The sequence below is a fragment of the Miscanthus floridulus genome, chromosome 11, assembly GCF_019320115.1.
Source record: "Miscanthus floridulus cultivar M001 chromosome 11, ASM1932011v1, whole genome shotgun sequence".
In the NCBI taxonomy this organism is placed as follows: Eukaryota; Viridiplantae; Streptophyta; class Magnoliopsida; order Poales; family Poaceae; genus Miscanthus; species Miscanthus floridulus.
This window is the reverse complement of record NC_089590.1, coordinates 97,379,070-97,438,352: the sequence shown is the minus strand read 5'-3', so window position 1 is coordinate 97,438,352 and position 59,283 is coordinate 97,379,070. Positions and strand designations below refer to the sequence as shown.

Below are 59,283 nucleotides of genomic sequence, written 5' to 3'. Positions count from 1 at the left end.
GAAGTGAGAATGTAGGAGGAAATCAGAAGACAAGTGCAAATAGTAGTGAGTGCAAGCAAGCAGGCATCAGAGCCAGGAATCAACATTAGCCAATCTGTTCAGTTGAAAAGCAGCTACGCTTCCACAGATATACCAAATCAAGGGGACACAGGACTACGCTTCCCTGTGGATGACGTCACTGAACCTTGTACAACATGTGAGCTACACATTCCAAAGGAGAATTCCACAATCAAGGTGGCCATCGGTCTTGTTAATCCTATCGACCGAACCAAGACACCAAGGATTCATGGGAATATAATCCAAGAAGGATATGCTACCAACTCGGTAGATAAAGCTGAAAAAGGTTTTAGTGATTTGCCTCTTGACATTCCTGGAGGTGATGGCGAGAAGACTCTAGGAGAAGCGGAGAAGACATTCATTCTATGGCGCAAGCGCTACATCATCATTCTAGGGATGTCGGCTCCACCTCCTCCTGAACTACCTCACCATAGGTACGTGCGGATGAAAACACTACATCATTAATTTGTATTGGCTTAAATAATTAACAATCTGCTCATAATAATATGTCATTCCTTTTTTTGTAGCAGATCCTCCCCCAACCTAAATCCAATTGTTCAATCGCTAGATCATCATAGTGCTCTGTACGATGACATTGTGTTGGAAGACGAGGCTGCATCCACACCATCTCCAAGGAGGTCTCCAACGCCGTAGCCGCCACCTCCAAGGAGGTCTCCAACGCCGCTGCCAACACCTCCAAGGAGGTCTCTAACGCCTCCCCTGCCCCCGCCTACCAAGAAGTCTAGCAAGAGGCCAGCCCCTCAAACGAAGAATCAGTCCCCGCCTGCAAAGAAAGCCATCGTGAAACCAAGGGCTATTCCCAAAATAATATCTAAAGAGAAGGAAGAAGGAACTGATGCATATAAAAAAGACATGTCTAGATTCTATGACAAACTTAAAATAAATCAAGAAGCAAGGAGAAACCCAAAGAAACCGTACTTCTTCGTAGCTCCAGATATTCTAAGAAAAAATGTGACTTCTTACTAGCAACAACAGCGGGAATCTCGTAAGCCGTCCAAATTAACGTTATCAGACTATGACCGCACTCTCACCAAGTCAATTGAGGCGGCACAGAAAAAGAAGCGGGCAGGGAAAGGAGTTGCCCAACTCGGACAACAAGCGCACCAATCAATCCCCCCGCTAGTTGTTGGTAATGAATATGGTTCGAATTTAGGATTAATGCATCAGGCAAACATACCTCCGGATGTCGATTTGGATCACCTTGGTGAATTTATTGATGAGACTGGTCTCGACCTTTACCAGATGTTTGGTGATGGAAACATTGAGAGTGCGGCAGAGGTTGATATTTGGAAGAAAAAATTTGTACTAGGCCAGAGTCTATACAACCCTCAAGCCTTATCTGATCTGGGGACACAAATGTACCTGCTAAACAAGTGGTACATGCAGACGTCTACCAGTGGAGACTTCTGCGTTGGTGTCAGAATTAGAGACGAACATTGGTTCCGTGGCGATGATGTTATGTATATTGACTTTGCAGAATTTCATCAACTATGCCACCTGACCTCTCTGGACAAAGTTATCATTAGCTGCTATTGCCTGTAAGTAATAATTCTTTCGATCTATTATTAAACTCATCATATGTGTGTATATGCATATAAATTATCCTAACAAGTACTATATATATGTAGATTTACAATGACAGAGCTCAGAAAGGAAGGCTGCAATGAAATTGGTTTTGTTGATCCCCATATAGTATTCAAAGATCCAATTACTCCAAAGACTAATTGGAAGAATGAGTCAGAGAGTAACCTCATGAACTTCTTAGTGAACAAACACCACAAGAAGGATATACTCTTTCCCTATAACTTCAAGTGAGTGTTAATCATGTCGATCATCCTTAATGGCTCATATGTTGATTCTAGTTAATTAATGAGTGTTATGCGTTATATCCTATAAACACATGCAGCAATCACTGGATATTGATGGACATCGATCTGGTGAAAAGTCACTTGATAATCTATGACTCGATGAGAAAACCACAACAAGACTACCAAGATATGATAGATATTATCCAGAGGTAATTTCGGGATCTCTAGCAACTATATATACACACAAACATGATGATTAACTATATCTGATGACGTGGCAAATTTTTTATTGGGCAGTGTTTGGAAAACCTTTATTGAGAAGCAACACATGGAAAAATGCAAAGCGCCACTGAATGTAATCCCTTTGAAAGTAAGTCCACTGAATCGCATCATCTTTATTAATTAAACATATAGCTTTCACCGGATCACCAGATTGGATGACAAATCTTTTTCTCGTAAAGTGGTGTCTGAGGCAGGAACAGGGGAACAACTACTGTGGTTACTATGTTTGCAAGTTTATCAAGGTGGTCTCCCAAAGAACTCCTACAGAGAGACTCAAAGTACGTTAAAAATACACTATATATTCATTTAATTGTTATTATTGATTGTATTACTATGTCTTTATATATATATATATATATATATATGTACATATATTAATTTATTTTCCTTTAATTTAAACCTGTAGACTCGATGGTTGGAGGAAAAGGTCATACGGCAAGACCAAATCAAAGCAATTCAAGAGTCTATAGCCGGATTTTTTAATGAGCAGGTCATCGATTCCAAGGGCGAGTTCTACTTTGACCCAACACTGCCATTGAAGCCAAGCTAGAGGATGAGAGGAAACTTGTTATGTCACAACAACTGTAATGCAATCTTTTATAATATATGCACATGAAATAATATAATGTAAAATACACATATGCATGCATGCATGTAAATATATATATGATGCATGCATATATATATATATATATATATATACATATATATATATATATATATATATATATTTTTCTCTATGCTTGAATTGTGTGATTTAATACGTTCATTGTGCTTGAACCGAAACATACTATACGCGCGTATAAATGTATAATTAGCAGCGTACAATACGACTTCGAAAACCTATTTTGAAAAGAAAACAAAAAAATGAAAAGAAAAGAAAAAAGAAAAAACCTTTAGTCCCGGTTCATATTACCAACCGGGACTAAAGGTGCCGGCCATCGTGGTATGTCAGGAGGCACCTTTAGTCCCGATTGGTGTTACCCACCGGGACTAAAGGTCCTCCTTTAATCCCGGTTCCTGACCCGGGACTAAAGGACCCCCCTTTAGTCCCGGATGCTTGCTCCCGGGTGGGGAACCGGGACTAGAGGGGGTTCTCCACCGGGAGTAAAGCTCGGTTCTCTACCAGTGAAGGCTGCCTCTGGTGCCTGCCTTAGCACTTCAGCAGTCAGCTCCGTCGTCGTTGGACTTGGATTTCTTGGCGCGGGACGCCAGGAGAATTAATGCGCCCTCGCTGAGTGCACGTCCACGAACCACGCACCATCCCCGTTGCCTCCGCGTCGATCGATCTAGCTCTTGCAAAACAAAACTTGCATTGTACTATTGTTCGCTTAAAAGTTGCAAGGTTTTTTTTATCCTCTCTTTTCTTTTATCTTTATTTCTCTTTTCGTTTCCGTCTGTTCTTTTCTTTTCAAGGCGTCATTTTTTTTTCTTGCTGTCTGAATTCAGGCAATCTGTCCTTATTCTCCTTTTTGGCGAAAAGCTGAGTGAAATGACACCTAGTTCATTCGTTACACAGTTGGTGGCCTGCCGCGCGCGCCGTCGAATCGTGATGGCAATGGCGCTGGCGCCGATCGAGCCGCTGCTGCTGGAGTGCTCGTGGCGTGGGCATGCAATAATGGAGGCGTACGTACTCGGCGGCACGTTGTGACACTAGCTTTTCGTTGGCCTACAGGTAGCCTGAGGCAGTGAGGCTCGAGCTGAGCCCATGATCGGATGATCCCTAGCCATATATATAGATCTCTCTATACTACCTAGTATCTCGATTCTCGATTCTCGATTCCCCTATATATTAAGATTAATAAAGAGGCCGTCCATTGACAGCTTTGTTAGAACTACCCTCCATGCTCTTCTACTTATGTTTTTTTTTGCTCTTTCTTGCTGTTTTTTTCCGTGGGTCTTGTGGTAATCTTTGAATTACTTGGGCTCGTCATGTACCGAAACTTCTATTTCTTGACGAAATACATGTGATACAATGGCGAAAAAAATCCTCCATGCTCTTCTAGTCTTCTTCTCCCCCAACTAATCGCTTTATTTAACTTTTCTAAACTAATGCTATACTCCTTCGTATTAAGTATAAATTGTTTGTATTTTTTAGTATATAGTTTTTTATGTGTATATCTCGACGTATTATATATTCAGATGTATAGCAAAAAAACTGTAGATGTATTATCTAGAAAAGTTAAGACGACCTGTAATCTAGAACGGATGAGTATATCCTGATCCATAGGCCTAGCTGGATGCACACCAACCACACACACGTCCATGCACTATGGTCGGACATTTGTGCGTTTCATGAGGGAACTAAGAGCGAGCGTGAGGAACGCTATCATCTCATAATGAAAAAGCTTAATTCTTTTGAGATGCTTCCTAAAGAAAGTGCTAATGAAATATACTCACGCTTGAATGTTCTTATAGAGAAAGTCAATGGGCTTGGACTCACTCAAATGCAACCATCCGATGTTGTAAGAAAAATCTTGAGTGTCCTCCCCATTGATAAATATGGACATATTGTGACCGTGCTTCATCAAGGTGATCTTTCCACCGCTACACCGACTCAAATCTTGGGAAAGATCAATGCTCATGAGATGTACATGCATATCACACCACAAGATGGCTCATCCTCTACCAAGAAGAAAGACAAAGACTTAGCATTCAAGGCTAGCCAAGAGAAGGGCAAAGCAAGAATTGAGTATAAGAGCTCAAGGGATGATGAAGTTGATGATGCAGGTCTTGCTCTCATGGTGAGAAGAACCGCCAAGATGCTAAAGAAGCTCAACAAGAATGGCGTCAAGTTTGATGGAAAGAAAAAGAAGTTCTTCACTAGCACAAGAAGGAAGCTAATCTCGAAGATGGATTGCTACAATTATGGAGAACTTGGTCATCTAGCACACCAATGCACAAAGTCCAAGAAAGACAAGTACAAGAAGAAGAACAAAGGCAAGAAAGGTGACTCAAGTGATGAAGATGAAGATGAGAAAAAGAAAAGCAAGCCATATAAGAAGAAAGATGACAAGAATGACTTCGACAAGAAGAAGAAAACTGGAAAGACATACATCATCGGTGATTAGCTCATGGACATTGATTCATCAAGTTGCTCATCCGATGATGATAGTGAGAATGAGAAGGTGGCCATAATTGTGATTGACTCCTCATCATCTTCACCAACACCACCACCATCATCCTCTACACACCTATGCCTTATGGCCAATGGTGAACGAAAGGTATTAAATGATGATGATAGTAGTGGTGATGATCATGCTAACAAAGATGATAGTGATAATGATAGTGATGATGATGAATTTGAATCACCTTCATATGATGATCTTGTTAAATTGCTAAATCAATACACTAAGATCATTAGAAAGACTAGAGCTAAGAATGAAAAGCTTGAAATTAAGAATGACTCTTTTAGCTAAATGTGACATAGCGGAAAAGGCTAGTGTTGAGCTTAGATGAGCAAATGATGCTATGTCATCCAAACTCAAGGAGCTCAAATCTTCTAAGAAAGATAACATGATAAACTTAAGAGGATACATAATGAGCTTATCACTAGCCACAATATGCTAAAAGAAGAATATACAACTCTCAAGATCAATAATGATAATCTTGTTATCGCTTAAGAATTTTTATCCAATGAGCCACATGATGCTACTAACGATATTGTTAAGATTGATATAGCTACATCATGTGATGATTTAATTGTTGAGAGCATTGAGCAAGGATCTAGTGGCAAAGGCAAGCAAGTGGTTGAAACTGACAACTATGATGAGTATGTCAAGCTCAAGCATGATAATGAAAAGCTCAAGAAAGATCTTGAAGAGCTCAAAACCACCAACACTATAGTGTTAGAAACTCTTGATCATGATGGTGATTTGATTCTTGAGAATGAGAAGCTCAAAGAAAAGGACAAGAGACTCAAGGAAGAGAAAAATGATGATGCACTCAAAGAAGAGAACAAGAAGCTCAAATTGAAAAAACATCTCAAGATTGGATTGAGCAAGTTCACTAGAGGCAAGCATCTTTAAAGTGAGTTACTAATGAACACCGTTATGAAGATGGATAGAAGTGGCATTGGGTACTTGGCAAACCAAGAGAAGAAGGCTCAAGCTCAACAACAACAACACAAGTCAAAGTCAAAGCCAAAGAGGTGTTTTGAGTGTGGACAAGAAGGTCACTTTGCCCATGAGTGTCAAACTCCACCACCACAACCATTGCTCAAGCCTGCTAGACCCTTTGCTTTTAATGCTCATTACATGCTTACAAAGGACTCTAGTGGAAAGATGAAAGTTATGTTCTTAGAACCTCTCAATAAGAATAGGCCTAAGAAAATTTGGGTAGCAAAGTCACTTGTTGAGAAAGTGAAGAGCCCTCAACAAGTTTGGGTTCCTAAACAAGCTTGATCTCTTGTGTGTAGGTGAACTACAAGACCGGTGGAAGTCATTGGGTAATTGATAGTGATTGCACACAACATATGACCGATGATCCTCATATGTTCACCTCACTAGATGAAGAAGTAGATGGACAAGAAAGAATCATATTTGGAGATAATTTAAAGGGCAAAGTTAAAGGATTGGGCAAAGTGGCAATATCAAATGATCATTCAATCTTAAATGTGCTATATGTTGCTTTATTGAGTTTTAACTTGCTATCCATTGGACAATTATGTGATCTTGGCTTTCAATGCCTATTTACCGAGAAGGAAGTGGTTATATCCAAGAAAGATGATGATCAAGTGATATTCATGGGATTTAGATACAACAATCTATATCTAGTGGACTTCATCTCTGAAGATGCTAACTTGAAGATATGCATATTCACCAAAACAACACTTGGGTGGCTATGGCATAGAAGACTTGCTCATGTTGGGATGAGCTCACTCAAGAAGCTAATGAAGAATGAATTGGTGAGAGGGTTGAAGGATGTAAAGTTTGAAAAGGACAAGCTTTGTAGTGCATGTCAAGCCGGCAAACAAGTTGCAAATATTCATCCTATAAAAGCTTTCATGTCAACAACAAGAGTGCTAGAGCTCCTTCACATGGACTTATTTGGACCAACAACATACAAGAGTTTATGATAAAATCTTTATTGTCTTGTGATTGTTGATGACTACTCTAGATACACATGGGTGTTCTTCCTTCATAACAAATCCGAAGTGGCATCATGTTTCAAGAAGTTTGCTAAGAGAGCACAATATGAGTTTGAGGTGAAGCTCAAGAAGATTAGAAGTGACAATGGAAAGGAGTTTAACAACACAAACATTGAAGCTTATTGTGATGAAGTTGGGATCAAGCATGAGGTCTCCGCAACATATACTCCTCAACAAAATGGTGTAGTTGAGAGAAAGAACCATACATTAATCACACTAGCAAGAACAATGCTTGATGAGTACAACACACCCAAAGCTCTATGGGCGGAAGCTATCAACACCGCATGTTATGCATCTAACCGCCTATTACTTCAAAAGTTTCTTGGCAAGACACCTTATGAGTTGCTCAATGGAAAAAAGCCGGACGTCTCCTTTAGGGTGTTTGGTTGCAAATGCTATATCTACAAAAAGCGACAACATCTAGTGAAGTTTTAAAGACGTTGTGATATTGGTTTTTTTTGTTGGTTACTTATCAAAGTCCAAAATATATAGAGTATTTAATCATGCCATCGGCTTGGTTGAAGAAACATATGATGTGGAATTTGATGAATCTAATGGCTCCTAAGGAACACATGAGAATCTTGATGATGTAGGTGATGAACCATTGAGAGAGGCTATGAAGAATATTCTGGTTGGAGACATCAAGCCACAAGATGATGAAGAATGATGTACAAGTGATTAATCCACCTTCTTCATCAAATATGCCACAAGATTATGATAAAGATGGGAGAGTAGAAAATGAAGATACTCATGTCTCCCATGAGCAAATGGTGACACAAGCACAAGATGTTGATGCTCCATAACCTCTCCCTCAAGTGGTTGATAGAAGAAATTCACCTCTACTACAAGCTCATCCACAAGATATCATCATAGGGAGTTCATCAAAGGGTGTAATAACTCGCTCTCAAAAGCTTACTTCATTTATTGAACATTACTCTTTTGTCTCTTACTTTGAGCCTACTAAGGTGGAAGAAGCTCTTCAATATCCGGATTGGATAAACGCCATGCATGAAGAATTGAACAACTTCACCCGCAATGAAGTTTGGACTCTTGAAGAGCGACCACAAGGTGCAAGAGTCATTGGAACAAAGTGGGTGTTCCGCAACAAGCAAGATGATCAAGGCGTTGTGGTGAGGAACAAGGCAAGACTAGTTATAAAGGGGTTCTCTCAAGTTGAAGGGTTGGATTTTAGAGAGACCTTTGCACCGGTTGCAAGACTAGAAGCCATTCGTATCCTCCTTGCATATGCATCACATCATGAAATGAAACTATATCAAATGGATGTGAAAAATGCATTTTTAAATGGCTTTATAAATGAACTAGTCTATGTTGATCAACCTCCCAGGTTTGAAGACCCTAGATATCCTAATTATGTTTATAGATTGTCCAAGATGCTATATGGGCTTAAGCAAGTCCCAAGAGCTTGGTATGAACGTCTTTGGAATTTCCTCATTGAGAAGGGCTTCACCATTAGGAAGGTCAACACCACACTATTCACCAAGAAGCTTGATAGACAGATCTTTATTTGTCAAGTATATGTTAATGATATCATCTTTGGATCATCAAATGAAGATTCTTGCAAAGGGTTTGGTGAATTGATGTCGAAGGAGTTCGAGATGTCAATGATTGGAGAGCTTACATTCTTTCTTGGTTTTTAAGTCAAGCAAATGAGAGAAGGGATTTTCATCTCTCAAGAAAAATATACCAAGGATCTTCTCAAGAGATTCAACATGGATGAATGTAAGCCAATTAAGACACCAATGCTATCTAATGGACATCTCGACCTAGATGATGAAGGTAAAATAGTTGATCAAACTCTCTACCACTCTATGATTGGTAGCTTGTTATATTTAACCGCATCTAGGTCTGACATCATGTTTAGTGTGTGTATGTGTGCTAGATTTCAAGCTAATCCTAAGGAAGCTTATTTGATTGCCGTTAAAAGAATCCTTAGGTATCTCAAGCACACACTAAGCATTGACCTTTGGTATCCTAAAGGAGCTAGATTTGAATTAGTTGGCTATTCTAATTCGAATTATGTCAGTTGTAAAGTTGATAGAAAAAGCACATCCGGAGGATGCCATTTGCTTGGTAGATCACTTGTGTCTTGGTACTCCAAGAAGCAAAATAGTGTGGCTTTGTCCACCGTCGAAGCAGAATACATTGCCGTGGGTGCTTGTTGTGCACAAATACTTTATATGAAGCAAACTTTGCTAGACTATGGTGTAGTTCTAGAAAAAGTACCTCTTTTGTGTGACAATGAGAGTGCAGTAAAGCTTACTAACAATCTGGTTCAATACTCTCGCACCAAGCACATAGATATCCGCCATCACTTTCTTAGAGATCATGTTGCTAAAAATGATATTTTACTAGAAGGTATAAGGACTGATGATCAATTGACGGATATCTTCACTAAACTGCTAGATGAGGCAATATTTTGTTGGTTGAGGAATGAGCTCAATGTGCTTGATTTTAGAAACTTCACTAGAAAATGAGCTTGTGTTGTCCCTTGCATTGCATTGTAATATACAACATGTTTACTTTGTGGTAATGCACTTAGGACTTGTCTAACATGGTTAAGATAACCATCATAAAGCGTGTGAAGAAACTTAATCTTGGATCAAACTTGACAAGCAACTAGAATTAATTTCAAGTATTGCATTGCATATGCATGAATGTTGTTTTGTCGTTTCTCTTCAATCACCCTTTTATTGCCTATTTTCTTAAAAAGAATTATAGCTTAAGGCAAAATATTTTGAAAATTTTGAGAGTTTGAGAGAGGTCACTCACATCAGTCCCAATTAGTGTTTATTTGGGTCTTATTGAAGTTGAGACTTGATTGGAAACATGCAGCACGAAGGAACTTTGAAGATCTGCTGAAAAAGAGTGACTGGACGCTGCACCGGACTCTGAAGTCCAGCATCCGGTCTATTCACAGGAGGTGAACCGTTGCTGCAAAGGAGTGACTGGATGCTAAAACTGTTCTTACCCTATGTCCGGTCTTAAGGCGTCCCTGCTTCCGGTCAAGCGAAGAAGAAGATCTAAGGCTCAACCGAACTCTGGCTGTGTCCGGTCAGTGGTGATCAGACACGTCCGGTCGTGACTCGAGAGGTTTTGGACCTCTCTAGAGTCGATCGAACTCTGGGTGGCAGCGTTCGGTCATTGCCACCGAAGCATCCGGTCATAGTAATCGTGTGGGATCTAGATTCTTCTCTGTTTCCTTTTCTATCACGGGTGGGCCACCATATAACCACCGCGTCGGTGACCTATTCTCGTATCGATTGCGCCAACTTTGCCATCACAGCAACCGAGCCGCCGCAACCGTGCCCTAGCCACCGAATCCACACCAGCGCCGCTTCTTGCCCATGTCGCCCGCTACGTCGCCTCCCATGTCGCTGTGCCACACAGCCGTGCCAGCACCACCGTTGCTTCCCACGTTGCCGTGCCTACGCTACTCCCACGTCCACACCTCTGCTCCATGCCACCGCCGTGCCCACGCTGCTCCCATGCCCTAACACCACCTGCCCACGCCACACTGTGCCACAATGCCACATTGCTCCACGCCATGCCCTAATCCATTACCCTACATCTTCTTGGCTATCGCTACACGTCGCCGGAACCCTAACCTTTGCCAACCCGGTGGTGCCCTTGTGTTTCGTTCCTTACTCTTTGGTTCGTCGGTTCATCAGGTAGCAAGCCATCGTCTCTAATTTTGTATCTATTGCTTGCTTCTTAGGGTTTCATATCTTTAGATGTATATTGAAATTATTTATATATCCAATCTATTCCATCGTGCAGTGAGTCAGTGTTGTTGAGGTCAATTTGGCAGTTGTCAGTCAACTTGGGGCCAAGCTAACGAGTATGGATTGAGGCCAAGCCTCGGAAGTGGTAGTTGGCAGTTGTTTCTTGACCGAGGCAGCAGTTCATTCCAGATGGCATGTGTCAAGAATGTTGGAGGTGGTCCCGGTGATGAGGATCCAAGGTCCCCACCTCGCTTGCCTTCTGAGGTGAAAGGCAAGGCAATGAAGAAGCTAGCGACAAAGAAGAGGAAGTGTGCAGATGCTGATACAGAGAGAGCGGTAGCAGTCATAGCCGTCGCAGAGCGTGCAGAGAGAGAAGGTGCTCGGAGTGGTGTTGTCCTTGCAGATCAGCTTTTACCAGCACAAAGGGCAGCTATTGAGCAGGTTGAGCGTCATCATGGTAGTCCAGCTAGGACTGTCATGCTTGAGGGATGCCGTGTTGCTTTGGAAGAGACTTAGCCTTAGGGGGAGCCACAACAGCAGATAGAGCAGACATAGGAGGTAGAGCAGACCAAGGAGACAGAGCCGACATCTCAGCCACAGTTATGTCGCTCTAGCCGTACCCATATCTAGGTGACACCGAGGCCAGAGATACAGCAGAGGGGTTCTCGTCTGCCTCCTAGACCACAGGGTTTGCCTCCAGTGACTCATCTAGATTTGAGGGCCGCCACGACCAAGCAGGTGCAACAACTCAGATGATGACTACCAGGATATCCCTCGGATGCCTCCTCGACAACAAGACCATGAGGCCAGTAGCTCTAGTTTTGCTCCACCTGCACCACAGACAGATCCCGCTCTACTTGCTATCCTTGAGCGGATGAGGCAGGATCAGGCTCGCCAGGCCTAGGAGGCCGCAACTACATTTGCATAGTTTCAGGCCAGACAGGACGAGTTCTAGTGATAGCAGCAGGTCATACAGCTGCAGCAACTTTTGATGCAGCAGTAGTTACTTAGATTAATGCAGCATGTAGTTACTGCTATTGGGACTCCACCACCATAGCCTTCACCCTAGATTGGCTAGCCTACCACCACTTCACAGACTCTAATTCTACAACCTAGTGGGCTTCAGAGTCAGGGATAGTCAGTGACACAGTTTCCTTTGCCTATAGAGCAGGTGTCCCAATGGTTTGCCTCGCCAGTGCCAGCCTCGCAGTTCACACCTCTTCATACGGGCTTCACACCGGCTTAGACTTCGTCGTTGCTTGTGCCAGATACCCCAGTCTCTAGGAGCCTTGGTGCGACATTTAGTGAGTTGATAGGGCAGCCTACTCCACCAGATCTACATATCCCTGGTCCTTCCATAGTTTCTCCTATCACTGGGACTATAGAGACGCTCCCTTCTTTAGTTGCATCATCAGAGCCGCCTGCTTCAGTGATACCTATAGAGTCACAGGCCACACCTGTCTCAGATCTGACCCAAACTGCTTTAGCGTCACTTCCAGCGATAGAGGGTCAGACTGCACAGAGTTTAGGATTAGATGATTATGGCACATAGTTCTAGATCGCTCATCGCACCTCAGCGCCCGACTCATCCACTATAGCCTCGCCGACCGACCCTTAGGTTTTGGTGTTTGACGCCAAAGGGGGAGAGGGATCGAGTATGATAGACTTAGGGGGAGCGATACATCTAGGGGGAGCTTATCTATTACATTTGGGTTTTTATGTGTGATACACTATTATGCATTCATGTTTACTTTTATGCATTGAACTATATTTATGTGACAGTGATATCTACGTGATGTGATATTTATGAGATATGTGACATGTGTGCTCTCTACTTTGAATTATTTATATGTCATGTCACTTGATTATGCTCATTTATTTTGCTTCTATGTTTTACTCCAATGTAAATGAGTGCTATTTCTTGTACTCATGCTTATTTCATATCTATTGAGTACATCATGTTGGCTTGGGTCATATAAGCTTGCCTAACTCTTTTGTTCTTATTGTCAAAAGCTTATATGAACCAAGCATATTGAAAACCTCATCTCTTTTACATACTCGAGGTTGTATTGTCATCAATCACAAAAAATGGAGAGATTGAAAGCATCTAGGTCACTAGTTGGGTTTTGGTGATTAATGATAATACGTGATTACTATGACTAACGTGTGTTTTGCAGAGATAATTAAGTTAGGTCATGGTAATGGCAATTGATTGGGCAATCATGGTTGTCATGCCCCTACGATGGAAATCATTTCGGTTTTCAAAGGACGGACAACAAGGTTAAGGATGGACTAGTTCTTAGTGTCGTTTGGCATTGAAGAGACACTTAGAGTAGTTTAGGACTTTGTTTTTTCTTTGGTCGTACTATTAAGGGGGGTATGGACGGGTAGCTTGATCTAAGTGAGTCTAGTGGGTTAGGTGTGGTGCACACTTATCAAATCTAGCACTAGGTAGCTCTTAAATAGCCCTAAGATCAATTGGAGCAAACTTCATTCACATATAATTGTGAGTTGAAAGTGAATTGAGGGTCAAATGTTGACCGGACGCTGGTTCCGGTGTGACCGAACGCTGGCACAGAGTTTGGTCAGTTTATTTGATCAAGGTGAAGTCATCTGGATGCGACCGGACGCTGAGTGAAATGTGATCGGACGCTGGGTGCCAGAGTCCGGTCAACTCCAGTAAGGTCCCAAAGAGGGAGAATCCTGATCGGACACGTCCGGTCAGTGCTGACCGGATGCTTGTCAGGTTCTGGCTACTGACCGGATGCCGAGCAGCAAAGTGACCGGACGCTGGGTTGCAGAGTCTGGTCTACATCAGTAAGGTTCCAGAGGGCAGTTTTAGTGACCGAACATGTCCGGACAGTGCTGACCGGACGCTGGTCAGTGTGCGATCACAACTTAACTACTCGGTGGCGGGGAGAACTGACCGGAGCGTCCGGTCACCCTACAGTGGCACATAACGGTTTGTTTTGAATGAGGGTGTATAAATACTTCCTCTATTCACTTGAGGAATCACTTTTGCTCATTTCAACAGCTGAGAAACACCCTTGAGAGTGCCAAGAAGAGCAAGGTCCTAGTGAGGTGATTGAGATTTGAGAATCCAAGAGAGAGGCCTCATTAGTGAAAGCAAGAGTAGCAAAGTGTGCATCCACCCTTCTCATTAGGCTTGTCATGGTCAAGTGAGAGTTTGTGCTTGTTAATCTTGGTGATCGCCATCACCTAGATGGCTTGGTGGCGATTGGGAGTTTGGTGATCATCCGGTAGAGCTTGTGGATGACCCAACTCAAGTTGTGAGCTATTGTGGGTGATTCACCTCAATGGAGTGTCGAAGAATCAACCCATAGAGAGCACTTGATCCTTGCGCGGAACAAGGGAGAGCTACACCCTTGTGCGGGTGCTCCAACGAGGACTAGTGGGGAGTGGCGACTCTCTGATACCTCGACAAAACATCATCGTTCCTCCTTCTCTCTTTACTTTGAGCATTTACTTTGAGCAATTCAATTCTTGTCTTTACATTCATAGAATTGCCATGCTAGAGTAGGATTAGAACTTAGGTTTCAAAACTTTTATGCGGTAGAACATTAGAAACACTTTCTAGGCACAAGGGGTGACGTGGGCTAAGTGTAGGTTTTAATTATTGAAAGAATTTTAGAATTAACCCAATTCACCCCCACCTCTTGGGCATCTTGATCCTTTGAATGGCAACCCTACAGTTTACACGGTGTCAGTGTGGTAAGGTGTCCCTCTAGTCTGGTGAAAAGAAATTCTAAAACTTGATAACGAATTACCTTTTGTACATTGATTGTGAATGCTTACAAGTGGTATATATGAATATGGTATGAAAGGCATTTGTTGTATTTTGTAGATATTGCCTCTTTCTTAAAAAGAACGACTTTATATGTTTCAAAGTTACACTATTGTCAATTTGACTAAAATTATAAAAGAAATGTGTCAATATTTTTGATATCAAATTAGCACCATTTAATTTGTCATGTAATATAGCTACATATAGTATGTCATAAATGTTGTATTTTTTTCATAAACTTAGCCAAACTTATCATAGTTTGACTTTGACTAAATCTATAAGGTTATTCTTTTTAGGATGTAGGAAGTATATATATTATAATAAGAGTAAAATGCATCGTAGGTCATTAACTTTTGGAGGGTTGTCATCTAGGTCCATCCACTCTCAAAGTGTATTTTTGAGTCCCTAAACTTTCTATCGTGTGCACTGCAGGTCCATACCAGTTCGGGAGCTTGGTATTTTTTCATTGAGCCCATCCCCTTCTATAACTCTCTTTTAAAATAGCCCCCACAGAGAGAAAGTGAGAGGATCAACGGTTGCAGTCGTTGCCTACGAGGTCCCACGTGCACTGCGCCATGCCGTAGACATTCATGAAGGGTGTCACCATGGCTGAGCTTGTAGTAGATGTTGCCCTTACGCCGTCCTCTCTGCGACCTTGCCCATAAGCGCGCCGAGCCGTGCCTTGAACTGCTCCTGTCGCATCGCGTTCTACGAGTTTACCAAGGAGACCACCATCGACGCGTCGATGGCGCTGAAGAAGCTCTCGATGAAGTGATGCAGCTGGCACGCGTTGTAGATGAGTATGGTGCTCTTCTTGCAAGGGCACACTCTGGTCATGTCTTGCATCGAGCCGTCATGGCACGCGCGGTAGTCTGACGCGTTCACGTTGGTGTGGCACTGCGCGAGGCCGTACGCCTGGTCGAGTGCGGTGCTGATAGTATTCATGGCGAACCCTGTGGACATGGCGGCGGTGGCGGGGAGCGATGCGAGGATGTTGAGATCGGCCAAGAACGCTCTGCCACACATTCGTGTTATTCGGACAGACTATGTAGAATGGCTTGTTGGTGTTGGCTATTGTTGCAAGGACGTTGAGATTGGCCTTGGGCGGCTCTACGTGGCCGCCTGCTTGCTCGGCTAGCGATGGCCTGGCTGACGATGTGGCTGGCCTCGTGCGGTCACCCGCTCGCTCAGCGACGGTGTGGCCGCGTGGCTACCAGGCGCGGCCACCTATCCAAGTTTAAGCCCGCCTTGCATGGGCGCGTCATGGATGGTCCGCTCGCCCAGCAAGGACAGGGCTATAGGCAGGGCCACCTGATCAGGTTCTCTCTGTTGGGGCTTTTTTGAAAGAGAGTTATAGAAGGGAAGGGGCTCAATAAAAAAAATATCAAGCTCTCGAACCGGTATGAGCTTGCGGTGCACAACATAAAAAGTTTAGGGACAAAAAAATGCACCCTAAGAGTTGGACCCAAATGACACCCCTCTAAAAGGTAATGGACCTATGGTACATTTTACTCTTATAATAAAATAGTAGTTAAAGTCTGAAATTGCTTTAGAAAATTCTTTAAACATTATTTACCTATGGAGGTGTAACCTAGGTAAGACTTTGTAAGAGAGCAAGACATTCAACGCTAGGCGTCTCTACTATAAGGGACCAATCAAAACTATACTAAGTCTCCAAAAAAAAGTCCCCCGCTGAGAGACTACAACCATTGTGCACCAACGAAATTGTACCCAGGATTACCGTATCATTAAAATCTATGGCTCCTAATCCTTTCTCACAGGCTTCAACTTGATCCGATGGCCAACGTTATTTGAATCTTCCCCACCCAGGCTTCAACGCACGCCTCACACATCCCGCAGTCTACGGTAAAATAGAAACCAATAGAAGTCAATCAAGGCAAATATGGAAGTCAGTCAACGCAAATAGGAAGGAGGGATCCGTGACTCCGATCAAGACAATTTTCAGCACATCTCACAGTCTACGGTAAAATGGAAACCAATGGAAGTCAATCAAGGCAAATATGGAAGTCGGTCAAGGCAAATAGGAAGGAGGGATCCGTGACTCCGATCAAGGCAATTTCTAGAATTGTCATTATAATGGAAAACCCAACGCCGAGCCCGGCCCCATCTGACGCGCCTCTTCCAAAACTCTCTATGTCATTCTGGTATTGCGTTAATAAGGAATGGCGACAGACCTACCAATATACCCACTCGCATGTTTCCGTCAAGAACACGTGGGACTTGGTTTGGTGACCCCACGCGTCAGTAGGAGCAGTTGAGCGTCTGCAGCGTGGCTAAACCTAGAAAGGTCTACCCCTTTCTTCTCATAAAATACCAACGGCGGACAAGGAAGCAAAACGGGTCACTTATAGTCCGGGCCCACAGAGAGGAGATCGATGAAGAGGTTTAGCACATTTGGTTTTGCCTATTTTTTTTAACAAAAATAGAAGAAATATCTGGTTTCATCCTCCAAAGAGAGGAGTTAGACCACTGTGTTACAAAAGTAACACACTACACGCCCCGACCGAGTTTACAAAATAAACGAACCGACTTGACACGTGATTATGAAAATAAAAGGCCATTATGAAATAGAATGCACAAGTTAGAGACAATTAGTTTTGTTCTAATTTTTAGATATATAGTTTTTGCTATGCACTTAAATATACATTATGTCTATATACATAGTAAAAAGTACTTCCTCCATTTCAAATTATATGGCGCTTTGATTTTTTGGTACATCTCATTTGTTATGCATTTAGATATAATAATATGTCTAGATACATAGCAAAATAGATGAACAAAAAATGTCAAAGCGATTTATAATTTGGAATGGAGGGAGTATGTATCTAGAAAAGCGGGAATGACTTACAATTTAAAATAGATGGAGTACTTAAAACTTACTTGATAAATTAGTTGATTATGCCAAGAAGAAATGTTTTTTTTCTTTTGTCCAATAATTTTCATTAGTTAGCTTTCTAATACCCAAAAATCATCTGAAGAAAGAAAAACAGAATGGGAGAGAGGGAGAAACCGAGGAACAACCAGATAAATATCCATCGCGGTTGCGCACATATATTTACGACTATATCTACTATTTAATTTTAAAAAAGATCAAATACAATTTTTTCTTTCATTTATCAAAAGTGAATTATAGAGTTACTTTAAGAAGCTATATCTACTTTAAGAAGCTTGGTACGACATCTTTGATTATTTGGGATGAAGTTTACATGAAGTGGCCATGAAGATCTCTAAGACATGTTTAAGGACTTAGAAAGATTGTAAATTATATGGTTAATGCGAGAAATAACTTTATTATGCCTTGTTACGTGTAAGTGTTTCTCAGATTGTATATACATGGTCATATACAATTGTGTGAAAGTTGAACTCTGGAAACAAAAATCGTTGTTTGATTATTTCCAAGTACATCCCTGAAATAAAACTGTAGCGTTAGTACGGACACTATACTAGTGTGGGTTAGGTTGCTCCCAACCTAGGAGTGGTACAAGATGGTCTGAGATGGAGATGGATCCGTTCAGCCTCTGCGAGGTAGGCCGGGCGGTAGACCAAGGCGTTGATCCAACCCAAGCCTATGACCACCATTTCTCAACCAGGGTGTCTGTCCGTCACTCTGCGTCAGGATATGGCTCCTAGGAGCAGGCTTCAACAAAAAAAACCAAATTTGTATCCCCTTTGCTTATTTGATCGTCCCTCTCGAGCCCACCCTATCTTCTTCGTGCTTATCTGTCTAGCTCCAAAGTAGTATGGCTACTCATCTGTTCGCTCCCTTCTCCAATGCGCGCTCATCGGGCTACCGTGCTGTTTCCTTTCCCCATCGCCGGCCACGCCCTCGCTCCCTACGCCGCTCACCTGCATGGCAGCCACCTGCGTCGCTCAGCATGGTTGCTCATCCGTCCACCCCCTTCCAGCTCGCGCTCATCGGGCTATCGCGCCGTGCCCTTCCCCCCATCACCGATCGCTCCGCTCACCTGCGTGGCAGTCACTTGCGTCGCTTGCTCCCTTGCCATTCGTCAGTCGTCCATCGCAGTTGGGTGTGCCACTGACCCCACCATGGCCGTTGGGGCACACGTGTTGTGGCGCCTCTTGTCTTCCCCGGTCGAGCCAAGGGCACCCACAAGCGTGATTGGTGTTGGAGGTGCTCGCACGCCGTGGCTCGCCACCAGCTCCCACCTCGATGGCCAAATTGACTGGCCCGACCTACCCTCCCCTATGTTGCATATGTATGTTTCAAGTGTTTCAGACGTTTTAAATGTATATTGCAATTATTTCATTTTGATGTTGCAAAAGTAGATCAGGAGATGTTGCAAAGGTTTTAGAGGCACGATGCAAGTGTTTGTTCAAAATGTTTCATTTGTTTATAGACGTATATTATCTTCTTTTTATCTGGATGTTGCACATATTTCACACATATATTGCAACAATATGTTCCAAATGTTTTAGCTATTCCAGTCTTATGTTGCAGCAAGTGGTTTCACGTTGCAAGTTGGAAATTTGGATGTTTCATGTGTTTCACACACATGTTGCAAGTCCATGTTTTAAATATTTCGTCACTTTCAAACGTATATTTCATTCAAATGTTTCCATGTTGCAAGAGTTTTATGTTGTACTGCTGGGGGCGAGCGGACTGGGTGCATGACGCGCCAAGGCCGACGGACTGGGCGCTGGGGGCTGACGGACGGTGCTGCTGCGGTCAGGGTGCGCTGGGGGTGTGCCGTCCTGAGCTGCTTATCCTAGCTACTGAGTGCTGCCCGGATGGAGAGAGAGGAGGGGGTCAGAGACGACCGACGAGCGAAGTGCACGCGTGGAGCGGGACGAGGACGGACAGGGTCAGGATGAAGGTGGACGGAGATGGGCTGCACGAATGTACATCCGGACGGACGGTCTGTGCACTAGCCACGCCCTTTCTCAATGGTTTGTTAGGCCAAAAGACTGGGGCCTCGTTCGACTTGATGAATTTTAGCTAAAACTGACTGAAAAACAATGTTCTGGCTGAATTGTTGTGAGAGAAAAATACTAGTCTAGCTAAAAAAAACTGAACAAGCCGGTTTCTGGGTAAGCCGAATGGGACCTAGTTTGGTCAGTCACTCACTCACTGTCACTAGTGACTGGTCATTGGTCAGTGATAAGAGGGATCAGGGTCAGTGGGTCACATACGCATGTTGCTTGTCATAATTTCGGACCTACGTTTACCTAGCTACTCTGATCCGTAGCTAGCAACGTCGGCTCGAGCCTTGTCGCTTCATCGATCTGGCTTCTTGGGCGCGTGCAATATGGTCATGTTCGGTTCGCTGAAAAACTACGGTTGAAAGTATTGTTCGCTGGTTTATTATGAAAAAAAATATTGTTCATTCATTGTAATAGTACGACTCATAAGAAAAGCGCACAGAGTCTATGTCTCTTGCATGCGATGTGCACATGTTTAACGTGTCTTGGTGGTCACCTGTTGAAACGTAAAGATTTTGATGATTAGAAGAGAAGTGCTGTGAGGTAAAATTGTTAAACTCATGTTGAACGTGTCATGAGTTTGACCGACGAGCGCGGCCGGTCAAGGACCAAAGCCAGCACAGCACACCACAGCTGCCATGTGGTTGTTCCGGTCAGCAAGAACTGACAGCATGTTCGGCTAGGTTTATACTATCGTATATGATCGTGGATTATAAGCTAGGACAATATTTTTCTCTAACATTAAACCAGCCAGCAGTAAATAATCCACGATCGTTTACAATGAAACGAACAAGCTGTGAGTCAGGGCGCCAGTAGGGATGGAATGAAGGCACGCTCCCTCAGCGCCGACGGTCTAATCAGGCTGTAGCCGGCGTCGCCGCTGTCATCGGCTGTCAGACATGCATACGCATACGCTGCCTGGCTAGGTGCCGCCTAGGTAGCAGCAAGTCACGCGGTAGCGCTCTCCTCACCGGCCTAGACACGGGCCTCAATCGCCCTTGCCGGACCACACTGGGACACGCCCTTGCAGGCTTGCAGCAGGGGGGACACACAACAGAGATCGAGCGCGCCAGCGAGCGTGAAATTCATCATATACTAGATGGCGACGACGACGACGACCGGTGCCGGTGCCACCAACCACGTTTCTGATCCCTCGACACCGTGAACTAGAAAAAACGCTTGGGGCTCTGTCCTGCGTTGCATGCAATTAGCGCGGTGCCCTACGACTTGTTGCCCATAGTCGGCTGTGTGCGAGCATGCACTCGAACAACTCTATCGCGACGTGGCATGACGAACATCATAGCCCGAACGGTACGCCTAGCGCTTGGCGTCAGGCACCAGGACGTGTCCCGACGCTCCGGCACCCGCATACATAAACAACATCATCATGTATGCGCGCGTCTCCATCCGCGGCCTACCTCCTCCACACCCCATCCCGCCACCGCGCTCCCTCTGCAAGCCTCCCGTCGTGCCCCCTCTACAGCGCCGTGGAGCGCCACGCCCGTTTCGCACTGCACGCGAGGCCCACGCCACCCAAGCGACAAGAGAGGAAGGGCGGACGAGTCCAATTCGGAACGATGCAGCAGATGGTGGAAGGAGAGATGCAACACCTGATCTACTTTTGAAGCATCAGAAATACAATGGTTGCAACATACATCTGAAGGCGGTTGAAACACTTGAAACATGCTTATAAAACACTTGATAAAAACACCTGAAACATACTTGAAAACGATTGCAACCATACGCAACATTCGAAAAATACATGCAACATCCAGATAAACACAAATACAACATGCATCTGGAAAACACAAGATGAACACATGCTTCTGAAACATTTAAAACACTCAAAACATACTCCTACAACATGCTTCTGAAACACTTATAACATATGCAACATCCCCCGATCTACCTTTACAACATCTATAAGATTCAATTGCAACATACCTCTGGGACGTCTGGAACAACTGAAACATACAATTGCAACATAGGGGGAGAGAGAGACTGGAGTGGGGAGCGCCATGGCCGACGGGGTGAGAGAGGGCGCAGCTAGGGACGGCGAGGGCGTCATGCTCGGGTGGGGGAGAGCCACCGACTCCCTACAACACGGCCACGCCATCTCCAAAAGATCTCGCTCGTGCTCCATGGATCCCGCCGGTGTGGGGGAGAGGGCCGCCGGATCTGCGAGCGTTGGGGGCTCTTAGTGGGGGAGGACGCCATGGTGGGGGAACGAGCTGCAGGGGTGGGTGAGAGCGCTGCAGCCGGCCATGGAGGGAGCGGGCGGCGCACGCGATGGAGAGTAGCCGGCCGCTGCTGGCCACGGAAGGAGCGAGCGGTGCACGCGATGAAGAGGAGCGGGCGCACGTGATGGAGAGGAGCGGGGGCGGCTGGGAGGAAGAGAAATGCATTCGTTCATTTTTCTTTAGACGAGCCATGAGGGCTCCATAGGCTCAGGGAGGCGCGTCTGGACGGACGGGCGTCCTCACCATATTATTATTGTAGCCTAAATGTGAAATTTTCAGGACCCATGGCCCATAGTACTTGGTATTAATTTAATTAATTAATTAAAGAATCCACGTCAGCCACATCAGCTTGTTTATATGTAGGGCTCTTATTTGGATTCTTTAATGTCTGATGATTCCTTGTGAATGTACACCACAAAAAAATTAGGGCTCATTTAAATCCAGGTCGTAAAGTTTTGTAATATCATATCGGGTGTCACATGAAGGTGTTACATGGGATGTTCGGATACTAATAAAAAAACAAATTACAGAATCCGTCAATAATCCGCGAGACGAATTTATTAAGTCTAATTCATCCGTCATTAGCACATGCGTTACTGTAGCACCACGTTGTCAAATCATGGACTAATTAGACTTAAAAAATTCATCTCGTAAATTAGTCGCAAACTGTACAATTAATTATTTTTTAGCCTATATTTAATACTCTATGTATGTGTCAAACATTCGATGGGACAGAGAGCTTTCCGAGAGGAACTAAAGAAGGCCTTAATTCACTCTATGCTGAATGCTGATGACTAATGTACTATGTTGTGTTCCTGACAGAATTACAGAGGACGAATTCACAGCTACCAGCACGCAGCAGCTCAGAGTACTATCACACGCTTTTCAGTCCAGTCAAGGTCCCGTGGAATGCAAGGAACGAGCGAGCACAGGTACAAGCAAGCACTCAAGCACGGCTCCACAACGGAACAGGCGCGGCTGCCTGCAGCCCTGCACCGCCGATCACCGCGATCACGACCGCAGCCGCAAAAGTAATCGCAGGATCACATGCGGGTCATGCCGATGCCGCCGACGATGGGCGGGGGCACGTCGGCGGCGTCGCGCGCCCTGGCGTAGAAGAGGTAGTGCAGCTCGGTGAAGAGCGCGGTGAGGAAGGTGAAGGCGGCGCCGGCGGCGAAGACGCCCTTCCGCAGCATGGCGCACCGGGGCGGGTCCTTGCTGAACAGCGAGGTGTACTTGGTGTGGTAGGCGTTCCGGACCGACCCCGCCAGCAGGCACAGCTCCGCGATCACGAACGTCACCCTGCACTCGATCACAAACAGAGACAGAGGAGCACATTCAGAAGGTCAATCGTTCGAGCCTGTCTGTCAACTACAACACTTCAACTAGTCTGTTCTGCTTCTGCTACTGGTACAGAACTGTGTGTGTTCTTCCGTGGTTCAATCAGTTTCTGGGGTGGGATGTCAGGGCTAACAATTAGTTTAGCCCTCATGCTAAAGGGTGCTAATTTTCACCCTCCTGCTGAAAAGCAATTTATTTGCAGTCTCCCCGCGCTTGTGTTCAGTGGCTAAGTCTGAATAGCTAAGCCTAATCTTGCTCTTGTCATTCTGGTCCATCTTTTGCTAAGATTTGAGCACAGGACAGCCGTGGTTGGATTGACAGGTGATCTTGATGAACTGACTTGCAGGAGTACACAACACAGCACAACCTAGAGGGCCAGGTAGTCCGTATCAATCTACTCTACACCAGACTGCAAGCTGGAAGCTCACACAGGTGATTAGGTGAACTGCCAGAGTGACGAGCTGAGATCAGCTAGCTGGCCGAGTGCAAGGTGTACCGTGTACGACCGCAAGAACCCAGATTCCAGAGGGGGCTAATTGCACAGCGATCGTGATCGATGTATTATTTCGGGTGCTGGTGATCTGATTAAACCAAAGCGCATGCAGCGGTAAAGAAATTGGATTAGTTAGCTGATGAGGAGGGATGTTACCAGCAGACGATGAAGCAGATGCCGGACCATGCCCGGCGGCGGCCCGGCGAGAGCGCGCGGCCGCAGCAGAAGCAGCGGGTGGCGACCATGGCCACGGCCTGCGCGGCCAGCAGCAGCAGCAGCGCGCTGACGCCGTACGCCGTGGACGCGTCGGAGCTGTACACGCAGTAGGCCCGCCCGGCCGAGTCCACGTTCACGTAGGCCTGCGCGTTCGTGCGTGCACGATCCATCGGGTCGCGAATCGAATGAATCGAAAGAAACAAGGCAGCAGGTTATATATCAAGCGAGCGAATAGAGCTGAGCTGCTCACGTACGTAGCTCCGGCGGCGCTCGGCGCCGATGGCGAGCACGAAGGCGAGGACGTCCAGGACGAGCACGATGGCGATGACGATGATGGACGCCATGATCTCGCCGGACCGGCCGATCGAGCTAGCTAGCTAGCTTCAGGAGGATTTAGCTATTTCTCGCCGCCGGAGACTGGCCGGGTTCACTCAGTTTCCTTTTCCACCGTCGTCGGCAGAGGCAAAAGTACTAAAGAGAGGATGGGATGGGATTAGGCCGAACAACGGGCGATGGATGGAAACTGGGAAGCAGCGGGTTAGCTTAGCGAGGTGGTGGATGGTGGTGCGGCGAAGGCGATGCGGCTCTGACGTTGACGCGCTAGCTAGCCAGCTGCCCAGCTTGCTTAGTGCTGCCTGCCGTGCTGGGTGTCCGCTCGCGACTCAGCTGCCCAGCTTGACGTTGACGCCGCGGTCCCGCCGTGATTAGCCCCCGGCCCGCCCAGATTCTCCTCTGGTTTCTCGCATGATCGATCTGATCGATCGGGCATTCGGGCTGGAGGCTGGGCGTTGGAACGTGCCGACGCGGCGAGGTCGCCGGTGCCACCGGGGGTGGGGATCACACGTTGTTGCCGCATGGTACTGTGCTATTCCTCCGGTCTCGGAAAAAAAATATAACTCTAGAATAGCGCTAAGCCAAAAAATGTAAATAAATTTATAAAAAAGATACTAATATTTATTCAATTTAACTAGATTAACAGTATCAGATTCGTCAATAAAATAAATATGTGCTCTTAGTTTACCTTACCAGTTTCGAATCATGCATCCTAATATTGCTTTTTGATAAATCAAGTCCAATTTATGACAGGTTATTAATTTTGGCTGCATCTACAGTTACATTCTTTTGGAACGGAACGGAGGTAACAGCAGTAATCTTCCTTCTAGGCGAAGAATTTGTTTGCCAAAGTTGAGTTGTGTGGCAGGCGCCTGCTTTCCGCTCCGTTGTCACGCGTGGCGTGGCCAAGTGCTCGCACCTTTTCTTTTCTTTTTGCCTCGGCCTGCTAGTGTGCGCTTTGCGACTTCGCGCGTCGCGCGACGGCCTCCGTCAGGTCAGGTCACCGGGGAAACGTACGTGTCCATCAAAGATGAGGGCATGGATCGATGGTGACGACGAGCTTGCGTTTGCTTGCAACGCGTGCAAAACGCACTTGATTGACGGCAGGGTGGGGGAAATGGACGAAAGGGACAGAAGAGCGTCCGGACAGCTGACCGCAGCCACACCGCGCGTAGCCGGATGCCGGATGCTCGCTCCTGTGGCCTTATTGCTTTTGCTGAAAAGTCAGATCGAAAAATATTGTTCGTATCTTTTTTATCTCTCTAGGTTGACTGACACTTCTGCACTTGGGTCATCGCCAGTCCGAGTCTCGATCGCGCGCTTATTGGATTGTTTCGTTGCTAACCAGTTGGATTTTCCTCGCGAAAAAGTAACGTATTGGATTTTTTAATGTTTCTTTGAAATATCCATGTTATTTTGTTTCGATAGCGTATTGGATTGTTCGGGCACATTTTTAGATGTTCCCTAATGTTTTTGGGTGTTTCAGTGATAAAAGTATTTTTTTTCTAAGAAGCACAATGCATATAGTATTCTATGTTATAAATTGTCGGTTGTTTATATAAAAAAAGTAGTAGAGAGTCATAAATTTAAGCAGCACATGCTTCATCCCTCCGTTCATGAATATAACAATTTTTATGTTTTCTAAGAACAAATTAGCAAGATCGACAGCGCAAATAGCACGGCTAGACCGGTTATTGTTATTAAAAAAAGTTAGGATGCATTTTTCTTTTTTCCTTTCGCTCGGCAAAGAATTTAGATATCAAGCTCTTTTTTTATTTTTGAAAACTCTACAACGTGAACATAATTTTATTATCATTGAATTTATATAATGAACTAGATAAAGCAAGTTTTATAACACTTGTTAGCCGCCACAAAGAGATAGGTGAACCATGCCTGACATGTGTTCGCTGCAAGCGAGGTTGCCCTAGGGCGTGTTTAGTTCCCCTCCAAAACGTCAAATTTTTCAAGATTTTCCGTCACATCGAATTTTCGGAAGCATGCATGAAGCATTAAATATAAATAAAAAATAAAACTAATTACACAGTTTAGACGAAATTCACGAGACGAATCTTTTAAGCCTAATTAGACTGTGATTGGACACTAATTGCCAAATAACAACGAAAATGCTACAGTGTCGTTTTGCCAAAAATTTCAGCAACTAAACTGGGCCCTAATGTATCTCTGCATCTTGCATCCTGCCCTCCATTTGTTAATTAAGTTATTTGCATGTACCCTTTATTTAGATATTTTGATGTCTAATCCAAACATAAAACTGGATATCATTTTTCATTTTAAATTTAGTTAATTTTTAGTTGTGTTTGTCATAAATTATTTAGGTAACTGGTTTACATTATTATTGAGTTTTTTTATTGTACCTCCACATATATAGCAAAAAAATACTCAAAGAATTAAATATAAAAAATAACCACAAAGATTACATATAATTAAAAAAAGGAGAAGAACGAAAAAAAAGAAAAAGAAAACGAGCTGATTATTTCCCTGGAGTTGGGCTGTTCATATCCGTAGGCCCGTTACTTGGCCTATACGGGCTGGCCCATTAGCTTCCTCATCGTTTACTCTCGAGACTTTTCCCTACACGCCATTATAAAAGTTTCTAATTCCTTCTCTGCCACAGAAATTTTGGTTGTCCCTCCTCAGTCCCTCGCGCAAAGTTTTCTGGTCCCGTGTGCCACTTCCGTCAGGTTACAGAGTGACGGCCGGTAATGGAGGGATAGGAAGACCTTTTTGCCCCTGTGTCTAGACGTCAGGAGTAGAATTTTTTCACTTGCCCTTAACGCCACAAATTTGACAAACCAGTTAACACAGATTCAGAAAGAGATCTTATTCAGAAACCAGAACAACAAATTTGACAAACCAGTTACGAAAATTTCACAAACCATAACAACATTTCACAAACCAGTCATGACATAGACCAGACCATTGTTTTGGTCATGCACAGACCACTGTTTTGGTCTTACAAAATGCAGGTTATGGTCAATAGATAGACCACATGAGTTACAAAATATCTGGAGTTTTGAGTCATCCCACAGACAACTAAATGTCAAGCTTCCTTTTGTTTCTGGTACCCATAGCAGGACTATCTGGAGTTGTAGATACCTTGGCTCTTGTATTCATAGCAGGACTGTCAAGTTTCATTTTCTTATTCACTGCTGTCTTGGGTCTCCCTTTGTTCTCAGTTGTGTTGATATCGTCAGCAGTGTTGACATGCTCAGGTTCTGGCTCCAGCCTAGCAGGGAACACAATGCTCAAAGGCACAGGCTGCAGGCTTCCAGTTTCTGGCTGGTTGGAGCCTGTTCCAGATCTTCTAAAGCAAAAAAAAGTATAGGGTTAGTTGACTTATAAACCTGTAGTACAAGGAAAATGTCAAGAACATGAGCCTCTGTATTGGTTTTCTTCAGTGACATGGAAAGCTTAATGTAGTGTCTAACCCTATGGCATCATAAATTAGTTAGTGCCTTAGTTTGCTTAGGAGTAAAAGTAGTACCTGATCAAGGCTGCCATCAGCCACCTGCTGCGGCTGCGAGTCGTCACCGGAGCCCGTCCTCCCGCCGGCGTGCTTCGTCTGAACTACCTGCAGCAGCAGCTGCTGCTGCGCCCTCCGGGTCTTCTCCTCCTCCTTGGCCTGCAGCGCCTTGGTGACCTCGACGACGGTGATGAGGCGGTACGCCTGGCCGAGCACCAGCGTGTCGCGGGGCTTGAGCAGCTTCACCCGCGTGACGCGCGCGGCGCCTTGAGCAGCACACTGTGCTTACTTGTGCCCTGCTTGGGCTTTTGTTCCCATTTATGATGTGCAACTGTACAAGAGTAACAAGATACATGTCCTACCCAATCTATCGTACAATGTATACATGTGAACTGTATTTCCATGAAACAAGGCATTGCTTCTTGTTATCTCAGCTTTTCGATTAATAAATTACATAGCTGTAGCTATTACAGAAAATAATATAATAAGAGTTATCACATGGGAATGGGAAGTAGGTTCATATGTTTAATAAGACAGGATCTCGGACAGAGTTTAGTAGAGCTAATATTCAGAATTAACTAAACTATTGAGCAGGAATTTTCATTTCTTTGTTTTGGGAAAGTGGAAAAAAGAAACTAACAGTTAATTCAGAAGCAGCTATCAAGCGCAGCTAACTTTGTGATGTGACTATTAGCCTAGGAAAACTAGCCAGATCAACATATTTAAACCATACAAGACAAATAGCTGCTAATCAGTAAAAAATCCTCCTCAAAGAATCCCACAATTTCATTAAGAAATGATCCATGGGCAAACAGTATTTCAAAATTTCTTAGAAAAATTATTACTGGTCATAACAACAGCTGCTACATTTAGCTAGAATAAATGACAGGTCACAGGTTGCTCCATCTGACAAATACATTGTGAACTGATATACAGAAGCAAACGTCTACAGAAACATAGTACGCCGCAATGCTGAGAATGACCCAGCTCAATATGGACAAATCATCTTGAGCTATCCAAAAGAACTTTGATATTAAAGTTGAAGGTCATAAGTCTTCAGTCCAAAAATTAGCTCAGTGAGTACGAATTACAAATAAAGAGTTTGCTATGTTAAGGACCACTTAGCTCAGTATTAGCCAGTAGTACCAATGTTACTGCTAAGATAGTTAGCAGTATATAATGTTTCGACCTAGCAATAAACAAAAACAGTGGTGGAACACTGAATCCTTAAGCGCCATGGTTCCTGGGGTCACATGGGGCTCACAAAACAGTTTTTTTTTTTTTTTTTGCAATGCTATATGACCCCTATGACAGCAGGCTGTTAGTAAGCAATCATTCTTCCTAAATCACAACCTTGACCTCAAAAAGAAGGTGAAAAATGGAGCTCAAAACAAAAAATTTGTCATCAGCCTCATGATCCAGGCAGGCATCATACAACCAACATATGTCTAAAGGACCATTGTTGCTGACGTTTACCAAGCCTAAAGTTATGTCCATGCAGATGCAGCTAAACCTCCATTGCTTCACAGTGTACACTCTTACAGAACCCCCTCCCCCTTCTGAGTGGCGCAAACCACAACTTTATGTACAGAAACTAAACCTCGACAATAACTAGAATTGCACGAGCGTCGAATTCTTGTTTCTCTTGATGACCAGTGAACGCAGCTAACAAATAGCTGCTTCTAAGCACCTCGTGTCGTGTATTAGACTACTTGGCAGTAACGTTGCCACCTTATTTGCGGGTATTCTATTCAATTAACAGACGAACATGAGCTGCGAGCGATGATCTATCACAGGAGGTAGTCATCACAATATGAACCGTTTGCTGGAACGTAGATCTTATTCCTGACCCAAGTCCCAAAGGCCCGGAATTTCATGAGACATCAAATTTCAAACAGGGAATGATTACGGGTAGCGGCTTTCCAGCATAGAAACCTCAAAATCGGGGCCAACGAAATCCATGGATGCTAATCATGCAGTAGTATTCGATCGATACTACCACCAACTATACTAATTGGGGTGGGGGGGATGAGGCTGGTCGTTCGGGCGATGTCCCCGAGGTAGGCGAAGGCTCACCTTGGAGGGTCCATGTACGGGCCTCCCCCGCGCGTGCAGCTCGTCGAAGGGCGACGCGGACGCGGCCGCCACCCCGACAACCCTCCTCCGACGGGCGGCCCCTCCACCCGCCGGGGTAAACGGCAGCTGTGGCGGGGGCGGCGGTAAGGGCAGCCTGAGGCGCTGCTGCGCGGCGGAGGGCGGCGCGCGGAGGCTGTAGGCGGTCGGCATGTGGGCCGTCGCCGAAGGCTAGGGTTTTGAGAGAGAGAGAAGTTCGCGAGAGAGACGAGAAAAGAGGAATGGGAGACTGTGGTGTGTTTGGTGGGACTTAAGTGGACACAGGGACAAAAGGGTCATTGTATCTCTCCGTTATCGGCCGTCGTACTTTAGACGGACGGAAGTGGCATACAGGTCCAGAAAACTTTGCGCGAAGGACTAAGGAGGGGCAGCTAAAATTTCTGTGGCAGAGAAGGAATTAGAAACTTTTATAATGGCTTGTAGGGAAAAGTCTCTTTACTCTCCAGCTTCTTTCCTTGCAGTGGGCGACGGGGCGAGCGGCGACGCCCTCTTCGTCGGGTCCTTCGCCGGCGACGAGCACCCACCTGGTACGCCCTTCCCTGCCAGCCGTACAAAACCGAGCACTCCAAACTCTAAGGTAAACTATTTTATCCGGATCTGATCCAGCATGTATTATTATTATACACATTGACTTCGATTCTTTGAAAAACTTGTCCTGTACTTGTACTGGATCCACCCCTGTATGTAATGTGGAGGGAAGCTTGCAGCTTCTGTCTATTTTGATTCACAATGTCAAGTGCACCACTGGGCGTATGTTATGGAGTTCGAGGAATCGGGGTTAGTCACGAATCTGCGATTTGTGCTCAATTTGATTAGGGCTGCAGTATGCAATCGAACACATGAATTATGGTTAGCGACGAATATGAGATTTGTGATCTATATTTTTTGCTTTAGTTTGCAATCGAACATATTTACTGCAGTCTGTATGCTCTGGGGGTGTTTTGGTACCTGGGACGGGAGTTCTGATGCTGGCTAGGTGTGTCCCTCTGCTCGTTTCTTCCCTCATCGGCTTCATACTCTTATTGGATAGTGCCCACCGCCCACTCTAAGTGTCCTTAGTGGATGCTACGTTTGGTCTGAGAGATTGACAGGCTGTGTATCATCTGATCAATTTTCCCTTTCTATGTAATATATATAATGCTGATTTAGCTTTGGAGGGAACTGTCAGTCTACTGATTATCTGTTTCCAACCATCAATTTTTGTTGCACATTTAGCAACTATGGTAGGGTTTTTATTTCATGCTTTTTCCTCAAGGCTCATGATTGATTGATATGAACAGATAATCTGGAAGATACATGTGCCAGATGTGTCAATCACAGAGATAGTAAAGCTGGCAAACTGGGCGTAAGAGATGGTAAGTTATTAGTTTTCACTTGCTAAATCAACATGGTGGATCCAAGTTTTTCTCGAACCACAAGAACTATTCACTAACTACTCTTTAGTTTGTTCCCGTGCTAGATACCAGATCTGGTTTTGAGGAGCCCTTTAAAATTTCTGGGATGTGGCAATGCTCCATTTGCACGCATGTAAATACTACAGATAATTTATCTTGTGAGCTATGTGGTGTACTTCGTTATCTCTCACTGTATTTCAATAATATCAGTGAAGCCGAAGATGGAGGTATATAGCAATTGTTTTATATTATATTCTACTACAGTGATGCAATATAATTAATTCTGTCTAGCATCTTAATTTAGTTACTTCTCCTTCCTGAAATCTAGCTAAATGCAGACACAAGTATTCTGGAGTATCCGTACTCGCAAGATCTCTTTTTACACCATCTAGTACAGAGTCAAAGGCTATTGTTCTCTCTGATGGTTTTGAAGACAGTAGAAATACAACAGGCACAGGGAATAAGCAAGCTACCATGGATGCTCTACATAAGACATACATGACTCGCAAAAAGTGCCACATTAACATAGGTATGCTACATAGTAAATTGAGGCGTTCTTTACTTTGTCTGATTTTTTGTTGAATGACATAATCCAAACCCTTATTGCTCTAAGTGTACTATCCTATTTTAGTTATTAGCATTAATAAGATATTTGTTTAGCTAACTGTACAGAGTCACTGTATGCACTAGCAGTAGAAGACTTTGTTGAGTAAAGCCAATATGGTAGTAACTATGTCAATCAACTTGCAGATTTATGTTCTGGTAATAATAACCTTAAGCCAGCTCTCGGCATCTTATACGGGAAATTGGGAGCATGCGAGTGGTCTCTCTGACTAATGGGTCTTAGAATTTTATTATGAGGGTTTGGATTTGAATTATCATAACTACATTTCTATACAGAAATTTGCAAGATGAGCTTATAATATGTCAGCTCATGGAATGTGCTTTATCTAGGCCTAACTCGTGTTCTGTTCCCTTGTAATTTGGATAAATCTCTTTTTTTTGGGGGGGTGGGGGGATATATTGTAGTTTTGTAGGGTGTGGTCAGGCACTCCTCTTACCTTTTCTTACTGCCCACTTGATATTTTGTTTCATTTGCTTATTTATTTTCACAGTAAAATGAACTGGAACGTGACTGCATTATGTTGATATTGACAGTGCCTTTCAAGTTTGATACACCATCTCCAGATGACATGGTCATTACAGGCTTAAAATCATCCAGAAACTTTAGAAAAGGTACTCTTTGCAATGCTCGCCCCCTCTATTTACAGTTGAACATCAGACTACTTCAAATGCATGCAACATTTTATGTGTGGATCCTTTCTTTGTCAAATTTTTCATTATTTTGTGAAGCCATATAAATTTCTTCCAAATTAACCCGAATTTGATAAATTTCATGTTTATAATGGAGAATGATTCTGATCAAACAGAAGACAAAATTTGTCTTTATGATTATGAACCATGGACAAATCTTGTGGCTCTTTGTTTTTTGACCCCTTGAGAAATTGCTCAAATGGTGCTAATGAATGTTATGTTTGAGCTTCCAGTTTTTGGTTATGTATATCTTTCTATAGTTCCATATTGACTTAAATGTATACCAGTTGACACAGAGGTTCTAGTTAAAGATTCTATTGATGTGACCAAAAAGGAGATGATGGATAATGATGTTCTTCTAACTGAAAACAGTGCAAGTATGGACCCAAGTGCATCAGTACAATTGGTTGAAGTTGGTGGGACTAGTAGCAATGTTCCTTCGAGTAGTCAAAATATAACTCTTAAGCTACAGCATTTGAGTTTGGAGAGCAAACAGAAGAACAGTAAACCCAATATTAAGAAAGCAGCTTCTGTTTCACACAACAAGCCAGAACCATGGATGCTCCAGAGTGAAGATCAAGAAATCCGTAAACAGCTAAGTCTTGGCATTGTAAGCAACAATTGCATATATCTTTTTCATTTGTCTACATGTAGATAATGGATTTGTTCTGCTCAAGTTTGACCGAAACGATTTGCTAGGTTGGTCATGTTGATTCTGGGAAATCAACTTTATGTGGTCGATTACGACATGCTCTGGGATTGATTTCAAAAAAACAAATGCATAAATATGAGAAAGAAGCTAAAGAAAAGGTCAGTTCTGTTATTCAGATTGCTAGCACATCTCAGCCTGTACTTCTATGCATCTCTAGCTGTTTATATTTTTGTGATACTTGTTCTGACAGGGGAAAGGGTCGTTTGCATATGCTTGGGCTATGGATGAGAGCAGTGATGAGAGGGAGCGTGGCATTACAATGACTGTGGCTGTAGCATATTTTAATAGCGAAAAATACCGTGTGGTTTTGCTTGATTCCCCTGGTCACAAGGATTTTGTTCCTAATATGATATCTGGTGCTACACAAGCTGATGCCGCCATCCTAGTTGTTGATGCATCTATAGGCTCATTTGAAGCTGGCATGGGTGTTAATGGAATTGGTCAGACAAAGGAACACTCACAACTTATTAGGAGCTTTGGTGTTGAGAACTTGATAGTTGCTGTTAATAAGATGGATGTGGTGGAATATTCGAAGGAGCGGTTTCAGTCCATTAAATCGCAACTTGGTACCTTTCTTCGGTCATGTGGGTACAAAGACTCTTCAGTCACCTGGGTTCCTTTGAGTGCAATGGCAAACGAAAATTTAGTCACAGCTTCTTCAGATTCTCGTCTTCTATCATGGTAAGATAGTTCTAATGATGGCCCTCTATGCGCATCACTTTTTCCCCCAGACTTGGCTGTTGATCATCAATTTATTGATGCCTGATGTCAGGTACAATGGAGATTGTCTGCTGAAAGCCATTGACTCATTATCTCCTCCTCACCGTGACGTTTCAAGGCCACTATGCCTTCCAATATGTGATGTTATTGCATCTCACACGCTGGGTCAGGTGGCTGTTTGTGGTAAAATAGAGTCTGGAGGGATCCGAACTGGCTCTAAGGTACCACTCTGATGTTATGTTTGGCAACGTATGAAGTGTTGATTTGTATAGTTGCGCAGAAGATTTGCTTACGATCGTGCATCACACTACAGAGTAGCTACCAGTTTGGTCGCTTTCCTGTCATGTCTAATTACCTGCTAAACAACATATTTTCTTTATATGTTTGCATGGTCAAGCTAGCTATAATATCTGCATTGTTCTTGTTTTATATTTACAAGCTGCTGAAGATGTTATTTTGATGATGATTATTCTGCTATCAGGTTCTTGTCATGCCTTCTGGAGATATAGCTACAGTAAGAGCCATTGAGCGGGATTCCTCTACTTGCAGCTTGGCTAGAGCCGGGGACAATGTTGCCATTGGTTTGCATGGCATCGACCCTGGTCACATTGTGTCAGGTGGAGTTCTTTGCCATCTAGATTTCGCTGTGCGCATCGCTTCTCACTTGGAGCTGAAAATTCTGGTTCTAGAAATCACCATGCCAATACTGGTTGGCCTTCAGGTTAGTGGAACAGCAAAATGAATAGCATGTGAAGGATAATAAGTGTGATACGATATTCTCATCTGTTGTTTCCATCAAAATATTCTAGTTTGAGCTGCACATACATCACGCCAGGGTGTCTGCGAGGTTGGTTAAAATACTGTCGTCGTTGGACCAGAAGACTGGCAAGGCCTTAAAGAAAATGCCACGTTTGCTCACCGCGAGGCAGACCGCCGTGGTTGAAGTAAGATGAAGTCACATGAAATCTAGCGTACAAGTATTCACTATTCAATTCGAGGATTTTATTCTGTAATATAATCGTTGGCAATGTTTATTTATTCTCTGTCTTCAGGTGAAGCTGGACAAAGAAGTGTGTGTGGAGGAATTCTCGACGCTGAAGGCCCTTGGGCGGGTGTTCCTGCGGTCTCAGGGTAACACTGTTGCGGTGGGCATTGTGACTCGAATTCTGGATCAGGCTTTTGACCTCGCCTAACCAGACATCTCACGTACACGGTGTGTTATGTTGTTGAGCTTGTCAGTAGATGTGTATATATGTGACTTCAGATAAACATTTCCCCCGTACGCGGCTACTCTTGAGTTGAGTGGAGGATAGCAGGCCGCGGCATTACCCAAAGGCAAGTTGCGCCGCAACCCATGCGGCCGCCTTGCCTGCCTCCTCGTACGCGGCTAGCTGCATTTCCCCCGTAGACCGCCGCGCCACTCGCCTTGCTGGTCGCGTGATGAATCGTCGCCCCGCGGCCCGCGCGCGGAGCAATTATGAACGTCACGCGCGGGGAGGCAGCAGGGGCAGGTCTCCTGGATTGGCCAATGGGCAATGGCACCCGGGTCAGGAGAGGGAGGGACCGCGCGCGCCCGGTGCGGCTGCCAATTCGCCTTTCGGCGCCCAACGAACCCTCCCGCGCGTCGTCGGCCCGTTTCCCTTGTAAAACACCGCCAAATCAGGCGCCGGCTGGGCGGGATTTCTGTCCGGAGCACACGAGTTCCGTCCACCGCAGCGCGTACGTGCGAGCACCCATCGTTCCGGCAAAAGCAAAGCAAGAGCGGTTGGTAGGCCGCGCGGAGGCCGGATGGGAGGGGAGGATCCGCCCGGTGCACAGGACGGTCAAAGGCGACGCGAAGAGTTTCTTCTCCCTTGGCCGCTCACGCGACCGCAACCGGGGCCTGCTGATGGCGCGTCAATTCAAGGAATCCGAGGCGCCGCGATGGTCGCTTGCTTGTTCCTGTACGCCCGGGCCGGCCGTTCGCTTGTTGCAATCCGTCCCTGCGTCCGTCGCTACCACCGCGCGCGCTACTCATATTTTCCCATCCAATACAAAGGGCGCACCGACACTGCTACTGCTCCATCGACCCGACCGGACCGGACCTGGGTCGCTCGGGTCGTCCGTCGTCCAACACGCCACGCACACGGTGAAGTGCAGATGTGCAATGCGCTGCTGTAATTGTAATAATATTGTGAGACTCCAGTCCAGGCCACACGTCCACGCCGCAGAGCGCAGAAGCGTACGGCAGGCACCGCGGCTGGGGCTGGGGTCGGCATGTGTTGAGTGAGCTGTGATTTCTGCCGGATTAGCCTAACGATAGCCTTGGCCAGCGACTCGTTTCGCAGAGTCTTGTCTTGGCCTCTTGGCATCCATGTTTCGTTTGGTGGAACGGAAGCAGAAGCTCATCCACATCACATGGGAGTTGAATTGGGATGGATGGGATCGAGCGCGGCCCGCGCAGCATGCGCAATCATCGGCCACCGCCGCCGCCGCCGGGCTGCCGGCCATGTGGGTAGCGCCTGCCTGCCTGCCTGCCTGCCTGCATTATGCAGCTGTTAAAAGGGTGAGGCCTGAGGGGCATGCAACACGCATCATTCGTCCTGACGCTGACGGGCCCCTTCGTCTCGTCCCCTGGCCCCTGCAGCTGCGAATCCGCAATGATCCGCCCTCCCGGGAGCCGGGACGACGGCGTCCTCTCCGTCTCCCCGCTGCGTCCCTTCAATTTGCTGCTATTTTACTTGCAGCCCAGTACAGGCGTACTCCGTACAGCAGCCCATCTTCGCCTGCTTGTTTCGCGCAAGCTGCTCGTGTACCATGTCATGTCCCGGTTAGTAGAAAGTTTCTCGTTTTCGAGCTCGGGACGGCTGCTGGCTGCTGCAGCGGCAGCGGCAGGTTCGTTCGCTGAGGTCGTTGTACTTGCCGGTCGCTTTTCTGCGTCACCACAGCTCTGCTGGCTGCCCGCCTTTTTTTCTATCTCCAGCGAACGGAATGCTTGCCAAAACGACGCTTGAAAAGTAGCGTCCTCATCGCTTCGAAGTTCTGAGATATATCATTACAATTTACGTATTTTGAAACATGTCATTATAATTCTTCGTCTACCTGACTTTTACCGTTTTCTACGTTTTCAGGTTGCATAGACCCACTGTCAGATGACTATATGGGTACGCATCTACCGTATGGCCTCATATACCCATGCTACTTCTCTTCTTCCACTCATTGACATGTGGGTCCCACACGTCAGATCCTCCTTCAACCTCCGGCCTATGTCCATGGCAGTGGTCATGGTCGTGCATGGCGTGGGCGGACGCTCGCGATGGCCGCAAGGCTGCGCCCGCCGGCGAGGCCGCACCCGCCCGCGCGAGACTGCTGCGCCCACCCGAACAAGCTCCGGTGAGCACGCCATGGCCGGCCGCGAGCTCCGCTGGCCGAGATCCACGCCGGCTTCCTACCTCCCCGCGACGCGCTCACCGCGGCCCGGCTAGCCCTCCGCGCGACACGCCCGTCCACGCGGCGAGACGAAGAAGAGCCCTGGCTAGCTTTTTTTTTCTTTTTTTTCCATCCGCCCTGCTCCTCCACCGTATGGGTTGAGCGCCGCCGCGGGGTGCTATGCCCTGACTGGATCCGGCGTATGGCGGCCGACGCGGATCTCGGTGGGCAGAGCTTGCAGCTGGCCATGGCGTGCTCGACGGGGCAGGGGCGGGCACAGACCTCCTCGCATGGGTGGGCGCCGTGGCCTCGCGCGGGCAGGCACCGCGGCCTCGGCGTGGGTTGGTGTGGCTGCCTCGCGGCGAGCGCGGCCATCACGGGTGTCCGCCCAGACAGCGCACGACCACGACCACTGCCATGGACGCGGGGTGGAGGTTAAAGGAGGAGCTGACGTGTGGGACCCACACGTCAGCAAGTGGAAGGAGAGAAGTAGTAGGGGCATTTTAGTCTATACGAAAGATGCGTACTCGTAGACAACCGCATGATGTAGAAAATGGTAAGAATCATGTAGATGTAGAATTATAATGGCATATTTCAAAATAGGGAAATTGTAATGACATATCTCAGAACTCCGAGAATTGTAATGGTATGGATCAAAATAACCCAATTAAGTAGACCTATGTCCGTGTGCACCTATACAGCACGTTGCACAAGTAAGGTCCTGTTTAGATTCCAAAAATTTTCAACCCAAAGTGTCACATCGAATCTTGCGGCACATGCATGGAGTACTAAATGTAGACGAAAAATAAAACTAATTGCACAGTTAGGTGAAAAATCGCGAGACGAAACTTTCGAACCTAATTAGTCCATAATTAGATACTAATTACCAAATACAAACGAAAGTACTACAGTAGCCAAACCCAAAAAAATTTGGGAACTAAACGCGCCCTAAACATTCAGCAAGCAAGGTTAGTTAATGAATTTCATCTCTCTGGGCATGCCATCAATGGACGAATAGATAATTTAACAGCGAAAAATTCGAAACCTTTTAGTGCTGCACATGCAACTCGCACTGCTACTATTACATCTCCAGCAAATTAATAGCCCTTGTTTAGTTCCAGGAAGTTGGAATTCGAGGCTACTGTAGCACCTTCGTTTTTATTTGGCAATTAGTGTTCAAACATGGACTAATTAGGCTCAAAACGTTCGTCTCGCAATTTCCCACCAAACTGTGCAATTAGTTTTTTTTTGTCTACATTTAATGCTCCATGCACGAGCCGTAAACATTCGATGTGACAGATACTGTAGCATTTTTTGGGATTTTGGGGTACAACTAAACAAGGGCTAATGCATGCAATGTGTAAAAACTAACCGAGGTAGACTGCTGAGATTCTACCTGTACTTCTACCCCATTCCTAGGCATTTGTGTGCGGGCACGGACGCACGGTGCGGCATAGCACGTGTGAATTCGGCGCGCGGGTGCAGCGGAAAAAGGAGCAGAGCGTAGGGGTGGTTAGGTTGGTAAAAACCATATTTTCTGTGTAATCATGAAAACCCTTTGCAAGATCATACTTAGCAACTTTCAAAAAAATTGAAACTATGCATACAAATAGTGCATTGGCAACCTCTAGTGTATATGCAAATGAAATTTGTTATTTTCATATGAATTTTTGCAAAACAAATTTGAATCTCAGATTTTGTGACAATGCACATCTACGGATACACTATTGGTGCCCATAGTTTTAAAATTTTTGAAAACTCCTAGGTATGATTTAATTGAGGTTTTTATGGATTGCACCAAAGATGTGATATTTTGCCGGTTAGGTTTGCCGTTGCCGGTTCCCCCCTCCCTCGCCCCCGCGTGCGATGCGACCGCATCGAAATGGCTTTGGATTATTGGACCCGGCCGGGAGGAGTGGGTGCCGTGTCGAAATGGAGTGGCAACGACCAAGCTAGGCAGGCCTGAGATGTGAGCTCAGCATGCCCGGACGGAGACGTCTCAACACACGGTCTCGCGTCTTCTTCGTCCATTCGTCCTTGGCTAGTATTGCAACAGTTCTGGTCCGCGTCCCGTGTAGTGTATGTATGCGCACAGGGGACGCGCCTGCCTACGGTCTTCTCGTCCACACAGGTAGCTGCAGTATGCATTAAGTTCATTTTATACTGGCCGCATGTGTTCCTGTGTAGTCCGTGCCACGTTTTTTCTGGTCCAAGAAGGGACTACGGGAGTAGGCTACGCCTGGTCTGTATACCTTTTAAAATAGGCTGTTAAGCCGGCTGATGCTGAATTGTTGTGATAGAAAAACACTGCTTCATAATTGATAAGTAGTTAAGCATGTTTTTAAGCTAAACTTTTTTTTACTTTGACTGAAAAGCTATATTAACATTTACGTGTTCTGTTTTTTCACAAAATTCCATAGGCTCCTCCATCATCAAGACATATATCACGGATGATTTAATAAAACTAATTTGACGCTATTAGTCAAACTCGAAATGGAGAACTCGAAATGGAGGGAGACGCGTAAACGTGCAACTATATCGTTATTATGAACACACAAATATGCATGCGAATGCAAACAGAGTCATGCCATGCAGCAATTTCGAATATTTTTTCAGGGAAAATAAAAACGAGAGGAGACGTGCCAGCAGGCAAATTTATCGGATCTTTCATTTCATCGGTTCCACCAATGCCATCCCAATTTTCCTCGACAAAGCCAACTGAACTACTGCTAATCATGAAGCCACCACGGAGCTGGGAGCTGGGAGCTGGCCTTCTTTAATTATTATTAGTCATCACATCTTGTGCTAAAAACATCCTACTCCTTGTCAGTGTACTACTTGGAAATTAACTAATTACATATGTAACCAATGTGTCTCTGTTCGGTAGAGTTTCGGCCGGTTCTGGCACCTCCGTCCGTGAATCGCAGAAGCTGTTTTTATTTCTTTCTAGAATAAGTTGAAACTATTACTTTTAGCTTCACCGGTTTTAATTCGTTGCACACTGTAATAAGGAGTCAAAACCATGCTAAATAAGGTTTAACTTAAAATTCAGATGGAGTGCACATAAGTATTACGTGTATTCTCATGCACTCCGCTCCAAAAGAAAAAAGAAAAAAAAAAAGGATCCTCTTCACCTATAACCCTAGCTGTACTTGCCGAGCACCACAAAAATGATTTACGTGGACCCATAGCATAACACGCTCGTGAAAACAAAGGAACCATTGTGAATTCCTCCGCTGTCCAGCACGCTGCGTTCAACCAAGTGCAGGACATTTGTCACCCCAATTGATTACTCCTTACCTTATTTGGTTAGACCAAACGTTAGATGTGATTGCCTAATTGTCGATGATGGCGTATAATCTTATCCTAGTAGCGTGTAAATGACCCGATAAACAGCTCATCTATCACGTGTTTAACGAATAAACGAAACTAGTATTTCACGTGAAAAAATTATACTCACTCAATATCAAAGATAATACAGATTTGGGAAATGCTTGCGTCCAGAGCAAGGGCCTTGTTTAGATTGAGGTTAGGAATCAGTATTCGGCACTGTAGCATTTTCGTTTGTATTTGACAATTATTGTCCAATCATGGTCTAACTAGGCTCAAAAGATTCGTCTCGTAATTTACAATCAAACTGTATAATTAATTATTTTTTTATCTATATTAATACTCCATGTAGAAGTATGTGTCTAAAGATTTAATGTGATAAAAAAAAGTGAAAAAACTTACCATCTAAACAAGGCCTGGGAGGCGAGAAGACAAGATGCACCTCCACCCCCACCCCACTGCCCAACGCCGCAGCGCCATTTTTAATCAGCGAGCCCTCCTCAGCTCCAACCCCCCAGCTGTTTTTAATTCGAAAATTTTCGAACCAAGCCCATCTCTCTCGTCTTCCACCTCCTGCCTTCCCCACCCCGCACAGCGCCCGGCCCGGCCCCAACCAGAGACCAGACAGCTCCGTTTCCCCTCCCCCGTCCTGCCTCCACCTCGACCGCGCACCAAACCCGAAAGCGCAGCCACATTCCCTCCTCCAGCCAGCCCCTCCCCGCTCTCGCGCCCCTCCGCTCCGCGCCACCCCGAGCAGCGGCGGATACGGCGGCGGCGGACGAGGCAGGGTTTATTCCCCGGAAGAGGGAGGGAGGCTCTCACGGGAGTGTGTACGCCCGCCTCGTGCTGGGGACAGGCGGGGCGCGAGATCCGGGCTCGAAGTGCTGGGGGGTCCCGTTGGTGGCGCCGTGGCGTCGGCGTGATCTGAAATGAGATTGGACCCGGCGGCGCGGTATTTGCTGCGGAGGTAGACGGCCATGACGACCAACACCAAGCGCGCCTACAAGCTCCGTATCCTCGTCAATTCCTTTGCGCTATTTCGCTTTTTTTTTTTGAATTTCTTGTCGGGGGTGCTGCATAGTGGGTTTTCTATATGGTTGATCCATCGCTGCTGCCGCGGTTGTTCAACCAGTCGGGGGGAGATTTGGGTCAGCAAGTTTGAGAGGGAGCTCATGACTCTCAATTTTCTGCTTCTTTTGAGATGAGAAATAGGTATTTGGTGGTTGTGAGATTGGGTGGGTCACATTTAGCTGCTGGTGATTGTCTAGTAGTCGTTACTGATTTATTGTTTTATTATTTGAGAAGTGCGATTGCTGGCATTCTGTGTCTGTGAAAAATGTCTGAAGTGGTACATTGACGTAAGTTATTGGGGGAGATTGGGCTGCCAAATTTGCTACATTGGAATGCCTTGACTTGCGTTTGGTGTAGAGGAGTTTGTGGCACACTCTTCCAATGTTAACTGCCTCAAGATTGGGAGGAAGACCTCGCGGGTTCTTGTCACAGGAGGAGAGGATCATAAGGTCAATCTTTGGGCTATTGGGAAGCCCAATTCAATATTGGTAAGACTGATTTGTCTAGTGCTGTTTCTACGTATCGACTGATTGTAAGCTGTGGATCCACAGTTGAGTAGGAAAACAAAACTCTTTAACTCACTTGACAAAACTCTTTGCTGACCTTCAACTGGTTACAATATGGGAACTTCACCTTTTCAACGGCTGACAGCCTATGCAGCACAGTTCTCTTATGCTGGTATTCAATTAATACAAAGATACTTTTATGTTAGTTATCAACCTACCGCACAGCAATGTGTTTTGAGGATGGTTCGTTTAGTTAACAAAGGTGTCACAAGTAGTGTTTTTAGGGATGGAGTACTTTATTTAATCCACTCCTTTAACTTTTTGGTGGCTGTACAGAGTTTATCAGGTCACACAAGTGCTGTGGAGTCTGTTGGTTTTGATTCCACGGAAGTGTTTGTGGCTGCAGGAGCAGCCAGTGGAACAATAAAACTATGGGATTTGGAGGAGGCAAAGAGTATGCAAATACAAATATTTAACTTACTATTAATATGTGGTCAGTATAAATATATGTATGAATCTTTAAGTAATTGTATGTTGTATCTCTTGGCTCATTTCTTATGCAGTTGTCCGCACTCTTACTGGACATAGATCAAACTGTATGTCAGTTGATTTCCATCCGTTTGGGGAATTCTTTGCCTCTGGGTCATTGGACACTAATCTGAAGATATGGGATATAAGAAGAAAGAATTGCATCCATACATACAAAGGTCACACACGAGGGGTGAATGCTATTAGATTCACACCCGATGGGCGCTGGGTTGTGTCTGGTGGCGAAGATAATATAGTAAAGGTAAGAATTTGCTAGTAACTTAGTGCTGTGTGTTTCAATTGCTAGTTCTTCTGCTGGAATTTGATTTTTATTTTGCCTTAATCTTTCTAATGAAAAATCCTTATTTTTTTGGAACTCATTACAATATGTTTTGCCTTGGCAGCTCTGGGATCTGACCGCTGGAAAGTTATTACATGAATTCAAGTGTCATGAGGGTCAGATCCAGTGCATAGATTTCCACCCCCATGAGTTCCTTCTGGCAACAGGTTAGGTTCAGAATTTACAATGCCTATCTGTTTCTTAACTGTTAACTTTTCTTTGTCCCTTTTGGTTGTACTATGTACTTGTTTATGGTTAAATCTCAGACTTCTGTATTGGCATTTGGTTGAAGAAAAGACTCGTCTGTCCATTGAGCTGGTAAATTAATTTAAATATTTAGGTGCTATCTAAAAACACCCCATAATAAATGATTTCCATTGAGCCGGTAAACATGATTTCCTAACTAAAAATAAGATTTGAACCAATGTGTAATGAATGCTCCTTTGACATTTTAAGTGGCAAAGTGTAATGGATCATACTATGGTTGCAATTGTTATCTGCCCCACCACACCCCATAATAACTTTTTGATTATTTAACAAAAAAAATTCCAAGTAGTCATATCTTGGCATAGTTTAGCTTGCTTTAAGTAAATTGCTATACATGTACTGTGTTAATTTTTCGTTGTGAGATATCATGCTTGTTTTCGTTGGTGACATCTGTGAAGAGATGCATTGAAACTGTGTACTATATGTTCTATATAAACTTTCTTTCTGTGTCATCAAATAATAAATTCCATTTTTGTTTTGGTGGAGACGCATATTGTCTCCTGTCAGGCAGTGAAGAGTTTATTCATATGATTATGTGGGAGCTCAGAAGAGTATATTCCTTTTGAAACTAAATCTCTCTTACATAAAACTCGTTGCTTCATTCAGGTTCAGCTGATAAAACTGTCAAGTTCTGGGATTTGGAGACATTTGAGTTGATTGGATCTACAGGACCTGAGGTACATTAGTATTTTGAGCTGCTAATTCATAATTGTTTATTTTCTTTGCATTTGTAATGCTCAGAATTTTAGCATTATTTCCTTAATAAGTAACTTGGGTGGGGATCTTATCTCTATGTTCCATCGCAAAATAATGGAAAATGAACATAAACTTCGATCTCCCTGTTTGATGCTACTTTATACCACAAACAGTCGTATGCTAATGCTTTGCAGCATAATTCAGTTCAATTTGGGGGCACCTATTTAATTCATAATTCAGTTCAATTGGGGGGCACCTATTTAATTCATTTGAATACTTCTTTTGTTTCCATTAAATCAGTATTTAATTCATTTGAATTACTTCTTGTGTTCCATAAAAAAATACTAGACAACAGGTGTACGGTCCATGACATTCAATCCTGATGGAAGATCTCTGTTGTGTGGGTTGCACGAAAGCTTAAAGGTAGGGCTGTTGTTTTCTCAAGTGATCATGTCCAGATAACTTCTTGTACACTATGACTTCTAGAGATAAACTTTTCTTAAATTAAGCAGGTTTTCTCTTGGGAACCAATAAGATGCCATGATACTGTTGATGTGGGATGGTCTAGACTTGCTGATTTGAATGTCCACGAGGGAAAACTTCTTGGTTGTTCTTTCAATCAAAGTTGTGTTGGAATATGGGTTGTTGATCTGACGGTATGTTGGCTTCAGCTACATTTGTAACACTGATCTGTTACAGTCAATTGGAGTCTTCCTTTTTTTGTTTTTTCTTGAATCTACTAACAAAGTAATCAATTGGCAGCGTCTTGATCCATATGCAATGGGTACTTCAACAAAACTAAATGGTCATTCTGAATTGAAGACTGTGTCTAGCGGCACTATGCCTTTACAAAATGATAGTGGTTCAAGGGCTAACATAGGGCGGCCATCAGTCTTGCAAAATTCAGAGAATAACTTGAAAACTTCTTCAGGAAGATTGTCGGCTTCCCAGAACTCTGATTCTGCACCCAAAGAGACTAAATCAGCACCCTGTATGTTTCTGCTCATCTCTATCTACTCATTTCTACATTTAATGGTTAAAGCATTTCATATGCCTTATCTCTCTTCTATCTGTTCTTAATATACTGAAGCAAGCGGGTTGGTCCCAAGCACACCACAAAGGGCTGGAGTTAGCTCCAATAATAGATCTGTTGGAAATTCAGCTTTTCAATCTGGTGGCACCACCTTGAAGAGAAGTTCGTTGCGGAGTAACAGTGCCTCTAATGTTCACAATTTCAGTAAAGCTGATGTAGTGCCTGTCATTGTTCCCAGAACTAGCTCAGGAGGGGAGTTGGCTACTGATTCTAGAAGCGATGCTGCTGATGTGCCACCTGTTCTTCCTAAGGTAACCCAAAGGGTTGATCCTGCTACCGATTCTAGAAAAGAAAGCAATGATGTGGAACCTGTTATTCCTAGAGCAAGCTCAAGAATGGAAACAGCCTCTGATTCAGCACCCATTTCTACTTCCAAGTCAGGCAGAAGGTTGGAGTCTGCCCCTGATTCAAAAAAAGAAAGTGCTGATACAGCACCTGTTGTTGTTTCCAATCCCAGGGCAAATGTAAGAATGGAGATGGCCTCTGATTCTGCTCCCGCTCTTTCAAAGTCAAACAGAAAGCTAGATTCTGGTACTGATTCAAAGAAAGAAAGTGCGGATGCAGTACCTGTCATTGTACCCAGAACAAATTCTAGAATGAAAATGATTTCTGATTCTAGGAGAGAACCTTCTGCTGGAAGAGTATCACCATTCAGAATCCAGTCAAGATATGCTGAGCTACGGAAGCTAACCCATGCCAAAACTGATTCAAACAAAGTTGATAGCGGAAGTAAAATTACTGAAACAGATGACTTCAATTGCCAAATATTTCTTCCCTGTAGAAATGGTGTTTTTCAAACAATAAGTTCTGAAGAATCTCGTGAAGATGTAAAGTGTGGTCCAGTTGACAGGATGGGATTTTCGAATTCATCAGAACCAAATGCAAGTGTCCGCAGTGAGAATTGTATGATCTGTACTCATTTATATGTTTTATGTGCTGCTACCACTTAGATTCACATGTTTCACAATTGTTAGTGGTGCTTAATTTCCTTCATAACTTGTTTAATGGACTAACAAGTCGAACTACTACTATTGCTTGCTATTTATGTTGTGTTCATAATGCGCTATGCATGTTTGCATTGCATGTCTTTGTCCTACATGTATGTAATGATTTGATTGTGCCTTCATCTGCAAATATTTGTAATGCTATTAGTTATATCTTTATCTAAAAATATACATATCACAGAAGGTACTCATCATAGTAAGTTCTACATGCTTTGGAATTGTGGATTTGAATCCAAGAGAGTATCTAGTCACATTTCCATTTTCTTTCATTGAATCAAGCATTAATGAGCAAACAATTTACTTACTAAAGAAAAGAGTTAACAGATTTATTTGTTTAAGGTGCTCAATAATTTGTAGGTATCTTGTAGTTGTCATGAATTTGATTTATTAATATGCTGTTTACTCAGCATTATCTGGACGAAGCATGGTTTCTCAAAGCTTACATTCTGAATCGCGCGAGAAACACCAGACATGTCTGTTGTTTTGTTGAGTTATTAGCTACCTTTTGTTTTGGCAAAATTTACATTTTGGGTAATCACTCCATTTGGTTCTGTTTTACAGATGTTTCTAGAATACGCAAACCAAGAGATAACTGCTATATTGAAGTTTCAAGAGAAGGTATGGTTTATGCTACTATGTGTATCTTTTTACGGAAGATGCTACTATGTTTTGATTCCAGTAATCTGTTCATGTATCTGAATAAATTATCATGTAGGGCGAGCAAGGTCAAATGTCTCTAATTGGGAAGGGAGGGATCAGTCCCCAAGTCACGAAGAACCGACAACAAGCAGTTCTTCGCTGGCTCCTACAGGCCGTCCATATTCATCTGTATGTCTAAGACAAGCTATAAACCTTTTATATACGTTCTGTTACTTCATCCTTTTCTTTTAATTTCTGAATGTTGTAAAAATGTGGGGTAGTTAAGTTTGAAGATACTGTGCTTGCTTTATTATCTGATTTCATTTATCTTGGTGGCTGTTGCTGTCCCATCGATTCATGTGCATGCATCATAGGCCTAAGATAAAGTATGACAAAACCATTCCTTCAATCACTCTTGCCCCAGGCTCAGCCTAGACCTATCGCTAGTTCCCATTTGAAACACGGTTGAATTCCAACAATTCCTGTGAAATTATCATGGCAATCATGCTTGACTAGCTTGTGCTTACTATACTGAAGACTTGCAGCCCTTATATGACACAACAGTTTATACATGGAATTGCATGTTTGGCCATCTATTATTTTTACACTGAGATATATATGAAACCTTTCCTCTTCTGCAGAGAGGAAGCAATCAAAAAGCTTCTGAAACTCCAATCATAGCTAGCGATGAAGATGTTCTATCTCTTATCATGGAGCAACATGATCTATTTCTAAGCTCAACAAAGTCTCGGCTGACAAAATTGCAGGTCAGTGCAGTGCTTGACAATTTGGCTGTATTAGTCGTGTAATGCTGCTCAAGAAAAAGAAATTTTATAATTTTAGTTTGCTCCTACCAATTAATCAGATGGTATAAACACTCCAGGTTAATAAAAGAAAAGAGTATATATATGTACCTTATGTTGTGGTTTCTAAACTTATAATTCGGATAGAGGATAGGCTTTTAAACTGTTTTACTCCAGTTATAATGGACTTTGTAAATCACTGTTTGCTCAGTGGAGTAAAGCAGTTTGGATAGAAGATCGGTTTTTAAACTACAATTTCTTAAAGGATACCCCCTTTTTGTTGGCATGCAGATTATTCATCAAATGTGGGAAAGAAATGACGTCAGGGGTGTGCTCTCTGCAATGGAAAGGATGGGTGATCATGCTGTCAGTACTTCACAGCTCTTTCTTTGTTTGCAATAATCAGCATGTTAATGATTGTGTGATTTCTGGAAATTTCAGGTCTGTGCTGATATGGCTATTGTTCTGATGGAGAGAAGTGAAATAATCACACTAGATTTATGTACCTCTATCCTGCCTGTTGTGACTGATCTTCTGGAGAGTAAAATTGACAGGTACTTGCTGCAACGTTTTTGAGTGATTATGATGGTTTTTTGGGGCCATTTCCAACAATCATTATTGGAAAGAAGTTTTGATTGATTCATGTACGGTTTGTGTTGAATGTATGCAGACACTTATGCGTTGCATTGGAATTATTGGTGAAGCTTGTAAGGACTTTTGGTCCAATGATACATTCAACAGTATCATCAGGTCCTTGTGTTGGCGTAGACCTTGAGGCAGAGCAAAGGTATTGTTTCAGATAGCTGCTTGTATGAAGGGCCATTACTAGGCTACTTGATGCGATTTATTTATTGTAGGAGGGAGCGCTGCAACTTATGCTTCATTGAATTGGAGAAGGCAAAAAATAAGCTTCCGTCTCTAACAAGGTATTTGGCAATCTTGATATTATACCTTAGAGAAATTTTTACCTTTGACCCGTATTAGCAGTCTACTTAACATGCTAAATCCTACATGGTTTAGTTGAGTGAATTATTCATTGGCACTTTGAGGCCATACTTATCTGAATTTATTGTGTGGCTTTGGTTTCAGTTCTTTATAAATTTTTGCAATACTCATATCTCGGTCTTTCTGTTTAACCTCAACAGAAGAAAAGGGGCGGTTGCAAATGCTGCACAAGAGCTTGCTCTTGTCTTCCAGGAAATCATGAGTTGACTGACGACATACTAGATATACACAATTAGATGGGACATGCTTCCCCCAGATGGCACCGAGATTGTTTATCAGCTGCCATGGAGCGCTAGCTATTCAGTCTTAGCGCCGCCATCAAGCTCCAAGGCCACAACAGCGACAAAGGCGTTTTGTTGCTGCTGGTCGCCCCTTTTGTACACATGCTAACACATAATCCATGTCATTTGTGAAGAGAAGCTGCCATGGACAATGACTTCAGCCACGATATTATGTCGATGTCGTTTCAGCGGCTGCTGGAGACGTTATTAGGTCCCAATCGAGTGCTGATCAGCGGATGGGGCTCGGGAGGGCTTCTCTGCCACTTAGTTCTTTGCTGTCTGTGACATCTTAATCATATACCGTTAGCATGTGCATGTGCAACAGTTAATGGGCTGATTGGTTGCCCGAACTAGGCCATCCTTCACCCTTTGCCTGATTCAATTCATTCCTCTGTCGTGTTTGGTTCCCGCTTCGCACGCTTTGCCTGCTTCGTTTCATTTCGCTGCCCTCCACCATCCCACACGGCTCCGTTTTCTCAATTTTTACTTCCCTCGCGATGCAGAACGACATGATGCATCTATGGTATAAGGGTTTATGTGTCACACACTCAACTTTTATCCATGCATGCAATCAAAAAAGATCACATCTCGTACTGGATCAACAAAGACAACCAAACACGACTGGGTGCACGATTTGAGCATGCATCTCACAATACCGGACTGTCTCTTTATCCCGGCTTCCCATCACCAAAGCAACCAATCATGCCCTAAGTGGTTGCATTTGTTAGTTTATGGTTGGGTTGTGTTGTGTGGTCGATTTAGTGATCATTGACGAGTGAAGTGAGCCATGTACATCATTTTTGAAGATTTGACATCTTTTTTTTTTCCCTCAATGATTCCTGTGGTGTTGCCTTGACAGCTTTCGGTGAGCTTCTGTTTCCCTTTATTATCTAGCAAATATCTGTGTGTTTGTACTGTTATTGGACAGGCATGCTAAATAGTGCGAGCACGATCTATTCATCGCTGGATCAAATGACAACAACACGCTTACACAGAAATCTAGAACAAATGTCTCGCTGGATCAAATGACTTGTCACAACAACACGCTTACACAGAAATCTGGAACAAATATCGAAGAAGTACCCTTCCTTATTCCCTTCGTCTACGCAGCACACAAGAACTATACCAAAGAACTGAAACACTCGATCGATCGAGGTCTCGCCGCCGTCTCTGGCTCCGGCTGCTCGGCCACGGCTCCTAGCAGGTGGGGACACAGGACTTGGTGCACTTGGCGGCGCACTTGCTGTGCGCCGAGAGCGTGCAGCCCTTGCCGCAGAGCATCTTCTTCTTGTGGCACTCCTCCTTGGTGAGGCAGCTCTTGCCCTGCTTCTCTCCCTCGTTGCTGCCCCCCTCCTCCTTGCCGTGCTCGCCGCTGCTGCCACCCGACGAGCTCTGGTCGTCGCCCTGCGTGGCCATGCCGCCGCTCGGCCTCGCCTCCAACGGCTGCGCCGGCGAGACCTTGTTGGCCGCCCAGGTGGACGACGAGGCCGCCACCCTCGCGCCCTCCGCGACCAGCAGGCCCGTGGCCGTGGCCTCCTCGAGGTGCTCCTCGTGCAGCAATGCCGGCAAGGTGGCGCTGGCTGTCGCGGCGATCGCGAGAAGCACTGACACGGCGAGGCAGCAAGAGCGAGACATCGCTGCAGCTAGCTAGCTCGATGGATTGTGTTTCTGCGTTTTCCCTGCTTTGAGCTGTGACATTCGCTTCCAGTTCCTGCGTGTTTTATAGTGCTATAGTACGTGCGTGAGCAGAGCAGCAAGCAGCCAGGGCGTGCCTCAACTACTGGTTGGGTGAGAGGTACCAATTACGTGCTCGTAACCGAGTGAGCTACATGGAACATTTTTTTTCTCGCACCATTTTCATCCAAGACACCCGAATGGGGTATATCAGATGAAATTGAAATCACAAATATGAGCTGTTTTACAATACTGCTAGAAATTTAGGCATTTTTATATTTAATTTAATCCAGAAAATAGTAATAAATTCGTGACAAGATATACGTGCACATGTAAACTACAGTAAGTCGCTACAGTGACAACCATGACGAACACACTCATCGTAAGCAGCACAAGTTTATAACTAAACATAGAAAGAGTAAGACCCGCGGAGGGACCAGAGCCGAAGGCTCCAGTGGCTCATACGTACTAGTCAAAATAGTACGATGTTCGAAGTTGCGATCCACAGTCGATGCAGGAAGGTGTTCATAATACAGTCCTGCGAACGTCCACCAAAAAGAAGATGCAAATTGACACCAAGCAGTTGGATCATGTGCTCTCTAAAAACCTGACCCGAGCAGGTGTTGCAGATACGAGGGTGGTTTCGGAGGCCTGCTCTTTCAATTCTCCATGTAGAATATCGAAATGGGGAAGCTTGGGAGCAACTCAACAGAAAGAAGAGAGTGCACTGTTTTGTGTCTCGTACGCGAGGCTGAAGGTGAGTACACCTTTGTTCTAGACGTGGGGGTGGAAGACGAAGAGTAGAGAACGAACCTGGACGTCATGAAGCACTCATCAATTATGATTTTTTATTTTTAATCATTTTAATCAATATTTTAATAATAACCACTCTTAGAAACAAAATATAGATCTGACCCTTTTCATCGCGTCAGTGCGGCCGGTGCGACAATAGCGCTCTGTCGCGCCACATGCATTGGCGCGATGGTGCCACGGTGGTGTGGATCGAAGGCCGTTCCTACCTGGCCCACGACGGGGGCCTATCCTATCGACGTGGGCACGACAAAACTGTCATGCCACCTCGTCTGGCGCGACAGATCCTTATAGAGTTCGTGGGCTCAACCCATTTTCCTTCCTTTCTCTCAGCTTGATCGCACCCATCACACAGGCACCGTTGCCACGCGGGCGATTGGGGCAGGACGTCACACACGAGCCTTGATACCACACTTGCACTTACAACCTGGCATCCTCTTGCAAGGCCACTCCTTAATACCTGCTTGAAACTCCACAACTTTATACTCTGACGGCCAGTGCGACTTGGGGCCATAAATGTACTCCTCAAAATCAAAAGATGGCCAGCCTCCCTACGTACCAAATGTTCAATAATGTTTTATGTGCTAAAAACACATGACCTTCTAAATGTTCTCATTGCATGAGAACTTACACTAGATGGCAATCCACACCGGAAGAAGGGAGTAAAGGCACCACCTTGGCTAGGCTTAGTCAGCATCAGTTCCGTTCCACAGTGGCAAAGAGGAGAGGATTCACTATACATTTCAATCTGGCATCAAGCTTCTCATCCTCTATCATTTTCGGAGGGTTTGGTGGTGGCAAAACCCAACGAACAAACTCATCATATGCCCAGCTCTTCCAGGGGTCAAACAGAAACAACATAATCCTTTGATCAACCATTTCATGGGTCTACAACGCGATCAAGTCCCAAAGGACACTTCAGTTGGCACGTGTAGTAAGCATGGCCGGCTGACTACGGATGCCTTGATTGCTTCATAAAGGCCAGTAGGCCACAATCACATAATGGTGTACGTAATGCTAGTAGGAAAGGGCCAAATGCACCATGATCTTTCGGATAATTCAAACATAGCTTATGGCACCGAAATGACATTGAACCTGCCAACAAAGTTGTCAGCAGAGAGTACTACAAACCAATTGAAAAATTTACATGAACCCTAAAGAAGAGTACAATACATGTATGATTCAGGAATTAATCATTCAAATCGTGGGGAACGCCGTACACACCACAAGAACTATGCATCTGATCCCATTAGTTGGCACCGTTGCCCCAACAAACTTCAATTAAAAAAATCAAACCCTTTCTTGCTTAGAACAGTCCAAACCCTAGGAAACTAAAAACTTCAAATCAGTGGCAGATAAGTGAGTCATACCTCTAGCACACATGTAGTCACAATATCCTAGGCACCGTTGGCCAAACACACATTCATTAAACCAAACAAAAATAAGTCTTGCTCATAGCAGTTTAAATCTTGGGCCACGTAGGAAGAAGACTTCGGTTCGTGCTACCGTGGCGGCCTCCATCGCGCCAGTGCATGTGGCACGACAGAGCAATACAGTCGCACCACCAGCACTGGCACGACCAAAAGGGTTAGATTTACACTTTGTTTTTGGGAGCTGTTATTATTAAAATATTGATTAAAAATGATTAAAAAAATCCCCCACCGCCGGCATCACCCATTCGATTGTCTCCCACTGCCTCGCTCGCTGCCCCTCAACCAGCCTCCGCCGCTGGGCTGGCCGCCTCTTCTAGTATGACCATCTATTAGATCATGTTGTACCGACCATAACCGAATAGCTGAGGGGCTATTGTTGAGAGATCCCATGAGGAATATGGATCAATAAGTCTCCCCTAGAAGAGGCCCAACTAGTAGTTAGAGTAGTGTCATGTGAAATCCAACCCCATTAAGGGGCCACTTATAAATAGCTATTGTCTATATAAGGGTGTTCTCACTTATCTTGTTCAAAACCCTAGTGTGTTCTCTCTCTACCACCGAGCTCTCTCCTCCCTCTCTCTTGTTCAGAACCGCAGAGCTCTCTCCTCCCTCTCTCCTGTTCGGAACCACCTATTCCAACATAAACATATTCTCCTAGACATTCTACGTGTATTTGAGTAGTATTTTTAATAATTTTTTGTAGTTAAATATTTCCATGCATAATTCGTCTAATTTTTTTTTCATGTTTTCTATAAAACTGATAAATGAATAGCTTCCACCAAATAGAAGGTTGTGAAGGTTATAAGATCAACCTATACTTAACTTTATAACTTTTATAAAAACAAAGTTGTGAAATTGGGACATGAGAGAAAACAAACTAAGGCCATTTCAGTCTTCAAAAATCGCTTCATTGTAAGTGTCCCTTGTCCGATTAGAAGTGGTTTGCCTTGAATGTGCAATTGGGACATGAGAGAAAACAAACTAAGGCCATTTCAGTCTTACAATTGTTTGTGTCCTGTTAGACACTTGACACCAGGGTGCTGGCAGTGTCTTTTAAGTTTTAAGATTAAGAACAACAAGCCACGAATGGTTAGCTAGGACATATATTTCATTTTGTTTTTTCTATTCGGTTGCCAGACATACTTATAGAATACTTTACCACTTCATATTGTGTCCTATGTCCTCCCTCCCATTGTGGATTTCAGCATACTATTCTGCTTGATATTGGTTTGACAATAATTTGAAAGTTTGACTGCATTGGTTTTTCAAAAAAGATTTTTTTCCTTTTCGTACCATGGTAGAACAATGAGTAAAAATAGGAAGAAAGTACCACTGAACTAGTACTACTTTTTTAGGTACACCTGTATAGTACTTAGTACACTTTAGCTATCTGCCTTTCGTTCGAAGTATATTTTTGCACAAAGAGAATTTAAGAAGTTTTTCTTTTTTGCTAAATGGTAATGATATTTATTTTTCTTCGGGTACTACAGAGCTGCAAAACAGGTGAAAACAATCTATTGTGGTCAAATGGTGCCAAATCCTTGTAAGGAGTTTCTAGATTGGTCACCTAACAGTCTTTATGATAATTTGCTGATAATGTGTTGTATGTCAGAAATAGGGCTTGAATTGTCGAGCTTTTTCAGTTTTTCTTGCTTTCTAGTAAAAACTCTTGGCCCGTTGGCTATGTTAGTATTTCGTAGCTCATAACTCATGGTTTCTGGCTTAATGCACCAGACATGTGTATGTCCATCTGCTAGTTTAGATCTTAATACTGAGATAATACATTTTTCTCTTTCATGCCACCACGGCAGTACTTGCATATATGTTACATGTACTCAATCTGTTCTAAATTATAAGATGTTTTGGCTTTTCTAGATTGATGACTTTTGCTACACACTTAGATATACACCATGTCTAGATGTATAATGAAAGCAATATATCTAGAAAAGTCAAAATGTCTTATAATTTAGAACGGATGGAGTATTATAAGTGTTGTAGGCAACTACACCGCAGTACGTGAAATAACGTGTTGGGGACCAATACTAGGGCACCCGAAGAGGAGGAGCTAATAACCATCAAGGTTGATTCATTCGAGCAGTCAAGAGCGCGACTACAGCTCCAACCGACACCTAGGTGCACAAGCTCCACCTCGCCCGGCCTCTGGGGGCGGGCTCCGCCTCGCCCGACCTCTGAGGGCTGACTCCGCCTCGCCCGACCTTTGAGGGCTAGCTTTGCCTCGCCCGACACTAAGGCCGCGGGCTCTGCCTCGCTCGACCTTTGAGGGCTGACTCCGCCTCGCTCGGCCTCTGAGGGCGGGCTATGCCTCGCCCAACCTCTGGGGACAGGCTCCGCCTCGCCCGACACTGGGGCCGCGGGCTCCGCCTCGCCCGACCTCTAGGGTCGGGCTCCGCCTCACCCGACCCTTGGGTTTGCGCTCTGCCTCGCCCGACCTCTGAGGGCGGGCTCTGCCTCGCCCAACCTCTGGGGCAGTCTCCACCTTGCCCGACACTTATGGGCGGGCTCCACCTCGCTCGACCTTTGAGGGCGGGTTCCGCCTCGCCCAACATCGAAGCTACGGGCTCTATCTCGCCTGACCCTTGGGGCCACGGGCTCCACCTCACCTGACCTCTGAGGACTGGCTCCGCCTCGCTCGGCCTCTGAGGGCGGGCTACACCTCGCCCGACCTCTAGGAATGGGCTCTGCCTCGCCCGACATCGAGACCATGGGCTCCGCCTCCCCCGACACCAAGGCCACGGGCTTCGCCTCGCCCGACCTGTGGGGGTGGGCTTTGCCTCGCCTGAACCTTGGGTTTGCGCTCCACCTCACCCGACCTCTGAGGGTGGGCTCCGCCTCACCCGACCTCTGAGGGCGGGCTCTGCCTCGCCCGACACCGAGGTCGTGGGCTTCGCCTTGCCCGACCTCTGAGGGATGGCTCCATTCACCCGACCTCCGAGGCCACAGGCTCCACCTCACCCGACCTCTAGGGATGGGCTCTGCCTCACTCGACCTCTGAGGGCTGGCTCTGCCTCGCTCAGCCTCTGGGGTAGGCTCCGTCTCACTCGACCTCTGAGGGCTGGCTTAGCCTCGATCGACCCTTGGTTTTGTGCTTCGCCTCGCTCGGCCTTTGGGGGGGACTCCGCCTCGACCAACCCCAAGGCCGGGGGATCCGTTTCGCCCGATGGAGACCCATACCGCGGCAACCACTCTAGGTCCAAGCGAATGGGCCTGGGCCAAAGCTCTGACACCAAGGAGGTGATTGGGATGCCCCGATATAACCCGTGGCCATGACGGGCCATACCTGGGGACTCACATTAGGAACAGCATCGGGCGTACTAGTGCTGTTCTGCCTAACCCTCATACGAGCACTGACAGGCGTATTAGTCCACTATGACGTCTGCTAGGATAGAGTGGAGCGCCACGACCGAAAGACGACGCCTGCACATGGCACCAGTGACGGACAGGGCCGCGATGTGGAGCTATCCCTGTTGATGTCTATAGGGTCGGTGGGACCCGCATGAAGGAAAAGAAGTACCCGACGATCCTAGAGGGCTTCTTCTCCTTCTCATTCTTCTCTTTTCCCTCCACTGTAACCCCTGCTTTCCCTTGGCCTATAAAAGGGAAAGCAGGGCATCCTATAAGGGGTATCGCAACACATCGCATCTATTCGGACTAGAACCCATTAAACCCTAAGCCGATCAGAACACACAAGCACACAGCTGAGAAGTGACCGAGCTCTCGGCACCCGTTCGCTCCTCTCATCAGAGACTTGGGACTTGTCCCTCTCTTGACCATTTATAACCCCTACTATGAACTTTTAGTACTAGTAACATGAGCGGAAGCAACGAACTAGATATAGGGACATTCTGCCTGAACCAGTATAAACCTTGTGTACACTTAGCACACCATCCGAGCCAGACGCACAATATTAGAAATTTATTAGTCGGTGGCAACTCAAAACACCGACAGTTGGCGCGCCAGGTAGGGGCCTTTTGCGTGTCTCAACATCCACACAAGGCCTCGGATGGCAAGTCGCAACGACAGCTAGGTCCCGGGCGTGCACATGCACTTTGGGGACCTAGACTTCATCATCGCGATGGAAGGAGAGTTGGCGCAGGCTCTCGCCGCCATCCAACCTCTCCACTTGTTCAGCCTCGACACGATCGCCGTGGCACTTGAGGAGCTACAGCTGCATGCACTGGAGGCCTGCGCCCTCAGGAGCGGCTAGCTCCATGGCTTCGACTACGGAAGGTTAGAGCGCCAGCTCGGCGCCTTCCTAGGACCCCGACCGTCCTGGGAGGACCTGTGCCACCTCACCTTCTCATTCGCCAACGTCATGGCATAGCTTGCTGGAGGAGAGCCCCTCTCTCCAGAATACCTCATTCGGAGCATCTCAATGGTGCTCCCGTTCGATCTCCGCAATGTCGCAGAGACCGTTGACCACCCTGTGGCGCAACACGCGCCTCCACCCCCGCGAACGATAAGTTTGTGGGGATGACTGAATATGTCGCGGAGTCTTTCCACGACCTCCTCGTGGAAGAAACGGAGTCACACTCCACCTCTAACTCTAGCAGGGGGGTCATCACCTCTCTCGTGAATGTTTTATAGCAGGTACCCCTGAGGGACATGTCAAAAGCATCCACGAGGAGGAGGATACTCCGATGAATGAACTCGATGATGAGGGCGAGGGGGATATAGGGGCTTCACCCTGCTTGTGGATTGAGCAGTTGAAGGCCCAACACCAAGAGCTCGAGAAAGCACGACTCCAGCTCGAGCAGAAACGTGCGGAGCTTGATCGAGAGATTGAGCGCCATGGACACGGTAGGTGCGCGCGCCATGGCCCACGACGTGAACCAGAGGATCATCGTAGATGATGAAGCCCTCCCACACTTTGCCTGGGCAAGCCAGAACATCACTGCTGCGGTGGCCTTACTCCATGGGCTTTCAGGGCCCACGACGCCCGAGGATCATCGGGCCCATCACGAGATTCGCACACAACTCAAGCGTACAGCGGCATAGCAAGCTGAAAGCTCGTTGTCTCGATGACGCGAGCTTGATGCTAGCCAGTGCACGCCCTCGGAGTGACCCAACAAGGACGCATCAGTCCACCAGGCATGACTTCATTATCCGCAACCTTCCATTGTTCTTGGCCGATTCAGCACGACATGGTTGGAACACCTTTCGCCCAACAGGATTCAAAGTTGGGCGGACCTAAAAGAGATCTTTGTGGGGAACTTCTAGGGCACGTACAAGCATCCTGGCAACCCATGGGATCTCAAAAACTGTCGATAGAAGGTTAGAGAAACCCTTCGTGGGTACATCCAGCGCTTCTCTCAGCAGTGCAATGAGCTGCCTAACGTCGCCGACGCTGATGTTATAGGAGCTTTCCTGTCTAGCACCACCTACGAGTCCTTGGTTCATAAGCTAGGATGTAAGGGCCTATGAACCACCAAGGAGCTCCTCGACATCGCCACCAGCCAAGCCTTGGGCGAGGAGGCGGCCGGAGAGATCTTTGACCACCTCAAAGGCAAGGCAAAGCAAGACGAGGATGCCAGCGAAGGTGCCTCCAACCGTCCCATTAAGAAGAAGAACAAGCAGTGGTGCGAGGGCTCACTCGTGGCCACCGCCGATCGCAAGGGGGCCAGAAGCCCATGGAGGGTACCCCAGACCACTTTGAGAAGCTGCTCGAAGGGCCATACCTGAACCATTCCTTCCTCGTCAAGCATCTATACAAGGATTGTGGCCTCATGAAACAGTTCTTGTCTAGAGGCTTCAACAAGGGAGGGCATAGAAAGGACCTTGAGCCAACCATGGATGACGCCGAGGGGATGGATGGTGGCTTTTCGATGCTGGATGGCTGCCTCATGACTCTAAGCACCGCTAGAAGCTCGCGCGCCGTGAGGTCTATATGGCCAAGCCAGCCACGCCTACCTTCCTCCGATGGTCAGAGTCTGCCATAACCTTTAATCAGACCAACCACCCTAAGAGTGTCCCACAACCGGGGAGATGTCCGCTCGTGGTCAACCCGATCATCAGCACAAAGTGGCTCACCAAGGTACTGATGGATGGAGGTAGCGGCCTCAACATCATGTACGCCAAAATGCTTGACGCCATGGGCATCGATCGATAGTGTGTCCGACCGACCAGAGTGCCTTTCCACGGCATCGTGCCTGGAAAGCAGGCCATGCCAC

The 59,283-nt window shown here is 45.2% G+C and overlaps 5 protein-coding genes across 9 annotated transcripts; 2 read left to right on the top strand and 3 right to left on the bottom strand.

Moving 5' to 3' along the window:
• Positions 1-15,573: 15,573 nt before the first annotated feature.
• Positions 15,574-15,891, bottom strand: LOC136492515 (cysteine-rich receptor-like protein kinase 6). The gene has a single exon (XM_066488505.1). It carries the CDS (start codon positions 15,889-15,891, stop codon positions 15,574-15,576), a length of 318 nt encoding a protein of 105 aa, XP_066344602.1.
• Positions 15,892-22,500: 6,609 nt separating this feature from the next.
• Positions 22,501-24,652, bottom strand: LOC136494120 (uncharacterized). Its single transcript, XM_066490270.1, has 3 exons — positions 24,372-24,652; positions 24,058-24,260; positions 22,501-23,369 (listed from the first exon to the last, which is right to left on the bottom strand). Exons 1-3 carry the CDS (start codon positions 24,459-24,461, stop codon positions 23,111-23,113), a joined length of 552 nt encoding a protein of 183 aa, XP_066346367.1. The 5' UTR covers positions 24,462-24,652; the 3' UTR covers positions 22,501-23,110.
• A 5,813-nt stretch (positions 24,653-30,465) lies between these two features.
• Positions 30,466-35,489, top strand: LOC136492763 (uncharacterized). 5 transcript variants are annotated; one of them, XM_066488769.1, is made up of 12 exons: positions 30,466-30,594; positions 31,348-31,422; positions 31,527-31,688; positions 31,790-31,990; positions 32,620-32,697; positions 33,063-33,385; positions 33,475-33,585; positions 33,678-34,168; positions 34,260-34,428; positions 34,689-34,928; positions 35,017-35,151; positions 35,260-35,489. In XM_066488769.1, the coding sequence occupies exons 1-12, from the start codon at positions 30,480-30,482 to the stop codon at positions 35,398-35,400; spliced, it is 2,241 nt and encodes a 746-aa protein (XP_066344866.1). In that variant the 5' UTR covers positions 30,466-30,479; the 3' UTR covers positions 35,401-35,489. The 5 variants fall into 5 exon arrangements, with proteins under 5 accessions (XP_066344866.1, XP_066344869.1, XP_066344867.1 ...); XM_066488772.1 differs by having other exon boundaries at positions 30,500-30,644; XM_066488770.1 differs by having other exon boundaries at positions 30,500-30,644; positions 31,511-31,688.
• A 5,973-nt stretch (positions 35,490-41,462) lies between these two features.
• On the top strand, positions 41,463-49,587 carry LOC136492762 (katanin p80 WD40 repeat-containing subunit B1 homolog KTN80.4-like). Its single transcript, XM_066488768.1, has 18 exons — positions 41,463-41,956; positions 42,374-42,504; positions 42,859-42,976; positions 43,086-43,312; positions 43,455-43,557; positions 44,264-44,334; positions 44,702-44,776; positions 44,866-45,009; positions 45,116-45,344; positions 45,444-46,349; positions 47,012-47,068; positions 47,166-47,278; positions 47,731-47,856; positions 48,184-48,258; positions 48,334-48,446; positions 48,563-48,679; positions 48,750-48,818; positions 49,038-49,587. Exons 1-18 carry the CDS (start codon positions 41,923-41,925, stop codon positions 49,102-49,104), a joined length of 2,775 nt encoding a protein of 924 aa, XP_066344865.1. The 5' UTR covers positions 41,463-41,922; the 3' UTR covers positions 49,105-49,587.
• A 609-nt stretch (positions 49,588-50,196) lies between these two features.
• LOC136491151 (uncharacterized) lies at positions 50,197-50,843 on the bottom strand. Its single transcript, XM_066487380.1, has one exon. It carries the CDS (start codon positions 50,811-50,813, stop codon positions 50,376-50,378), a length of 438 nt encoding a protein of 145 aa, XP_066343477.1. The 5' UTR covers positions 50,814-50,843; the 3' UTR covers positions 50,197-50,375.
• Positions 50,844-59,283: the final 8,440 nt, after the last annotated feature.

Bases quoted from the DNA above. Each gene is read 5' to 3' on its own strand.
- LOC136492515 (XM_066488505.1), bottom strand. From the start codon at position 15,891: ATGTGTGGCAGAGCGTTCTTGGCCGATCTCAACATCCTCGCATCGCTC.
- LOC136494120 (XM_066490270.1), bottom strand. From the start codon at position 24,461: ATGGCGTCCATCATCGTCATCGCCATCGTGCTCGTCCTGGACGTCCTC. The intron at 24,261-24,371 runs GTACGTGAGCAG...ACGAACGCGCAG, and splicing joins CCGAGCGCCGCCGGAGCTAC to GCCTACGTGAACGTGGACTC. The intron at 23,370-24,057 runs GTAACATCCCTC...GATCGAGTGCAG, and splicing joins ATCTGCTTCATCGTCTGCTG to GGTGACGTTCGTGATCGCGG.
- LOC136492763 (XM_066488769.1), top strand. From the start codon at position 30,480: ATGGCTTGTAGGGAAAAGTCTCTTTACTCTCCAGCTTCTTTCCTTGCA. The intron at 30,595-31,347 runs GTACGCCCTTCC...TGATATGAACAG, and splicing joins CGGCGACGAGCACCCACCTG to ATAATCTGGAAGATACATGT. The intron at 35,152-35,259 runs GTAAGATGAAGT...CTCTGTCTTCAG, and splicing joins GGCAGACCGCCGTGGTTGAA to GTGAAGCTGGACAAAGAAGT.
- LOC136492762 (XM_066488768.1), top strand. From the start codon at position 41,923: ATGACGACCAACACCAAGCGCGCCTACAAGCTCC. The intron at 45,010-45,115 runs GTATGTTGGCTT...ATCAATTGGCAG, and splicing joins TATGGGTTGTTGATCTGACG to CGTCTTGATCCATATGCAAT. The intron at 48,680-48,749 runs GTATTGTTTCAG...TATTTATTGTAG, and splicing joins GACCTTGAGGCAGAGCAAAG to GAGGGAGCGCTGCAACTTAT.
- LOC136491151 (XM_066487380.1), bottom strand. From the start codon at position 50,813: ATGTCTCGCTCTTGCTGCCTCGCCGTGTCAGTGCTTCTCGCGATCGCC.